Source organism: Equus asinus, unplaced genomic scaffold, assembly GCF_041296235.1.
Source record: "Equus asinus isolate D_3611 breed Donkey unplaced genomic scaffold, EquAss-T2T_v2 contig_33, whole genome shotgun sequence".
In the NCBI taxonomy this organism is placed as follows: Eukaryota; Metazoa; Chordata; class Mammalia; order Perissodactyla; family Equidae; genus Equus; species Equus asinus.
In genome coordinates, this window is record NW_027224994.1 from 1 (window position 1) to 50,696 (window position 50,696).

The 50,696-nt window shown below is 69.9% G+C and overlaps 12 non-coding genes across 12 annotated transcripts; all 12 read right to left on the minus strand.

The window, feature by feature from the left end:
* Positions 1-488: 488 nt before the first annotated feature.
* Positions 489-606, minus strand: LOC139043707 (5S ribosomal RNA). Its single transcript, XR_011500775.1, has one exon. It is a non-coding gene; the product is annotated as a 5S ribosomal RNA (ribosomal RNA).
* Positions 607-4,769: 4,163 nt separating this feature from the next.
* Positions 4,770-4,888, minus strand: LOC139043700 (5S ribosomal RNA). The gene has a single exon (XR_011500768.1). It is a non-coding gene; the product is annotated as a 5S ribosomal RNA (ribosomal RNA).
* A 4,140-nt stretch (positions 4,889-9,028) lies between these two features.
* LOC139043708 (5S ribosomal RNA) lies at positions 9,029-9,147 on the minus strand. Its single transcript, XR_011500776.1, has one exon. It is a non-coding gene; the product is annotated as a 5S ribosomal RNA (ribosomal RNA).
* A 4,140-nt stretch (positions 9,148-13,287) lies between these two features.
* On the minus strand, positions 13,288-13,406 carry LOC139043709 (5S ribosomal RNA). Its single transcript, XR_011500777.1, has one exon. It is a non-coding gene; the product is annotated as a 5S ribosomal RNA (ribosomal RNA).
* Positions 13,407-17,560: 4,154 nt separating this feature from the next.
* Positions 17,561-17,679, minus strand: LOC139043710 (5S ribosomal RNA). The gene has a single exon (XR_011500778.1). It is a non-coding gene; the product is annotated as a 5S ribosomal RNA (ribosomal RNA).
* Positions 17,680-21,825: 4,146 nt separating this feature from the next.
* Positions 21,826-21,944, minus strand: LOC139043711 (5S ribosomal RNA). Its single transcript, XR_011500779.1, has one exon. It is a non-coding gene; the product is annotated as a 5S ribosomal RNA (ribosomal RNA).
* Positions 21,945-26,075: 4,131 nt separating this feature from the next.
* LOC139043701 (5S ribosomal RNA) lies at positions 26,076-26,194 on the minus strand. Its single transcript, XR_011500769.1, has one exon. It is a non-coding gene; the product is annotated as a 5S ribosomal RNA (ribosomal RNA).
* Positions 26,195-30,331: 4,137 nt separating this feature from the next.
* LOC139043702 (5S ribosomal RNA) lies at positions 30,332-30,450 on the minus strand. The gene has a single exon (XR_011500770.1). It is a non-coding gene; the product is annotated as a 5S ribosomal RNA (ribosomal RNA).
* Positions 30,451-34,586: 4,136 nt separating this feature from the next.
* Positions 34,587-34,705, minus strand: LOC139043703 (5S ribosomal RNA). The gene has a single exon (XR_011500771.1). It is a non-coding gene; the product is annotated as a 5S ribosomal RNA (ribosomal RNA).
* A 4,136-nt stretch (positions 34,706-38,841) lies between these two features.
* LOC139043704 (5S ribosomal RNA) lies at positions 38,842-38,960 on the minus strand. The gene has a single exon (XR_011500772.1). It is a non-coding gene; the product is annotated as a 5S ribosomal RNA (ribosomal RNA).
* A 4,135-nt stretch (positions 38,961-43,095) lies between these two features.
* LOC139043705 (5S ribosomal RNA) lies at positions 43,096-43,214 on the minus strand. The gene has a single exon (XR_011500773.1). It is a non-coding gene; the product is annotated as a 5S ribosomal RNA (ribosomal RNA).
* Positions 43,215-47,350: 4,136 nt separating this feature from the next.
* Positions 47,351-47,469, minus strand: LOC139043706 (5S ribosomal RNA). Its single transcript, XR_011500774.1, has one exon. It is a non-coding gene; the product is annotated as a 5S ribosomal RNA (ribosomal RNA).
* Positions 47,470-50,696: the final 3,227 nt, after the last annotated feature.

Below are 50,696 nucleotides of genomic sequence, written 5' to 3' on the forward strand. Positions count from 1 at the left end.
CCCGGCACCGCCGTGGAATCCGTTCCACCTGACAGGACGACTCTACCCGGCGGCTGGGGCGGCGGGGGGGCGGGGCGCCGAGGGAAGGGCTGGGGTGTCACCGGAGCGGGAGCCGAGCGGGGTGGGAAGAGGCCGAGGCCAGAGGGAGCCGGCCGGCGGCGTGTGCGGCGTCGGGGTCCCGGTCCCGGTCCCGGTCCCGGTCCCCGCCGGGCTGGCCCCGATTGGCCCTGGGTTCGGGTGGGGCCGCGAGCTGGAAGGGTTGGGCTGTGGCGGGGAGGGGTTGGGCCCTGCCCATGGGCGGCGCCGGGGCGGGCCCGCGGTGCGGAGGGGGGCGGGAGGGGAGGGGGAGGGTGGGGGGGGTCGGGCTGGCTGGAGGGGTGGGGGGCGTCCGCGGAGGACGGAGGCCGGAGGCCGCAGGACGGAAGGAGGGGCGGCAGGAGCGCGGAGGGAGCCGCGCCCGGCCGGCGGCAAAAGGCGAGGGAGGCAAAAGCCTACAGCACCCGGTATCCCAGGCGGTCTCCCATCCAAGTACTAACCAGGCCCGACCCTGCTTAGCTTCCGAGATCAGACGAGATCGGGCGCGTTCAGGGTGGTATGGCCGTAGACGCTGGCGCCTGCCGCCGGCGCCCCTAAGAAGCCGCGCCGCGTCGCCCGGCCCGCGGCTCGCGCGCGCCCAGGCCTCTGTGACGCGCACCCGCCGCCGGCGCCCCCTGCGCCCGCGCTCGGCCTGCCGCCTTCCTCCCGCTGCTGCCTCCCGCCGCGGCCGCCTCGGGCGCGGCCAGCGGGCCAGCCAAACCCTGCGCTGCCCCGCCCTGCTGCCCTCCCAGGGCGCGGAGGCCTGGAGCAGCCCGGGGTGCGAGGAGGCGGGGCGGGGCGGGCGGCGGTGGGAAACGAGGGGTGGTGGGGGCGGCGGGGGGGGCGGGGATGGGGGCGGGGCGCCTGGCTGGGCGCTCTCCCCTCGCGGCCCGGGAACACTCCAGGCCGCCCTGGCCGCTCGGATCCGGCGATGGGTCGCAGGAGATGCGGCTGCTGGGAGGGGGGGGGGCGTGGGGGGGGGCGGGGCACTTGGCCCGAGGCGTCGGGCCGCCGGGCCCGTGCTCCTCTGAGTCCCCTCCGGCCCGAGGGGCCTCCCAGCGGGAGCCCTGACCTCTGCGGCGCCGGCCGGGCCCCGACTTGCCCAAACCCAGGCGGAGCCACCGGCGCGACCAGAGGGCGTCAGCGGAAGCCCGCCGCGCTGCCCCTGAGGGAGCGGGGAGGCGGGGCGGCCACCCTTCCCCCCGCCAGCGCCGCCCAGGAGACCGGCACCCCGCCCCCAACCCGCCCCTCGCGGGGACCCTGGACAGCTCCTGCTGGCGCCAGCCCAGAGACCCAGAGACAGAGACAGAGACAGAGACACGGAGAAACAGAGAAACGGCGACACGGAGAGGATCCAAGACACGGACCTAGACAGACACCCACCCTGACCCAGAGAGGCTCTGCCCAAGAGCTCGCTTCCCCCCCAGGAGGGCGGTGGTGCTGGAGCTGGGCCCGGGCCAGGAGGCAGGGGCCCCGGGGCTGGCGATCACCCCTGGGGCCCTAGGCCGCGCAGACAGGCTCTCAGGAGTCCCGGGCTCCCGGCATCGCTGCCCCCGCCATCGCCCAGGAACCACAGGCAGGCACCGGAGCTCGCTGGCGCGCTCTGTCTGCGCTTGCGTGTGCGTGTGCTTGTGCGGGTTGTGCGAGTGGGTGTGTAGGCGTGTGTGGTGTGTGTGTGTGTGTGGTGTGCGCGCGCGCGCGCGCGCGCGCCTGTGTGTCTGTGTGCCTGTGTGTGTGTGTGCGTCCGGGTTTGTGTGTTCCTTTCTCTCCGCTTCTTCGCTCTGGCTCTTTTCCTCTTTCTGCCGGGCACCCCCGACCTTACTGAGTTGATAGAAGGAGCAGGCAGAAAAGTCAGGGCCCAGAGAACTTGGCACGAGAAAGCAGCTCCATCTACCAGACATGTAGAAGCCCCTCCCCGACGACCGACCGCAGCGTCCCCGTTCTGCTCAAGTGCCGCTGGGGACGTTGCCCGGGATCTCCCGCCCGCTAGGTCACCGACGAAGGCGCCTCCGTCTTCCCAAGAGCGCGCTCGCGCCCAGGACGGAGGGAGGAGCAGCACGGTGTGATGACGGGGAGGAAGAGTCGCGTCCGAAGGCCCGTCGGTGCCTGCCGACGTCCCGGCTCTCCCTGTCTCGAGACCTCTGGGCTTCAGGGTTCTGTGCCGCAAGGCTTTCCCGCCGCACCCCCCGGGACCCAGGGCGCGCTGTGTGCGCTGCCCGTCTCCAGCGTTTGGGCCCTGTGGGCCTTCTTGCGTCCCACTGGAAAGGGGACCCTGGGACGGAGAGAAGATGGGCAGGGGGCGGGCTTCGGCAAAGAGAGCGACGGCCATCCACAGACGTCCGACGAGGCCCTCCGGGGCGCCAAGCTCTCCATTTTCCACGGCACGTGTCCTCGTCAGGTTCTGCCACCTCTGGCCGGCATGCGTAGGCACACCGCTGGTCTTGCGGCCCCAGAGGCGAGGAGGCGAACGCCCCGGAGGCCGAGATTGGCACCCGCGTTCTCGGCTGCTGGGTGGCCAGCACCTAGGAGAGTGTCTGGCCGGAAGCAGCCAGGCGATCGATCCCTGGGTGCTGGATGAGCCTCGGCGGCAAGAAGTAGGCTCGTGGGGAAGGACGGCGGCCGAGGCCCGGGCCCCCACCGAGGCCGCGCTCCGTGCTGAGCGGTCTGCTCCGTATTTCCCGCTTGCGTTCTCACCAGCACTCGCCCCCGCAAGGAGGCACGAACGCCAGGACCCCCTCGCACCAGAGGAGGAAAGCGCAGCTCAGGGAGGGCACGTCACTCGCGGGAGACGGCGCCCCTTGGGTTTCAGCTCAGGACTTCGGTCTCCCGAGCCTGCGTTTCGGGGCAAGGCTCCGGTCCCGCGCTCCGGGAAACTGACAGGGACGCAGTCCCGCTTCTCCCCGCAGAAGGTGCTCCTCGGAGATCAGATCCGGGGACCCGTCAGAACCACCCCGGGCACGAGCTGGCAGGGAGCGACGCGCACCGCACCCCCCCCCTCCCCCATCCCGCAGCCCGCAGCCCGCAGCCCGAGGAAGCGAGGAGCAGGCGAGAGAGGCGCTGGGTTGGCAGGAGGGGAAACGGGGCCGGCAGGAGAAGCGAACCGCGAAGAGACTCCCTCCCAGGACGACGATGGCTGAACGGGGAGAGGAGGGAGCTTTGGGTCCTCTCTCGTCCTGCTTTGACCGGGATGTCCCCATTTTTCCACAGCGAGCGAGTATGGCTCTTGGATTCGGTGGGGAAGACGTGATTTATCTGGAGGACTTTTCCCTTCGGGGGTTCAAAGTCCGTTCTCTGAGGCAAGGCTCCCTCTCTGCCTCCCTGTCCTTCCCATTCGCCTCCCCGGAAGCCAGCTCTCCTCCCGGTTTCCTGGATCCCTTGGCCACGGTCCTCTGTTGCAAACACAGGCAGGTGCAAAGAAGATGCGAAAGGCTGCCCGAGCCACGCGAACGGAAAGCTGAAGCCAGGGAGCCAGGAAGGGCTGGCTGCTGAGGGAGGACGTGTCCTGTCAGGAGGCTTTTCAACTCCCTCTGACAGATGCGGCCTGGAGGGGCGGGGCCCGGCCGGGGGCCCTGGGGTGGTTGGGGTGGGGTGTGGGGGGGTGGGGGGGGGGGCGGGGGGAGGCGGGAAGAGAGGGAGGCCCCCGAGTGAGGGGACACCAAAAGCCTCAGCCATCAAGACTCCTCGTCTTTGCATCCAGCGTTCTCAAACTCAAAACGAACGCAAGCTCATCCACCAGGAGCAACGTAGCAGCGTTTCCAAGCGAGGCAGGACCGCCCGAAGGCGAAAGCAGAATGGGATCCTAGTCAGGTGGAGCTTGAAACTCAGACCCACCCACCCCCCTACCCCCCCCCCACCACCACCACCTCCCCCCCTCCCCCCCACCCCGGGAAGGGGGCTTCTGGAAGGAAAAGCGAGACAAACTGACAGGGACAAACTTAGGTCGGGAAAGGAGTGTTGATTGTGAATGAGCCTCTCAAGGACAAGCAAGCGGGTACCAGGTTTTAGAAGATGACCTGCAGCGGCAGAGACGCCAGCAAAGGCAGAAGCCATCCCGTCTTGGGTGAGGTGCCCGAGACGCTCCTCTCTAACCCAGTCCGCCCTGTCCTTGGAGAAGCGGGCGGTGTCTGGAAAAGCCTGACCAGGTGCCTTTCCTCGGTGGGCGGGGCTGGTCGCTTTGGGACCCGTTTGGGCCTCCCGGCACCGCCGTGGAATCCGTTCCACCTGACAGGACGACTCTACCCGGCGGCTGGGGCGGCGGGGGCGGGGCGCCGAGGGAAGGGCTGGGGTGTCACCGGAGCGGGAGCCGAGCGGGTGGGAAGAGGCCGAGGCCAGAGGGAGCCGGCCGGCGGGCGTGTGCGGCGTCGGGGTCCCGGTCCCGGTCCCGGTCCCGGTCCCGGTCCCGGTCCCGGTCCCGCCGGGCTGGCCCCGATTGGCCCTGGGTTCGGGTGGGGCCGCGAGCTGGAAGGGTTGGGCTGTGGCGGGGAGGGGTTGGGCCCTGCCCATGGGCGGCGCCGGCGGGCCCGCGGTGCGGAGGGGGGCGGGAGGGGAGGGGGAGGGTGGGGGGGGGTCGGGCTGGCTGGAGGGGTGGGGGGCGTCCGCGGAGGACGGAGGCCGGAGGCCGCAGGACGGAGGAGGGGCGGCAGGAGCGCGGAGGGAGCCGCGCCCGGCCGGCGGCAAAAGGCGAGGGAGGCAAAAGCCTACAGCACCCGGTATTCCCAGGCGGTCTCCCATCCAAGTACTAACCAGGCCCGACCCTGCTTAGCTTCCGAGATCAGACGAGATCGGGCGCGTTCAGGGTGGTATGGCCGTAGACGCTGGCGCCTGCCGCCGGCGCCCCTAAGAAGCCGCGCCGCGTCGCCCGGCCCGCGGCTCGCGCGCGCCCAGGCCTCTGTGACGCGCACCCGCCGCCGGCGCCCCCTGCGCCCGCGCTCGGCCTGCCGCCTTCCTCCCGCTGCTGCCTCCCGCCGCGGCCGCCTCGGGCGCGGCCAGCGGGCCAGCCAAACCCTGCGCTGCCCCGCCCTGCTGCCCTCCCAGGGCGCGGAGGCCTGGAGCAGCCCGGGGTGCGAGGAGGCGGGGCGGGGCGGGCGGCGGTGGGAAACGAGGGGTGGTGGGGGCGGCGGTGGGGGCGGGGATGGGGGCGGGGCGCCTGGCTGGGCGCTCTCCCCTCGCGGCCCGGGAACACTCCAGGCCGCCCTGGCCGCTCGGATCCGGCGATGGGTCGCAGGAGATGCGGCTGCTGGGAGGGGGGTGGCGCGGGGCACTTGGCCCGAGGCGTCGGGGGCGTCGGGCCGCCGGGCCCGTGCTCCTCTGAGTCCCCTCCGGCCCGAGGGGCCTCCCAGCGGGAGCCCTGACCTCTGCGGCGCCGGCCGGGCCCCGACTTGCCCAAACCCAGGCGGAGCCACCGGCGCGACCAGAGGGCGTCAGCGGAAGCCCGCCGCGCTGCCCCTGAGGGAGCGGGGAGGCGGGGCGGCCACCCTTCCCCCCCCGCCAGCGCCGCCCAGGAGACCGGCACCCCGCCCCCAACCCGCCCCTCGCGGGGACCCTGGACAGCTCCTGCTGGCGCCAGCCCAGAGACCCAGAGACAGAGACAGAGACAGAGACACGGAGAAACAGAGAAACGGCGACACGGAGAGGATCCAAGACACGGACCTAGACAGACACCCACCCTGACCCAGAGAGGCTCTGCCCAAGAGCTCGCTTCCCCCCCAGGAGGGCGGTGGTGCTGGAGCTGGGCCCGGGCCAGGAGGCAGGGGCCCCGGGGCTGGCGATCACCCCTGGGGCCCTAGGCCGCGCAGACAGGCTCTCAGGAGTCCCGGGCTCCCGGCATCGCTGCCCCGCCATCGCCCAGGAACCACAGGCAGGCACCGGAGCTCGCTGGCGCGCTCTGTCTGCGCTTGCGTGTGCGTGTGCTTGTGCGGGTTGTGCGAGTGGGTGTGTAGGCGTGTGTGTGTGTGTGTGTGTGTGTGTGGCGCGCGCGCGCGCGCGCGCCTGTGTGTCTGTGTGCCTGTGTGTGTGTGTGCGTCCGGGTTTGTGTGTTCCTTTCTCTCCGCTTCTTCGCTCTGGCTCTTTTCCTCTTTCTGCCGGGCACCCCCGACCTTACTGAGTTGATAGAAGGAGCAGGCAGAAAAGTCAGGGCCCAGAGAACTTGGCACGAGAAAGCAGCTCCATCTACCAGACATGTAGAAGCCCCTCCCCGACGACCGACCGCAGCGTCCCCGTTCTGCTCAAGTGCCGCTGGGGACGTTGCCCGGGATCTCCCGCCCGCTAGGTCACCGACGAAGGCGCCTCCGTCTTCCCAAGAGCGCGCTCGCGCCCAGGACGGAGGGAGGAGCAGCACGGTGTGATGACGGGGAGGAAGAGTCGCGTCCGAAGGCCCGTCGGTGCCTGCCGACGTCCCGGCTCTCCCTGTCTCGAGACCTCTGGGCTTCAGGGTTCTGTGCCGCAAGGCTTTCCCGCCGCACCCCCCGGGACCCAGGGCGCGCTGTGTGCGCTGCCCGTCTCCAGCGTTTGGGCCCTGTGGGCCTTCTTGCGTCCCACTGGAAAGGGGACCCTGGGACGGAGAGAAGATGGGCAGGGGGCGGGCTTCGGCAAAGAGAGCGACGGCCATCCACAGACGTCCGACGAGGCCCTCCGGGGCGCCAAGCTCTCCATTTTCCACGGCACGTGTCCTCGTCAGGTTCTGCCACCTCTGGCCGGCATGCGTAGGCACACCGCTGGTCTTGCGGCCCCAGAGGCGAGGAGGCGAACGCCCCGGAGGCCGAGATTGGCACCCGCGTTCTCGGCTGCTGGGTGGCCAGCACCTAGGAGAGTGTCTGGCCGGAAGCAGCCAGGCGATCGATCCCTGGGTGCTGGATGAGCCTCGGCGGCAAGAAGTAGGCTCGTGGGGAAGGACGGCGGCCGAGGCCCGGGCCCCCACCGAGGCCGCGCTCCGTGCTGAGCGGTCTGCTCCGTATTTCCCGCTTGCGTTCTCACCAGCACTCGCCCCCGCAAGGAGGCACGAACGCCAGGACCCCCTCGCACCAGAGGAGGAAAGCGCAGCTCAGGGAGGGCACGTCACTCGCGGGAGACGGCGCCCCTTGGGTTTCAGCTCAGGACTTCGGTCTCCCGAGCCTGCGTTTCGGGGCAAGGCTCCGGTCCCGCGCTCCGGGAAACTGACAGGGACGCAGTCCCGCTTCTCCCCGCAGAAGGTGCTCCTCGGAGATCAGATCCGGGGACCCGTCAGAACCACCCCGGGCACGAGCTGGCAGGGAGCGACGCGCACCGCACCCCCCCCCTCCCCCATCCCGCAGCCCGCAGCCCGCAGCCCGAGGAAGCGAGGAGCAGGCGATAGAGGCGCTGGGTTGGCAGGAGGGGAAACGGGGCCGGCAGGAGAAGCGAACCGCGAAGAGACTCCCTCCCAGGACGACGATGGCTGAACGGGGAGAGGAGGGAGCTTTGGGTCCTCTCTCGTCCTGCTTTGACCGGGATGTCCCCATTTTTCCACAGCGAGCGAGTATGGCTCTTGGATTCGGTGGGGAAGACGTGATTTATCTGGAGGACTTTTCCCTTCGGGGGTTCAAAGTCCGTTCTCTGAGGCAAGGCTCCCTCTCTGCCTCCCTGTCCTTCCCATTCGCCTCCCCGGAAGCCAGCTCTCCTCCCGGTTTCCTGGATCCCTTGGCCACGGTCCTCTGTTGCAAACACAGGCAGGTGCAAAGAAGATGCGAAAGGCTGCCCGAGCCACGCGAACGGAAAGCTGAAGCCAGGGAGCCAGGAAGGGCTGGCTGCTGAGGGAGGACGTGTCCTGTCAGGAGGCTTTTCAACTCCCTCTGACAGATGCGGCCTGGAGGGGCGGGGCCCGGCCGGGGCCCTGGGGTGGTAGGGGTCGGGTGTGAGGGGGTGGGTGGGGAGGCGGGGGGAGGCGGGAAGAGAGGGAGGCCCCCGAGTGAGGGGACACCAAAAGCCTCAGCCATCAAGACTCCTCGTCTTTGCATCCAGCGTTCTCAAACTCAAAACGAACGCAAGCTCATCCACCAGGAGCAACGTAGCAGCGTTTCCAAGCGAGGCAGGACCGCCCGAAGGCGAAAGCAGAATGGGATCCTAGTCAGGTGGAGCTTGAAACTCAGACCCCCCCCCCCCCCCCCCCCCCCCCCCCCCCCCCCCCCCCCCCCCCCCCCCCCCCCCCCCCGGGAAGGGGGCTTCTGGAAGGAAAAGCGAGACAATCTGACAGGGACAAACTTAGGTCGGGAAAGGAGTGTTGATTGTGAATGAGCCTCTCAAGGACAAGCAAGCGGGTACCAGGTTTTAGAAGATGACCTGCAGCGGCAGAGACGCCAGCAAAGGCAGAAGCCATCCCGTCTTGGGTGAGGTGCCCGAGACGCTCCTCTCTAACCCAGTCCGCCCTGTCCTTGGAGAAGCGGGCGGTGTCTGGAAAAGCCTGACCAGGTGCCTTTCCTCGGTGGGCGGGGCTGGTCGCTTTGGGACCCGTTTGGGCCTCCCGGCACCGCCGTGGAATCCGTTCCACCTGACAGGACGACTCTACCCGGCGGCTGGGGCGGCGGGGGCGGGGCGCCGAGGGAAGGGCTGGGGTGTCACCGGAGCGGGAGCCGAGCGGGTGGGAAGAGGCCGAGGCCAGAGGGAGCCGGCCGGCGGCGTGTGCGGCGTCGGGGTCCCGGTCCCGGTCCCGGTCCCGGTCCCGCCGGGCTGGCCCCGATTGGCCCTGGGTTCGGGTGGGGCCGCGAGCTGGAAGGGTTGGGCTGTGGCGGGGAGGGGTTGGGCCCTGCCCATGGGCGGCGCCGGCGGGCCCGCGGTGCGGAGGGGGGCGGGAGGGGAGGGGGAGGGTGGGGGGGGTCGGGCTGGCTGGAGGGGTGGGGGGCGTCCGCGGAGGACGGAGGCCGGAGGCCGCAGGACGGAGGAGGGGCGGCAGGAGCGCGGAGGGAGCCGCGCCCGGCCGGCGGCAAAAGGCGAGGGAGGCAAAAGCCTACAGCACCCGGTATTCCCAGGCGGTCTCCCATCCAAGTACTAACCAGGCCCGACCCTGCTTAGCTTCCGAGATCAGACGAGATCGGGCGCGTTCAGGGTGGTATGGCCGTAGACGCTGGCGCCTGCCGCCGGCGCCCCTAAGAAGCCGCGCCGCGTCGCCCGGCCCGCGGCTCGCGCGCGCCCAGGCCTCTGTGACGCGCACCCGCCGCCGGCGCCCCCTGCGCCCGCGCTCGGCCTGCCGCCTTCCTCCCGCTGCTGCCTCCCGCCGCGGCCGCCTCGGGCGCGGCCAGCGGGCCAGCCAAACCCTGCGCTGCCCCGCCCTGCTGCCCTCCCAGGGCGCGGAGGCCTGGAGCAGCCCGGGGTGCGAGGAGGCGGGGCGGGGCGGGCGGCGGTGGGAAACGAGGGGTGGTGGGGGCGGCGGTGGGGGCGGGGATGGGGGCGGGGCGCCTGGCTGGGCGCTCTCCCCTCGCGGCCCGGGAACACTCCAGGCCGCCCTGGCCGCTCGGATCCGGCGATGGGTCGCAGGAGATGCGGCTGCTGGGAGGGGGGTGGCGCGGGGCACTTGGCCCGAGGCGTCGGGGCGTCGGGCCGCCGGGCCCGTGCTCCTCTGAGTCCCCTCCGGCCCGAGGGGCCTCCCAGCGGGAGCCCTGACCTCTGCGGCGCCGGCCGGGCCCCGACTTGCCCAAACCCAGGCGGAGCCACCGGCGCGACCAGAGGGCGTCAGCGGAAGCCCGCCGCGCTGCCCCTGAGGGAGCGGGGAGGCGGGGCGGCCACACTTCCCCCCCGCCAGCGCCGCCCAGGAGACCGGCACCCCGCCCCCAACCCGCCCCTCGCGGGGACCCTGGACAGCTCCTGCTGGCGCCAGCCCAGAGACCCAGAGACAGAGACAGAGACAGAGACACGGAGAAACAGAGAAACGGCGACACGGAGAGGATCCAAGACACGGACCTAGACAGACACCCACCCTGACCCAGAGAGGCTCTGCCCAAGAGCTCGCTTCCCCCCCAGGAGGGCGGTGGTGCTGGAGCTGGGCCCGGGCCAGGAGGCAGGGGCCCCGGGGCTGGCGATCACCCCTGGGGCCCTAGGCCGCGCAGACAGGCTCTCAGGAGTCCCGGGCTCCCGGCATCGCTGCCCCGCCATCGCCCAGGAACCACAGGCAGGCACCGGAGCTCGCTGGCGCGCTCTGTCTGCGCTTGCGTGTGCGTGTGCTTGTGCGGGTTGTGCGAGTGGGTGTGTAGGCGTGTGTGTGTGTGTGTGTGTGTGTGTGTGCGCGCGCGCGCGCGCGCCTGTGTGTCTGTGTGCCTGTGTGTGTGTGTGCGTCCGGGTTTGTGTGTTCCTTTCTCTCCGCTTCTTCGCTCTGGCTCTTTTCCTCTTTCTGCCGGGCACGCCCGACCTTACTGAGTTGATAGAAGGAGCAGGCAGAAAAGTCAGGGCCCAGAGAACTTGGCACGAGAAAGCAGCTCCATCTACCAGACATGTAGAAGCCCCTCCCCGACGACCGACCGCAGCGTCCCCGTTCTGCTCAAGTGCCGCTGGGGACGTTGCCCGGGATCTCCCGCCCGCTAGGTCACCGACGAAGGCGCCTCCGTCTTCCCAAGAGCGCGCTCGCGCCCAGGACGGAGGGAGGAGCAGCACGGTGTGATGACGGGGAGGAAGAGTCGCGTCCGAAGGCCCGTCGGTGCCTGCCGACGTCCCGGCTCTCCCTGTCTCGAGACCTCTGGGCTTCAGGGTTCTGTGCCGCAAGGCTTTCCCGCCGCACCCCCCGGGACCCAGGGCGCGCTGTGTGCGCTGCCCGTCTCCAGCGTTTGGGCCCTGTGGGCCTTCTTGCGTCCCACTGGAAAGGGGACCCTGGGACGGAGAGAAGATGGGCAGGGGGCGGGCTTCGGCAAAGAGAGCGACGGCCATCCACAGACGTCCGACGAGGCCCTCCGGGGCGCCAAGCTCTCCATTTTCCACGGCACGTGTCCTCGTCAGGTTCTGCCACCTCTGGCCGGCATGCGTAGGCACACCGCTGGTCTTGCGGCCCCAGAGGCGAGGAGGCGAACGCCCCGGAGGCCGAGATTGGCACCCGCGTTCTCGGCTGCTGGGTGGCCAGCACCTAGGAGAGTGTCTGGCCGGAAGCAGCCAGGCGATCGATCCCTGGGTGCTGGATGAGCCTCGGCGGCAAGAAGTAGGCTCGTGGGGAAGGACGGCGGCCGAGGCCCGGGCCCCCACCGAGGCCGCGCTCCGTGCTGAGCGGTCTGCTCCGTATTTCCCGCTTGCGTTCTCACCAGCACTCGCCCCCGCAAGGAGGCACGAACGCCAGGACCCCCTCGCACCAGAGGAGGAAAGCGCAGCTCAGGGAGGGCACGTCACTCGCGGGAGACGGCGCCCCTTGGGTTTCAGCTCAGGACTTCGGTCTCCCGAGCCTGCGTTTCGGGGCAAGGCTCCGGTCCCGCGCTCCGGGAAACTGACAGGGACGCAGTCCCGCTTCTCCCCGCAGAAGGTGCTCCTCGGAGATCAGATCCGGGGACCCGTCAGAACCACCCCGGGCACGAGCTGGCAGGGAGCGACGCGCACCGCACCCCCCCCCTCCCCCATCCCGCAGCCCGCAGCCCGCAGCCCGAGGAAGCGAGGAGCAGGCGATAGAGGCGCTGGGTTGGCAGGAGGGGAAACGGGGCCGGCAGGAGAAGCGAACCGCGAAGAGACTCCCTCCCAGGACGACGATGGCTGAACGGGGAGAGGAGGGAGCTTTGGGTCCTCTCTCGTCCTGCTTTGACCGGGATGTCCCCATTTTTCCACAGCGAGCGAGTATGGCTCTTGGATTCGGTGGGGAAGACGTGATTTATCTGGAGGACTTTTCCCTTCGGGGGTTCAAAGTCCGTTCTCTGAGGCAAGGCTCCCTCTCTGCCTCCCTGTCCTTCCCATTCGCCTCCCCGGAAGCCAGCTCTCCTCCCGGTTTCCTGGATCCCTTGGCCACGGTCCTCTGTTGCAAACACAGGCAGGTGCAAAGAAGATGCGAAAGGCTGCCCGAGCCACGCGAACGGAAAGCTGAAGCCAGGGAGCCAGGAAGGGCTGGCTGCTGAGGGAGGACGTGTCCTGTCAGGAGGCTTTTCAACTCCCTCTGACAGATGCGGCCTGGAGGGGCGGGGCCCGGCCGGGGCCCTGGGGTGGTAGGGGTCGGGTGTGAGGGGGTGGGTGGGGAGGCGGGGGGAGGCGGGAAGAGAGGGAGGCCCCCGAGTGAGGGGACACCAAAAGCCTCAGCCATCAAGACTCCTCGTCTTTGCATCCAGCGTTCTCAAACTCAAAACGAACGCAAGCTCATCCACCAGGAGCAACGTAGCAGCGTTTCCAAGCGAGGCAGGACCGCCCGAAGGCGAAAGCAGAATGGGATCCTAGTCAGGTGGAGCTTGAAACTCAGACCCACCCACCCCCCTACCCCCCCCCACCACCACCACCTCCCCCCCTCCCCCCCACCCCGGGAAGGGGGCTTCTGGAAGGAAAAGCGAGACAAACTGACAGGGACAAACTTAGGTCGGGAAAGGAGTGTTGATTGTGAATGAGCCTCTCAAGGACAAGCAAGCGGGTACCAGGTTTTAGAAGATGACCTGCAGCGGCAGAGACGCCAGCAAAGGCAGAAGCCATCCCGTCTTGGGTGAGGTGCCCGAGACGCTCCTCTCTAACCCAGTCCGCCCTGTCCTTGGAGAAGCGGGCGGTGTCTGGAAAAGCCTGACCAGGTGCCTTTCCTCGGTGGGCGGGGCTGGTCGCTTTGGGACCCGTTTGGGCCTCCCGGCACCGCCGTGGAATCCGTTCCACCTGACAGGACGACTCTACCCGGCGGCTGGGGCGGCGGGGGCGGGGCGCCGAGGGAAGGGCTGGGGTGTCACCGGAGCGGGAGCCGAGCGGGTGGGAAGAGGCCGAGGCCAGAGGGAGCCGGCCGGCGGCGTGTGCGGCGTCGGGGTCCCGGTCCCGGTCCCGGTCCCGGTCCCGGTCCCGCCGGGCTGGCCCCGATTGGCCCTGGGTTCGGGTGGGGCCGCGAGCTGGAAGGGTTGGGCTGTGGCGGGGAGGGGTTGGGCCCTGCCCATGGGCGGCGCCGGCGGGCCCGCGGTGCGGAGGGGGGCGGGAGGGGAGGGGGAGGGTGGGGGGGGTCGGGCTGGCTGGAGGGGTGGGGGGCGTCCGCGGAGGACGGAGGCCGGAGGCCGCAGGACGGAGGAGGGGCGGCAGGAGCGCGGAGGGAGCCGCGCCCGGCCGGCGGCAAAAGGCGAGGGAGGCAAAAGCCTACAGCACCCGGTATTCCCAGGCGGTCTCCCATCCAAGTACTAACCAGGCCCGACCCTGCTTAGCTTCCGAGATCAGACGAGATCGGGCGCGTTCAGGGTGGTATGGCCGTAGACGCTGGCGCCTGCCGCCGGCGCCCCTAAGAAGCCGCGCCGCGTCGCCCGGCCCGCGGCTCGCGCGCGCCCAGGCCTCTGTGACGCGCACCCGCCGCCGGCGCCCCCTGCGCCCGCGCCCGGCCTGCCGCCTTCCTCCCGCTGCTGCCTCCCGCCGCGGCCGCCTCGGGCGCGGCCAGCGGGCCAGCCAAACCCTGCGCTGCCCCGCCCTGCTGCCCTCCCAGGGCGCGGAGGCCTGGAGCAGCCCGGGGTGCGAGGAGGCGGGGCGGGGCGGGCGGCGGTGGGAAACGAGGGGTGGTGGGGGCGGCGGTGGGGGCGGGGATGGGGGCGGGGCGCCTGGCTGGGCGCTCTCCCCTCGCGGCCCGGGAACACTCCAGGCCGCCCTGGCCGCTCGGATCCGGCGATGGGTCGCAGGAGATGCGGCTGCTGGGAGGGGGGTGGCGCGGGGCACTTGGCCCGAGGCGTCGGGGCGTCGGGCCGCCGGGCCCGTGCTCCTCTGAGTCCCCTCCGGCCCGAGGGGCCTCCCAGCGGGAGCCCTGACCTCTGCGGCGCCGGCCGGGCCCCGACTTGCCCAAACCCAGGCGGAGCCACCGGCGCGACCAGAGGGCGTCAGCGGAAGCCCGCCGCGCTGCCCCTGAGGGAGCGGGGAGGCGGGGCGGCCACACTTCCCCCCCGCCAGCGCCGCCCAGGAGACCGGCACCCCGCCCCCAACCCGCCCCTCGCGGGGACCCTGGACAGCTCCTGCTGGCGCCAGCCCAGAGACCCAGAGACAGAGACAGAGACAGAGACACGGAGAAACAGAGAAACGGCGACACGGAGAGGATCCAAGACACGGACCTAGACAGACACCCACCCTGACCCAGAGAGGCTCTGCCCAAGAGCTCGCTTCCCCCCCAGGAGGGCGGTGGTGCTGGAGCTGGGCCCGGGCCAGGAGGCAGGGGCCCCGGGGCTGGCGATCACCCCTGGGGCCCTAGGCCGCGCAGACAGGCTCTCAGGAGTCCCGGGCTCCCGGCATCGCTGCCCCGCCATCGCCCAGGAACCACAGGCAGGCACCGGAGCTCGCTGGCGCGCTCTGTCTGCGCTTGCGTGTGCGTGTGCTTGTGCGGGTTGTGCGAGTGGGTGTGTAGGCGTGTGTGTGTGTGTGTGTGTGTGTGTGCGCGCGCGCGCGCGCGCGCCTGTGTGTCTGTGTGCCTGTGTGTGTGTGTGCGTCCGGGTTTGTGTGTTCCTTTCTCTCCGCTTCTTCGCTCTGGCTCTTTTCCTCTTTCTGCCGGGCACCCCCGACCTTACTGAGTTGATAGAAGGAGCAGGCAGAAAAGTCAGGGCCCAGAGAACTTGGCACGAGAAAGCAGCTCCATCTACCAGACATGTAGAAGCCCCTCCCCGACGACCGACCGCAGCGTCCCCGTTCTGCTCAAGTGCCGCTGGGGACGTTGCCCGGGATCTCCCGCCCGCTAGGTCACCGACGAAGGCGCCTCCGTCTTCCCAAGAGCGCGCTCGCGCCCAGGACGGAGGGAGGAACAGCACGGTGTGATGACGGGGAGGAAGAGTCGCGTCCGAAGGCCCGTCGGTGCCTGCCGACGTCCTGGCTCTCCCTGTCTCGAGACCTCTGGGCTTCAGGGTTCTGTGCCGCAAGGCTTTCCCGCCGCACCCCCCGGGACCCAGGGCGCGCTGTGTGCGCTGCCCGTCTCCAGCGTTTGGGCCCTGTGGGCCTTCTTGCGTCCCACTGGAAAGGGGACCCTGGGACGGAGAGAAGATGGGCAGGGGGCGGGCTTCGGCAAAGAGAGCGACGGCCATCCACAGACGTCCGACGAGGCCCTCCGGGGCGCCAAGCTCTCCATTTTCCACGGCACGTGTCCTCGTCAGGTTCTGCCACCTCTGGCCGGCATGTGTAGGTAGGCACACCGCTGGTCTTGCGGCCCCAGAGGCGAGGAGGCGAACGCCCCGGAGGCCGAGATTGGCACCCGCGTTCTCGGCTGCTGGGTGGCCAGCACCTAGGAGAGTGTCTGGCCGGAAGCAGCCAGGCGATCGATCCCTGGGTGCCGGATGAGCCTCGGCGGCAAGAAGTAGGCTCGTGGGGAAGGACGGCGGCCGAGGCCCGGGCCCCCACCGAGGCCGCGCTCCGTGCTGAGCGGTCTGCTCCGTATTTCCCGCTTGCGTTCTCACCAGCACTCGCCCCCGCAAGGAGGCACGAACGCCAGGACCCCCTCGCACCAGAGGAGGAAAGCGCAGCTCAGGGAGGGCACGTCACTCGCGGGAGACGGCGCCCCTTGGGTTTCAGCTCAGGACTTCGGTCTCCCGAGCCTGCGTTTCGGGGCAAGGCTCCGGTCCCGCGCTCCGGGAAACTGACAGGGACGCAGTCCCGCTTCTCCCCGCAGAAGGTGCTCCTCGGAGATCAGATCCGGGGACCCGTCAGAACCACCCCGGGCACGAGCTGGCAGGGAGCGACGCGCACCGCACCCCCCCCTCCCCCATCCCGCAGCCCGCAGCCCGCAGCCCGAGGAAGCGAGGAGCAGGCGATAGAGGCGCTGGGTTGGCAGGAGGGGAAACGGGGCCGGCAGGAGAAGCGAACCGCGAAGAGACTCCCTCCCAGGACGACGATGGCTGAACGGGGAGAGGAGGGAGCTTTGGGTCCTCTCTCGTCCTGCTTTGACCGGGATGTCCCCATTTTTCCACAGCGAGCGAGTATGGCTCTTGGATTCGGTGGGGAAGACGTGATTTATCTGGAGGACTTTTCCCTTCGGGGGTTCAAAGTCCGTTCTCTGAGGCAAGGCTCCCTCTCTGCCTCCCTGTCCTTCCCATTCGCCTCCCCGGAAGCCAGCTCTCCTCCCGGTTTCCTGGATCCCTTGGCCACGGTCCTCTGTTGCAAACACAGGCAGGTGCAAAGAAGATGCGAAAGGCTGCCCGAGCCACGCGAACGGAAAGCTGAAGCCAGGGAGCCAGGAAGGGCTGGCTGCTGAGGGAGGACGTGTCCTGTCAGGAGGCTTTTCAACTCCCTCTGACAGATGCGGCCTGGAGGGGCGGGGCCCGGCCGGGGCCCTGGGGTGGTAGGGGTCGGGTGTGAGGGGGTGGGTGGGGAGGCGGGGGGAGGCGGGAAGAGAGGGAGGCCCCCGAGTGAGGGGACACCAAAAGCCTCAGCCATCAAGACTCCTCGTCTTTGCATCCAGCGTTCTCAAACTCAAAACGAACGCAAGCTCATCCACCAGGAGCAACGTAGCAGCGTTTCCAAGCGAGGCAGGACCGCCCGAAGGCGAAAGCAGAATGGGATCCTAGTCAGGTGGAGCTTGAAACTCAGACCCACCCACCCCCTACCCCCCCCCACCACCACCACCTCCCCCCCTCCCCCCCACCCCGGGAAGGGGGCTTCTGGAAGGAAAAGCGAGACAAACTGACAGGGACAAACTTAGGTCGGGAAAGGAGTGTTGATTGTGAATGAGCCTCTCAAGGACAAGCAAGCGGGTACCAGGTTTTAGAAGATGACCTGCAGCGGCAGAGACGCCAGCAAAGGCAGAAGCCATCCCGTCTTGGGTGAGGTGCCCGAGACGCTCCTCTCTAACCCAGTCCGCCCTGTCCTTGGAGAAGCGGGCGGTGTCTGGAAAAGCCTGACCAGGTGCCTTTCCTCGGTGGGCGGGGCTGGTCGCTTTGGGACCCGTTTGGGCCTCCCGGCACCGCCGTGGAATCCGTTCCACCTGACAGGACGACTCTACCCGGCGGCTGGGGCGGCGGGGGCGGGGCGCCGAGGGAAGGGCTGGGGTGTCACCGGAGCGGGAGCCGAGCGGGTGGGAAGAGGCCGAGGCCAGAGGGAGCCGGCCGGCGGCGTGTGCGGCGTCGGGGTCCCGGTCCCGGTCCCGGTCCCGGTCCCGGTCCCGGTCCCGGTCCCGCCGGGCTGGCCCCGATTGGCCCTGGGTTCGGGTGGGGCCGCGAGCTGGAAGGGTTGGGCTGTGGCGGGGAGGGGTTGGGCCCTGCCCATGGGCGGCGCCGGCGGGCCCGCGGTGCGGAGGGGGGCGGGAGGGGAGGGGGAGGGTGGGGGGGGTCGGGCTGGCTGGAGGGGTGGGGGGCGTCCGCGGAGGACGGAGGCCGGAGGCCGCAGGACGGAGGAGGGGCGGCAGGAGCGCGGAGGGAGCCGCGCCCGGCCGGCGGCAAAAGGCGAGGGAGGCAAAAGCCTACAGCACCCGGTATTCCCAGGCGGTCTCCCATCCAAGTACTAACCAGGCCCGACCCTGCTTAGCTTCCGAGATCAGACGAGATCGGGCGCGTTCAGGGTGGTATGGCCGTAGACGCTGGCGCCTGCCGCCGGCGCCCCTAAGAAGCCGCGCCGCGTCGCCCGGCCCGCGGCTCGCGCGCGCCCAGGCCTCTGTGACGCGCACCCGCCGCCGGCGCCCCCTGCGCCCGCGCCCGGCCTGCCGCCTTCCTCCCGCTGCTGCCTCCCGCCGCGGCCGCCTCGGGCGCGGCCAGCGGGCCAGCCAAACCCTGCGCTGCCCCGCCCTGCTGCCCTCCCAGGGCGCGGAGGCCTGGAGCAGCCCGGGGTGCGAGGAGGCGGGGCGGGGCGGGCGGCGGTGGGAAACGAGGGGTGGTGGGGGCGGCGGTGGGGGCGGGGATGGGGGCGGGGCGCCTGGCTGGGCGCTCTCCCCTCGCGGCCCGGGAACACTCCAGGCCGCCCTGGCCGCTCGGATCCGGCGATGGGTCGCAGGAGATGCGGCTGCTGGGAGGGGGGTGGCGCGGGGCACTTGGCCCGAGGCGTCGGGGCGTCGGGCCGCCGGGCCCGTGCTCCTCTGAGTCCCCTCCGGCCCGAGGGGCCTCCCAGCGGGAGCCCTGACCTCTGCGGCGCCGGCCGGGCCCCGACTTGCCCAAACCCAGGCGGAGCCACCGGCGCGACCAGAGGGCGTCAGCGGAAGCCCGCCGCGCTGCCCCTGAGGGAGCGGGGAGGCGGGGCGGCCACACTTCCCCCCCGCCAGCGCCGCCCAGGAGACCGGCACCCCGCCCCCAACCCGCCCCTCGCGGGGACCCTGGACAGCTCCTGCTGGCGCCAGCCCAGAGACCCAGAGACAGAGACAGAGACAGAGACACGGAGAAACAGAGAAACGGCGACACGGAGAGGATCCAAGACACGGACCTAGACAGACACCCACCCTGACCCAGAGAGGCTCTGCCCAAGAGCTCGCTTCCCCCCCAGGAGGGCGGTGGTGCTGGAGCTGGGCCCGGGCCAGGAGGCAGGGGCCCCGGGGCTGGCGATCACCCCTGGGGCCCTAGGCCGCGCAGACAGGCTCTCAGGAGTCCCGGGCTCCCGGCATCGCTGCCCCGCCATCGCCCAGGAACCACAGGCAGGCACCGGAGCTCGCTGGCGCGCTCTGTCTGCGCTTGCGTGTGCGTGTGCTTGTGCGGGTTGTGCGAGTGGGTGTGTAGGCGTGTGTGTGTGTGTGTGTGTGTGTGTGCGCGCGCGCGCGCGCGCGCGCCTGTGTGTCTGTGTGCCTGTGTGTGTGTGTGCGTCCGGGTTTGTGTGTTCCTTTCTCTCCGCTTCTTCGCTCTGGCTCTTTTCCTCTTTCTGCCGGGCACCCCCGACCTTACTGAGTTGATAGAAGGAGCAGGCAGAAAAGTCAGGGCCCAGAGAACTTGGCACGAGAAAGCAGCTCCATCTACCAGACATGTAGAAGCCCCTCCCCGACGACCGACCGCAGCGTCCCCGTTCTGCTCAAGTGCCGCTGGGGACGTTGCCCGGGATCTCCCGCCCGCTAGGTCACCGACGAAGGCGCCTCCGTCTTCCCAAGAGCGCGCTCGCGCCCAGGACGGAGGGAGGAGCAGCACGGTGTGATGACGGGGAGGAAGAGTCGCGTCCGAAGGCCCGTCGGTGCCTGCCGACGTCCCGGCTCTCCCTGTCTCGAGACCTCTGGGCTTCAGGGTTCTGTGCCGCAAGGCTTTCCCGCCGCACCCCCCGGGACCCAGGGCGCGCTGTGTGCGCTGCCCGTCTCCAGCGTTTGGGCCCTGTGGGCCTTCTTGCGTCCCACTGGAAAGGGGACCCTGGGACGGAGAGAAGATGGGCAGGGGGCGGGCTTCGGCAAAGAGAGCGACGGCCATCCACAGACGTCCGACGAGGCCCTCCGGGGCGCCAAGCTCTCCATTTTCCACGGCACGTGTCCTCGTCAGGTTCTGCCACCTCTGGCCGGCATGCGTAGGCACACCGCTGGTCTTGCGGCCCCAGAGGCGAGGAGGCGAACGCCCCGGAGGCCGAGATTGGCACCCGCGTTCTCGGCTGCTGGGTGGCCAGCACCTAGGAGAGTGTCTGGCCGGAAGCAGCCAGGCGATCGATCCCTGGGTGCTGGATGAGCCTCGGCGGCAAGAAGTAGGCTCGTGGGGAAGGACGGCGGCCGAGGCCCGGGCCCCCACCGAGGCCGCGCTCCGTGCTGAGCGGTCTGCTCCGTATTTCCCGCTTGCGTTCTCACCAGCACTCGCCCCCGCAAGGAGGCACGAACGCCAGGACCCCCTCGCACCAGAGGAGGAAAGCGCAGCTCAGGGAGGGCACGTCACTCGCGGGAGACGGCGCCCCTTGGGTTTCAGCTCAGGACTTCGGTCTCCCGAGCCTGCGTTTCGGGGCAAGGCTCCGGTCCCGCGCTCCGGGAAACTGACAGGGACGCAGTCCCGCTTCTCCCCGCAGAAGGTGCTCCTCGGAGATCAGATCCGGGGACCCGTCAGAACCACCCCGGGCACGAGCTGGCAGGGAGCGACGCGCACCGCACCCCCCCCTCCCCCATCCCGCAGCCCGCAGCCCGCAGCCCGAGGAAGCGAGGAGCAGGCGATAGAGGCGCTGGGTTGGCAGGAGGGGAAACGGGGCCGGCAGGAGAAGCGAACCGCGAAGAGACTCCCTCCCAGGACGACGATGGCTGAACGGGGAGAGGAGGGAGCTTTGGGTCCTCTCTCGTCCTGCTTTGACCGGGATGTCCCCATTTTTCCACAGCGAGCGAGTATGGCTCTTGGATTCGGTGGGGAAGACGTGATTTATCTGGAGGACTTTTCCCTTCGGGGGTTCAAAGTCCGTTCTCTGAGGCAAGGCTCCCTCTCTGCCTCCCTGTCCTTCCCATTCGCCTCCCCGGAAGCCAGCTCTCCTCCCGGTTTCCTGGATCCCTTGGCCACGGTCCTCTGTTGCAAACACAGGCAGGTGCAAAGAAGATGCGAAAGGCTGCCCGAGCCACGCGAACGGAAAGCTGAAGCCAGGGAGCCAGGAAGGGCTGGCTGCTGAGGGAGGACGTGTCCTGTCAGGAGGCTTTTCAACTCCCTCTGACAGATGCGGCCTGGAGGGGCGGGGCCCGGCCGGGGCCCTGGGGTGGTAGGGGTCGGGTGTGAGGGGGTGGGTGGGGAGGCGGGGGGAGGCGGGAAGAGAGGGAGGCCCCCGAGTGAGGGGACACCAAAAGCCTCAGCCATCAAGACTCCTCGTCTTTGCATCCAGCGTTCTCAAACTCAAAACGAACGCAAGCTCATCCACCAGGAGCAACGTAGCAGCGTTTCCAAGCGAGGCAGGACCGCCCGAAGGCGAAAGCAGAATGGGATCCTAGTCAGGTGGAGCTTGAAACTCAGACCCACCCACCCCCTACCCCCCCCCACCACCACCACCTCCCCCCCTCCCCCCCACCCCGGGAAGGGGGCTTCTGGAAGGAAAAGCGAGACAAACTGACAGGGACAAACTTAGGTCGGGAAAGGAGTGTTGATTGTGAATGAGCCTCTCAAGGACAAGCAAGCGGGTACCAGGTTTTAGAAGATGACCTGCAGCGGCAGAGACGCCAGCAAAGGCAGAAGCCATCCCGTCTTGGGTGAGGTGCCCGAGACGCTCCTCTCTAACCCAGTCCGCCCTGTCCTTGGAGAAGCGGGCGGTGTCTGGAAAAGCCTGACCAGGTGCCTTTCCTCGGTGGGCGGGGCTGGTCGCTTTGGGACCCGTTTGGGCCTCCCGGCACCGCCGTGGAATCCGTTCCACCTGACAGGACGACTCTACCCGGCGGCTGGGGCGGCGGGGGCGGGGCGCCGAGGGAAGGGCTGGGGTGTCACCGGAGCGGGAGCCGAGCGGGTGGGAAGAGGCCGAGGCCAGAGGGAGCCGGCCGGCGGCGTGTGCGGCGTCGGGGTCCCGGTCCCGGTCCCGGTCCCGGTCCCGGTCCCGGTCCCGCCGGGCTGGCCCCGATTGGCCCTGGGTTCGGGTGGGGCCGCGAGCTGGAAGGGTTGGGCTGTGGCGGGGAGGGGTTGGGCCCTGCCCATGGGCGGCGCCGGCGGGCCCGCGGTGCGGAGGGGGGCGGGAGGGGAGGGGGAGGGTGGGGGGGGTCGGGCTGGCTGGAGGGGTGGGGGGCGTCCGCGGAGGACGGAGGCCGGAGGCCGCAGGACGGAGGAGGGGCGGCAGGAGCGCGGAGGGAGCCGCGCCCGGCCGGCGGCAAAAGGCGAGGGAGGCAAAAGCCTACAGCACCCGGTATTCCCAGGCGGTCTCCCATCCAAGTACTAACCAGGCCCGACCCTGCTTAGCTTCCGAGATCAGACGAGATCGGGCGCGTTCAGGGTGGTATGGCCGTAGACGCTGGCGCCTGCCGCCGGCGCCCCTAAGAAGCCGCGCCGCGTCGCCCGGCCCGCGGCTCGCGCGCGCCCAGGCCTCTGTGACGCGCACCCGCCGCCGGCGCCCCCTGCGCCCGCGCCCGGCCTGCCGCCTTCCTCCCGCTGCTGCCTCCCGCCGCGGCCGCCTCGGGCGCGGCCAGCGGGCCAGCCAAACCCTGCGCTGCCCCGCCCTGCTGCCCTCCCAGGGCGCGGAGGCCTGGAGCAGCCCGGGGTGCGAGGAGGCGGGGCGGGGCGGGCGGCGGTGGGAAACGAGGGGTGGTGGGGGCGGCGGTGGGGGCGGGGATGGGGGCGGGGCGCCTGGCTGGGCGCTCTCCCCTCGCGGCCCGGGAACACTCCAGGCCGCCCTGGCCGCTCGGATCCGGCGATGGGTCGCAGGAGATGCGGCTGCTGGGAGGGGGGTGGCGCGGGGCACTTGGCCCGAGGCGTCGGGGCGTCGGGCCGCCGGGCCCGTGCTCCTCTGAGTCCCCTCCGGCCCGAGGGGCCTCCCAGCGGGAGCCCTGACCTCTGCGGCGCCGGCCGGGCCCCGACTTGCCCAAACCCAGGCGGAGCCACCGGCGCGACCAGAGGGCGTCAGCGGAAGCCCGCCGCGCTGCCCCTGAGGGAGCGGGGAGGCGGGGCGGCCACACTTCCCCCCGCCAGCGCCGCCCAGGAGACCGGCACCCCGCCCCCAACCCGCCCCTCGCGGGGACCCTGGACAGCTCCTGCTGGCGCCAGCCCAGAGACCCAGAGACAGAGACAGAGACAGAGACACGGAGAAACAGAGAAACGGCGACACGGAGAGGATCCAAGACACGGACCTAGACAGACACCCACCCTGACCCAGAGAGGCTCTGCCCAAGAGCTCGCTTCCCCCCCAGGAGGGCGGTGGTGCTGGAGCTGGGCCCGGGCCAGGAGGCAGGGGCCCCGGGGCTGGCGATCACCCCTGGGGCCCTAGGCCGCGCAGACAGGCTCTCAGGAGTCCCGGGCTCCCGGCATCGCTGCCCCGCCATCGCCCAGGAACCACAGGCAGGCACCGGAGCTCGCTGGCGCGCTCTGTCTGCGCTTGCGTGTGCGTGTGCTTGTGCGGGTTGTGCGAGTGGGTGTGTAGGCGTGTGTGTGTGTGTGTGTGTGTGTGTGTGCGCGCGCGCGCGCGCGCCTGTGTGTCTGTGTGCCTGTGTGTGTGTGTGCGTCCGGGTTTGTGTGTTCCTTTCTCTCCGCTTCTTCGCTCTGGCTCTTTTCCTCTTTCTGCCGGGCACCCCCGACCTTACTGAGTTGATAGAAGGAGCAGGCAGAAAAGTCAGGGCCCAGAGAACTTGGCACGAGAAAGCAGCTCCATCTACCAGACATGTAGAAGCCCCTCCCCGACGACCGACCGCAGCGTCCCCGTTCTGCTCAAGTGCTGCTGGGGACGTTGCCCGGGATCTCCCGCCCGCTAGGTCACCGACGAAGGCGCCTCCGTCTTCCCAAGAGCGCGCTCGCGCCCAGGACGGAGGGAGGAGCAGCACGGTGTGATGACGGGGAGGAAGAGTCGCGTCCGAAGGCCCGTCGGTGCCTGCCGACGTCCCGGCTCTCCCTGTCTCGAGACCTCTGGGCTTCAGGGTTCTGTGCCGCAAGGCTTTCCCGCCGCACCCCCCGGGACCCAGGGCGCGCTGTGTGCGCTGCCCGTCTCCAGCGTTTGGGCCCTGTGGGCCTTCTTGCGTCCCACTGGAAAGGGGACCCTGGGACGGAGAGAAGATGGGCAGGGGGCGGGCTTCGGCAAAGAGAGCGACGGCCATCCACAGACGTCCGACGAGGCCCTCCGGGGCGCCAAGCTCTCCATTTTCCACGGCACGTGTCCTCGTCAGGTTCTGCCACCTCTGGCCGGCATGCGTAGGCACACCGCTGGTCTTGCGGCCCCAGAGGCGAGGAGGCGAACGCCCCGGAGGCCGAGATTGGCACCCGCGTTCTCGGCTGCTGGGTGGCCAGCACCTAGGAGAGTGTCTGGCCGGAAGCAGCCAGGCGATCGATCCCTGGGTGCTGGATGAGCCTCGGCGGCAAGAAGTAGGCTCGTGGGGAAGGACGGCGGCCGAGGCCCGGGCCCCCACCGAGGCCGCGCTCCGTGCTGAGCGGTCTGCTCCGTATTTCCCGCTTGCGTTCTCACCAGCACTCGCCCCCGCAAGGAGGCACGAACGCCAGGACCCCCTCGCACCAGAGGAGGAAAGCGCAGCTCAGGGAGGGCACGTCACTCGCGGGAGACGGCGCCCCTTGGGTTTCAGCTCAGGACTTCGGTCTCCCGAGCCTGCGTTTCGGGGCAAGGCTCCGGTCCCGCGCTCCGGGAAACTGACAGGGACGCAGTCCCGCTTCTCCCCGCAGAAGGTGCTCCTCGGAGATCAGATCCGGGGACCCGTCAGAACCACCCCGGGCACGAGCTGGCAGGGAGCGACGCGCACCGCACCCCCCCCTCCCCCATCCCGCAGCCCGCAGCCCGCAGCCCGAGGAAGCGAGGAGCAGGCGATAGAGGCGCTGGGTTGGCAGGAGGGGAAACGGGGCCGGCAGGAGAAGCGAACCGCGAAGAGACTCCCTCCCAGGACGACGATGGCTGAACGGGGAGAGGAGGGAGCTTTGGGTCCTCTCTCGTCCTGCTTTGACCGGGATGTCCCCATTTTTCCACAGCGAGCGAGTATGGCTCTTGGATTCGGTGGGGAAGACGTGATTTATCTGGAGGACTTTTCCCTTCGGGGGTTCAAAGTCCGTTCTCTGAGGCAAGGCTCCCTCTCTGCCTCCCTGTCCTTCCCATTCGCCTCCCCGGAAGCCAGCTCTCCTCCCGGTTTCCTGGATCCCTTGGCCACGGTCCTCTGTTGCAAACACAGGCAGGTGCAAAGAAGATGCGAAAGGCTGCCCGAGCCACGCGAACGGAAAGCTGAAGCCAGGGAGCCAGGAAGGGCTGGCTGCTGAGGGAGGACGTGTCCTGTCAGGAGGCTTTTCAACTCCCTCTGACAGATGCGGCCTGGAGGGGCGGGGCCCGGCCGGGGCCCTGGGGTGGTAGGGGTCGGGTGTGAGGGGGTGGGTGGGGAGGCGGGGGGAGGCGGGAAGAGAGGGAGGCCCCCGAGTGAGGGGACACCAAAAGCCTCAGCCATCAAGACTCCTCGTCTTTGCATCCAGCGTTCTCAAACTCAAAACGAACGCAAGCTCATCCACCAGGAGCAACGTAGCAGCGTTTCCAAGCGAGGCAGGACCGCCCGAAGGCGAAAGCAGAATGGGATCCTAGTCAGGTGGAGCTTGAAACTCAGACCCACCCACCCCCTACCCCCCCCCACCACCACCACCTCCCCCCCTCCCCCCCACCCCGGGAAGGGGGCTTCTGGAAGGAAAAGCGAGACAAACTGACAGGGACAAACTTAGGTCGGGAAAGGAGTGTTGATTGTGAATGAGCCTCTCAAGGACAAGCAAGCGGGTACCAGGTTTTAGAAGATGACCTGCAGCGGCAGAGACGCCAGCAAAGGCAGAAGCCATCCCGTCTTGGGTGAGGTGCCCGAGACGCTCCTCTCTAACCCAGTCCGCCCTGTCCTTGGAGAAGCGGGCGGTGTCTGGAAAAGCCTGACCAGGTGCCTTTCCTCGGTGGGCGGGGCTGGTCGCTTTGGGACCCGTTTGGGCCTCCCGGCACCGCCGTGGAATCCGTTCCACCTGACAGGACGACTCTACCCGGCGGCTGGGGCGGCGGGGGCGGGGCGCCGAGGGAAGGGCTGGGGTGTCACCGGAGCGGGAGCCGAGCGGGTGGGAAGAGGCCGAGGCCAGAGGGAGCCGGCCGGCGGCGTGTGCGGCGTCGGGGTCCCGGTCCCGGTCCCGGTCCCGGTCCCGCCGGGCTGGCCCCGATTGGCCCTGGGTTCGGGTGGGGCCGCGAGCTGGAAGGGTTGGGCTGTGGCGGGGAGGGGTTGGGCCCTGCCCATGGGCGGCGCCGGCGGGCCCGCGGTGCGGAGGGGGGCGGGAGGGGAGGGGGAGGGTGGGGGGGGTCGGGCTGGCTGGAGGGGTGGGGGGCGTCCGCGGAGGACGGAGGCCGGAGGCCGCAGGACGGAGGAGGGGCGGCAGGAGCGCGGAGGGAGCCGCGCCCGGCCGGCGGCAAAAGGCGAGGGAGGCAAAAGCCTACAGCACCCGGTATTCCCAGGCGGTCTCCCATCCAAGTACTAACCAGGCCCGACCCTGCTTAGCTTCCGAGATCAGACGAGATCGGGCGCGTTCAGGGTGGTATGGCCGTAGACGCTGGCGCCTGCCGCCGGCGCCCCTAAGAAGCCGCGCCGCGTCGCCCGGCCCGCGGCTCGCGCGCGCCCAGGCCTCTGTGACGCGCACCCGCCGCCGGCGCCCCCTGCGCCCGCGCTCGGCCTGCCGCCTTCCTCCCGCTGCTGCCTCCCGCCGCGGCCGCCTCGGGCGCGGCCAGCGGGCCAGCCAAACCCTGCGCTGCCCCGCCCTGCTGCCCTCCCAGGGCGCGGAGGCCTGGAGCAGCCCGGGGTGCGAGGAGGCGGGGCGGGGCGGGCGGCGGTGGGAAACGAGGGGTGGTGGGGGCGGCGGTGGGGGCGGGGATGGGGGCGGGGCGCCTGGCTGGGCGCTCTCCCCTCGCGGCCCGGGAACACTCCAGGCCGCCCTGGCCGCTCGGATCCGGCGATGGGTCGCAGGAGATGCGGCTGCTGGGAGGGGGGTGGCGCGGGGCACTTGGCCCGAGGCGTCGGGGCGTCGGGCCGCCGGGCCCGTGCTCCTCTGAGTCCCCTCCGGCCCGAGGGGCCTCCCAGCGGGAGCCCTGACCTCTGCGGCGCCGGCCGGGCCCCGACTTGCCCAAACCCAGGCGGAGCCACCGGCGCGACCAGAGGGCGTCAGCGGAAGCCCGCCGCGCTGCCCCTGAGGGAGCGGGGAGGCGGGGCGGCCACCCTTCCCCCCGCCAGCGCCGCCCAGGAGACCGGCACCCCGCCCCCAACCCGCCCCTCGCGGGGACCCTGGACAGCTCCTGCTGGCGCCAGCCCAGAGACCCAGAGACAGAGACAGAGACAGAGACACGGAGAAACAGAGAAACGGCGACACGGAGAGGATCCAAGACACGGACCTAGACAGACACCCACCCTGACCCAGAGAGGCTCTGCCCAAGAGCTCGCTTCCCCCCCAGGAGGGCGGTGGTGCTGGAGCTGGGCCCGGGCCAGGAGGCAGGGGCCCCGGGGCTGGCGATCACCCCTGGGGCCCTAGGCCGCGCAGACAGGCTCTCAGGAGTCCCGGGCTCCCGGCATCGCTGCCCCGCCATCGCCCAGGAACCACAGGCAGGCACCGGAGCTCGCTGGCGCGCTCTGTCTGCGCTTGCGTGTGCGTGTGCTTGTGCGGGTTGTGCGAGTGGGTGTGTAGGCGTGTGTGTGTGTGTGTGTGTGTGTGTGTGCGCGCGCGCGCGCGCGCGCCTGTGTGTCTGTGTGCCTGTGTGTGTGTGTGCGTCCGGGTTTGTGTGTTCCTTTCTCTCCGCTTCTTCGCTCTGGCTCTTTTCCTCTTTCTGCCGGGCACCCCCGACCTTACTGAGTTGATAGAAGGAGCAGGCAGAAAAGTCAGGGCCCAGAGAACTTGGCACGAGAAAGCAGCTCCATCTACCAGACATGTAGAAGCCCCTCCCCGACGACCGACCGCAGCGTCCCCGTTCTGCTCAAGTGCCGCTGGGGACGTTGCCCGGGATCTCCCGCCCGCTAGGTCACCGACGAAGGCGCCTCCGTCTTCCCAAGAGCGCGCTCGCGCCCAGGACGGAGGGAGGAGCAGCACGGTGTGATGACGGGGAGGAAGAGTCGCGTCCGAAGGCCCGTCGGTGCCTGCCGACGTCCCGGCTCTCCCTGTCTCGAGACCTCTGGGCTTCAGGGTTCTGTGCCGCAAGGCTTTCCCGCCGCACCCCCCGGGACCCAGGGCGCGCTGTGTGCGCTGCCCGTCTCCAGCGTTTGGGCCCTGTGGGCCTTCTTGCGTCCCACTGGAAAGGGGACCCTGGGACGGAGAGAAGATGGGCAGGGGGCGGGCTTCGGCAAAGAGAGCGACGGCCATCCACAGACGTCCGACGAGGCCCTCCGGGGCGCCAAGCTCTCCATTTTCCACGGCACGTGTCCTCGTCAGGTTCTGCCACCTCTGGCCGGCATGCGTAGGCACACCGCTGGTCTTGCGGCCCCAGAGGCGAGGAGGCGAACGCCCCGGAGGCCGAGATTGGCACCCGCGTTCTCGGCTGCTGGGTGGCCAGCACCTAGGAGAGTGTCTGGCCGGAAGCAGCCAGGCGATCGATCCCTGGGTGCTGGATGAGCCTCGGCGGCAAGAAGTAGGCTCGTGGGGAAGGACGGCGGCCGAGGCCCGGGCCCCCACCGAGGCCGCGCTCCGTGCTGAGCGGTCTGCTCCGTATTTCCCGCTTGCGTTCTCACCAGCACTCGCCCCCGCAAGGAGGCACGAACGCCAGGACCCCCTCGCACCAGAGGAGGAAAGCGCAGCTCAGGGAGGGCACGTCACTCGCGGGAGACGGCGCCCCTTGGGTTTCAGCTCAGGACTTCGGTCTCCCGAGCCTGCGTTTCGGGGCAAGGCTCCGGTCCCGCGCTCCGGGAAACTGACAGGGACGCAGTCCCGCTTCTCCCCGCAGAAGGTGCTCCTCGGAGATCAGATCCGGGGACCCGTCAGAACCACCCCGGGCACGAGCTGGCAGGGAGCGACGCGCACCGCACCCCCCCCCTCCCCCATCCCGCAGCCCGCAGCCCGCAGCCCGAGGAAGCGAGGAGCAGGCGAGAGAGGCGCTGGGTTGGCAGGAGGGGAAACGGGGCCGGCAGGAGAAGCGAACCGCGAAGAGACTCCCTCCCAGGACGACGATGGCTGAACGGGGAGAGGAGGGAGCTTTGGGTCCTCTCTCGTCCTGCTTTGACCGGGATGTCCCCATTTTTCCACAGCGAGCGAGTATGGCTCTTGGATTCGGTGGGGAAGACGTGATTTATCTGGAGGACTTTTCCCTTCGGGGGTTCAAAGTCCGTTCTCTGAGGCAAGGCTCCCTCTCTGCCTCCCTGTCCTTCCCATTCGCCTCCCCGGAAGCCAGCTCTCCTCCCGGTTTCCTGGATCCCTTGGCCACGGTCCTCTGTTGCAAACACAGGCAGGTGCAAAGAAGATGCGAAAGGCTGCCCGAGCCACGCGAACGGAAAGCTGAAGCCAGGGAGCCAGGAAGGGCTGGCTGCTGAGGGAGGACGTGTCCTGTCAGGAGGCTTTTCAACTCCCTCTGACAGATGCGGCCTGGAGGGGCGGGGCCCGGCCGGGGCCCTGGGGTGGTAGGGGTCGGGTGTGAGGGGGTGGGTGGGGAGGCGGGGGGAGGCGGGAAGAGAGGGAGGCCCCCGAGTGAGGGGACACCAAAAGCCTCAGCCATCAAGACTCCTCGTCTTTGCATCCAGCGTTCTCAAACTCAAAACGAACGCAAGCTCATCCACCAGGAGCAACGTAGCAGCGTTTCCAAGCGAGGCAGGACCGCCCGAAGGCGAAAGCAGAATGGGATCCTAGTCAGGTGGAGCTTGAAACTCAGACCCACCCACCCCCCTACCCCCCCCCCCACCACCACCACCTCCCCCCCTCCCCCCCACCCCGGGAAGGGGGCTTCTGGAAGGAAAAGCGAGACAAACTGACAGGGACAAACTTAGGTCGGGAAAGGAGTGTTGATTGTGAATGAGCCTCTCAAGGACAAGCAAGCGGGTACCAGGTTTTAGAAGATGACCTGCAGCGGCAGAGACGCCAGCAAAGGCAGAAGCCATCCCGTCTTGGGTGAGGTGCCCGAGACGCTCCTCTCTAACCCAGTCCGCCCTGTCCTTGGAGAAGCGGGCGGTGTCTGGAAAAGCCTGACCAGGTGCCTTTCCTCGGTGGGCGGGGCTGGTCGCTTTGGGACCCGTTTGGGCCTCCCGGCACCGCCGTGGAATCCGTTCCACCTGACAGGACGACTCTACCCGGCGGCTGGGGCGGCGGGGGCGGGGCGCCGAGGGAAGGGCTGGGGTGTCACCGGAGCGGGAGCCGAGCGGGTGGGAAGAGGCCGAGGCCAGAGGGAGCCGGCCGGCGGCGTGTGCGGCGTCGGGGTCCCGGTCCCGGTCCCGGTCCCGGTCCCGCCGGGCTGGCCCCGATTGGCCCTGGGTTCGGGTGGGGCCGCGAGCTGGAAGGGTTGGGCTGTGGCGGGGAGGGGTTGGGCCCTGCCCATGGGCGGCGCCGGCGGGCCCGCGGTGCGGAGGGGGGCGGGAGGGGAGGGGGAGGGTGGGGGGGGTCGGGCTGGCTGGAGGGGTGGGGGGCGTCCGCGGAGGACGGAGGCCGGAGGCCGCAGGACGGAGGAGGGGCGGCAGGAGCGCGGAGGGAGCCGCGCCCGGCCGGCGGCAAAAGGCGAGGGAGGCAAAAGCCTACAGCACCCGGTATTCCCAGGCGGTCTCCCATCCAAGTACTAACCAGGCCCGACCCTGCTTAGCTTCCGAGATCAGACGAGATCGGGCGCGTTCAGGGTGGTATGGCCGTAGACGCTGGCGCCTGCCGCCGGCGCCCCTAAGAAGCCGCGCCGCGTCGCCCGGCCCGCGGCTCGCGCGCGCCCAGGCCTCTGTGACGCGCACCCGCCGCCGGCGCCCCCTGCGCCCGCGCCCGGCCTGCCGCCTTCCTCCCGCTGCTGCCTCCCGCCGCGGCCGCCTCGGGCGCGGCCAGCGGGCCAGCCAAACCCTGCGCTGCCCCGCCCTGCTGCCCTCCCAGGGCGCGGAGGCCTGGAGCAGCCCGGGGTGCGAGGAGGCGGGGCGGGGCGGGCGGCGGTGGGAAACGAGGGGTGGTGGGGGCGGCGGTGGGGGCGGGGATGGGGGCGGGGCGCCTGGCTGGGCGCTCTCCCCTCGCGGCCCGGGAACACTCCAGGCCGCCCTGGCCGCTCGGATCCGGCGATGGGTCGCAGGAGATGCGGCTGCTGGGAGGGGGGTGGCGCGGGGCACTTGGCCCGAGGCGTCGGGGCGTCGGGCCGCCGGGCCCGTGCTCCTCTGAGTCCCCTCCGGCCCGAGGGGCCTCCCAGCGGGAGCCCTGACCTCTGCGGCGCCGGCCGGGCCCCGACTTGCCCAAACCCAGGCGGAGCCACCGGCGCGACCAGAGGGCGTCAGCGGAAGCCCGCCGCGCTGCCCCTGAGGGAGCGGGGAGGCGGGGCGGCCACACTTCCCCCCCGCCAGCGCCGCCCAGGAGACCGGCACCCCGCCCCCAACCCGCCCCTCGCGGGGACCCTGGACAGCTCCTGCTGGCGCCAGCCCAGAGACCCAGAGACAGAGACAGAGACAGAGACACGGAGAAACAGAGAAACGGCGACACGGAGAGGATCCAAGACACGGACCTAGACAGACACCCACCCTGACCCAGAGAGGCTCTGCCCAAGAGCTCGCTTCCCCCCCAGGAGGGCGGTGGTGCTGGAGCTGGGCCCGGGCCAGGAGGCAGGGGCCCCGGGGCTGGCGATCACCCCTGGGGCCCTAGGCCGCGCAGACAGGCTCTCAGGAGTCCCGGGCTCCCGGCATCGCTGCCCCGCCATCGCCCAGGAACCACAGGCAGGCACCGGAGCTCGCTGGCGCGCTCTGTCTGCGCTTGCGTGTGCGTGTGCTTGTGCGGGTTGTGCGAGTGGGTGTGTAGGCGTGTGTGTGTGTGTGTGTGTGTGTGTGCGCGCGCGCGCGCGCGCGCCTGTGTGTCTGTGTGCCTGTGTGTGTGTGTGCGTCCGGGTTTGTGTGTTCCTTTCTCTCCGCTTCTTCGCTCTGGCTCTTTTCCTCTTTCTGCCGGGCACCCCCGACCTTACTGAGTTGATAGAAGGAGCAGGCAGAAAAGTCAGGGCCCAGAGAACTTGGCACGAGAAAGCAGCTCCATCTACCAGACATGTAGAAGCCCCTCCCCGACGACCGACCGCAGCGTCCCCGTTCTGCTCAAGTGCCGCTGGGGACGTTGCCCGGGATCTCCCGCCCGCTAGGTCACCGACGAAGGCGCCTCCGTCTTCCCAAGAGCGCGCTCGCGCCCAGGACGGAGGGAGGAGCAGCACGGTGTGATGACGGGGAGGAAGAGTCGCGTCCGAAGGCCCGTCGGTGCCTGCCGACGTCCCGGCTCTCCCTGTCTCGAGACCTCTGGGCTTCAGGGTTCTGTGCCGCAAGGCTTTCCCGCCGCACCCCCCGGGACCCAGGGCGCGCTGTGTGCGCTGCCCGTCTCCAGCGTTTGGGCCCTGTGGGCCTTCTTGCGTCCCACTGGAAAGGGGACCCTGGGACGGAGAGAAGATGGGCAGGGGGCGGGCTTCGGCAAAGAGAGCGACGGCCATCCACAGACGTCCGACGAGGCCCTCCGGGGCGCCAAGCTCTCCATTTTCCACGGCACGTGTCCTCGTCAGGTTCTGCCACCTCTGGCCGGCATGCGTAGGCACACCGCTGGTCTTGCGGCCCCAGAGGCGAGGAGGCGAACGCCCCGGAGGCCGAGATTGGCACCCGCGTTCTCGGCTGCTGGGTGGCCAGCACCTAGGAGAGTGTCTGGCCGGAAGCAGCCAGGCGATCGATCCCTGGGTGCTGGATGAGCCTCGGCGGCAAGAAGTAGGCTCGTGGGGAAGGACGGCGGCCGAGGCCCGGGCCCCCACCGAGGCCGCGCTCCGTGCTGAGCGGTCTGCTCCGTATTTCCCGCTTGCGTTCTCACCAGCACTCGCCCCCGCAAGGAGGCACGAACGCCAGGACCCCCTCGCACCAGAGGAGGAAAGCGCAGCTCAGGGAGGGCACGTCACTCGCGGGAGACGGCGCCCCTTGGGTTTCAGCTCAGGACTTCGGTCTCCCGAGCCTGCGTTTCGGGGCAAGGCTCCGGTCCCGCGCTCCGGGAAACTGACAGGGACGCAGTCCCGCTTCTCCCCGCAGAAGGTGCTCCTCGGAGATCAGATCCGGGGACCCGTCAGAACCACCCCGGGCACGAGCTGGCAGGGAGCGACGCGCACCGCACCCCCCCCCTCCCCCATCCCGCAGCCCGCAGCCCGCAGCCCGAGGAAGCGAGGAGCAGGCGAGAGAGGCGCTGGGTTGGCAGGAGGGGAAACGGGGCCGGCAGGAGAAGCGAACCGCGAAGAGACTCCCTCCCAGGACGACGATGGCTGAACGGGGAGAGGAGGGAGCTTTGGGTCCTCTCTCGTCCTGCTTTGACCGGGATGTCCCCATTTTTCCACAGCGAGCGAGTATGGCTCTTGGATTCGGTGGGGAAGACGTGATTTATCTGGAGGACTTTTCCCTTCGGGGGTTCAAAGTCCGTTCTCTGAGGCAAGGCTCCCTCTCTGCCTCCCTGTCCTTCCCATTCGCCTCCCCGGAAGCCAGCTCTCCTCCCGGTTTCCTGGATCCCTTGGCCACGGTCCTCTGTTGCAAACACAGGCAGGTGCAAAGAAGATGCGAAAGGCTGCCCGAGCCACGCGAACGGAAAGCTGAAGCCAGGGAGCCAGGAAGGGCTGGCTGCTGAGGGAGGACGTGTCCTGTCAGGAGGCTTTTCAACTCCCTCTGACAGATGCGGCCTGGAGGGGCGGGGCCCGGCCGGGGCCCTGGGGTGGTAGGGGTCGGGTGTGAGGGGGTGGGTGGGGAGGCGGGGGGAGGCGGGAAGAGAGGGAGGCCCCCGAGTGAGGGGACACCAAAAGCCTCAGCCATCAAGACTCCTCGTCTTTGCATCCAGCGTTCTCAAACTCAAAACGAACGCAAGCTCATCCACCAGGAGCAACGTAGCAGCGTTTCCAAGCGAGGCAGGACCGCCCGAAGGCGAAAGCAGAATGGGATCCTAGTCAGGTGGAGCTTGAAACTCAGACCCACCCACCCCCCTACCCCCCCCCCCACCACCACCACCTCCCCCCCTCCCCCCCACCCCGGGAAGGGGGCTTCTGGAAGGAAAAGCGAGACAAACTGACAGGGACAAACTTAGGTCGGGAAAGGAGTGTTGATTGTGAATGAGCCTCTCAAGGACAAGCAAGCGGGTACCAGGTTTTAGAAGATGACCTGCAGCGGCAGAGACGCCAGCAAAGGCAGAAGCCATCCCGTCTTGGGTGAGGTGCCCGAGACGCTCCTCTCTAACCCAGTCCGCCCTGTCCTTGGAGAAGCGGGCGGTGTCTGGAAAAGCCTGACCAGGTGCCTTTCCTCGGTGGGCGGGGCTGGTCGCTTTGGGACCCGTTTGGGCCTCCCGGCACCGCCGTGGAATCCGTTCCACCTGACAGGACGACTCTACCCGGCGGCTGGGGCGGCGGGGGCGGGGCGCCGAGGGAAGGGCTGGGGTGTCACCGGAGCGGGAGCCGAGCGGGTGGGAAGAGGCCGAGGCCAGAGGGAGCCGGCCGGCGGCGTGTGCGGCGTCGGGGTCCCGGTCCCGGTCCCGGTCCCGGTCCCGCCGGGCTGGCCCCGATTGGCCCTGGGTTCGGGTGGGGCCGCGAGCTGGAAGGGTTGGGCTGTGGCGGGGAGGGGTTGGGCCCTGCCCATGGGCGGCGCCGGCGGGCCCGCGGTGCGGAGGGGGGCGGGAGGGGAGGGGGAGGGTGGGGGGGGTCGGGCTGGCTGGAGGGGTGGGGGGCGTCCGCGGAGGACGGAGGCCGGAGGCCGCAGGACGGAGGAGGGGCGGCAGGAGCGCGGAGGGAGCCGCGCCCGGCCGGCGGCAAAAGGCGAGGGAGGCAAAAGCCTACAGCACCCGGTATTCCCAGGCGGTCTCCCATCCAAGTACTAACCAGGCCCGACCCTGCTTAGCTTCCGAGATCAGACGAGATCGGGCGCGTTCAGGGTGGTATGGCCGTAGACGCTGGCGCCTGCCGCCGGCGCCCCTAAGAAGCCGCGCCGCGTCGCCCGGCCCGCGGCTCGCGCGCGCCCAGGCCTCTGTGACGCGCACCCGCCGCCGGCGCCCCCTGCGCCCGCGCCCGGCCTGCCGCCTTCCTCCCGCTGCTGCCTCCCGCCGCGGCCGCCTCGGGCGCGGCCAGCGGGCCAGCCAAACCCTGCGCTGCCCCGCCCTGCTGCCCTCCCAGGGCGCGGAGGCCTGGAGCAGCCCGGGGTGCGAGGAGGCGGGGCGGGGCGGGCGGCGGTGGGAAACGAGGGGTGGTGGGGGCGGCGGTGGGGGCGGGGATGGGGGCGGGGCGCCTGGCTGGGCGCTCTCCCCTCGCGGCCCGGGAACACTCCAGGCCGCCCTGGCCGCTCGGATCCGGCGATGGGTCGCAGGAGATGCGGCTGCTGGGAGGGGGGTGGCGCGGGGCACTTGGCCCGAGGCGTCGGGGCGTCGGGCCGCCGGGCCCGTGCTCCTCTGAGTCCCCTCCGGCCCGAGGGGCCTCCCAGCGGGAGCCCTGACCTCTGCGGCGCCGGCCGGGCCCCGACTTGCCCAAACCCAGGCGGAGCCACCGGCGCGACCAGAGGGCGTCAGCGGAAGCCCGCCGCGCTGCCCCTGAGGGAGCGGGGAGGCGGGGCGGCCACACTTCCCCCCCGCCAGCGCCGCCCAGGAGACCGGCACCCCGCCCCCAACCCGCCCCTCGCGGGGACCCTGGACAGCTCCTGCTGGCGCCAGCCCAGAGACCCAGAGACAGAGACAGAGACAGAGACACGGAGAAACAGAGAAACGGCGACACGGAGAGGATCCAAGACACGGACCTAGACAGACACCCACCCTGACCCAGAGAGGCTCTGCCCAAGAGCTCGCTTCCCCCCCAGGAGGGCGGTGGTGCTGGAGCTGGGCCCGGGCCAGGAGGCAGGGGCCCCGGGGCTGGCGATCACCCCTGGGGCCCTAGGCCGCGCAGACAGGCTCTCAGGAGTCCCGGGCTCCCGGCATCGCTGCCCCGCCATCGCCCAGGAACCACAGGCAGGCACCGGAGCTCGCTGGCGCGCTCTGTCTGCGCTTGCGTGTGCGTGTGCTTGTGCGGGTTGTGCGAGTGGGTGTGTAGGCGTGTGTGTGTGTGTGTGTGTGTGTGTGCGCGCGCGCGCGCGCGCGCCTGTGTGTCTGTGTGCCTGTGTGTGTGTGTGCGTCCGGGTTTGTGTGTTCCTTTCTCTCCGCTTCTTCGCTCTGGCTCTTTTCCTCTTTCTGCCGGGCACCCCCGACCTTACTGAGTTGATAGAAGGAGCAGGCAGAAAAGTCAGGGCCCAGAGAACTTGGCACGAGAAAGCAGCTCCATCTACCAGACATGTAGAAGCCCCTCCCCGACGACCGACCGCAGCGTCCCCGTTCTGCTCAAGTGCCGCTGGGGACGTTGCCCGGGATCTCCCGCCCGCTAGGTCACCGACGAAGGCGCCTCCGTCTTCCCAAGAGCGCGCTCGCGCCCAGGACGGAGGGAGGAGCAGCACGGTGTGATGACGGGGAGGAAGAGTCGCGTCCGAAGGCCCGTCGGTGCCTGCCGACGTCCCGGCTCTCCCTGTCTCGAGACCTCTGGGCTTCAGGGTTCTGTGCCGCAAGGCTTTCCCGCCGCACCCCCCGGGACCCAGGGCGCGCTGTGTGCGCTGCCCGTCTCCAGCGTTTGGGCCCTGTGGGCCTTCTTGCGTCCCACTGGAAAGGGGACCCTGGGACGGAGAGAAGATGGGCAGGGGGCGGGCTTCGGCAAAGAGAGCGACGGCCATCCACAGACGTCCGACGAGGCCCTCCGGGGCGCCAAGCTCTCCATTTTCCACGGCACGTGTCCTCGTCAGGTTCTGCCACCTCTGGCCGGCATGCGTAGGCACACCGCTGGTCTTGCGGCCCCAGAGGCGAGGAGGCGAACGCCCCGGAGGCCGAGATTGGCACCCGCGTTCTCGGCTGCTGGGTGGCCAGCACCTAGGAGAGTGTCTGGCCGGAAGCAGCCAGGCGATCGATCCCTGGGTGCTGGATGAGCCTCGGCGGCAAGAAGTAGGCTCGTGGGGAAGGACGGCGGCCGAGGCCCGGGCCCCCACCGAGGCCGCGCTCCGTGCTGAGCGGTCTGCTCCGTATTTCCCGCTTGCGTTCTCACCAGCACTCGCCCCCGCAAGGAGGCACGAACGCCAGGACCCCCTCGCACCAGAGGAGGAAAGCGCAGCTCAGGGAGGGCACGTCACTCGCGGGAGACGGCGCCCCTTGGGTTTCAGCTCAGGACTTCGGTCTCCCGAGCCTGCGTTTCGGGGCAAGGCTCCGGTCCCGCGCTCCGGGAAACTGACAGGGACGCAGTCCCGCTTCTCCCCGCAGAAGGTGCTCCTCGGAGATCAGATCCGGGGACCCGTCAGAACCACCCCGGGCACGAGCTGGCAGGGAGCGACGCGCACCGCACCCCCCCCCTCCCCCATCCCGCAGCCCGCAGCCCGCAGCCCGAGGAAGCGAGGAGCAGGCGAGAGAGGCGCTGGGTTGGCAGGAGGGGAAACGGGGCCGGCAGGAGAAGCGAACCGCGAAGAGACTCCCTCCCAGGACGACGATGGCTGAACGGGGAGAGGAGGGAGCTTTGGGTCCTCTCTCGTCCTGCTTTGACCGGGATGTCCCCATTTTTCCACAGCGAGCGAGTATGGCTCTTGGATTCGGTGGGGAAGACGTGATTTATCTGGAGGACTTTTCCCTTCGGGGGTTCAAAGTCCGTTCTCTGAGGCAAGGCTCCCTCTCTGCCTCCCTGTCCTTCCCATTCGCCTCCCCGGAAGCCAGCTCTCCTCCCGGTTTCCTGGATCCCTTGGCCACGGTCCTCTGTTGCAAACACAGGCAGGTGCAAAGAAGATGCGAAAGGCTGCCCGAGCCACGCGAACGGAAAGCTGAAGCCAGGGAGCCAGGAAGGGCTGGCTGCTGAGGGAGGACGTGTCCTGTCAGGAGGCTTTTCAACTCCCTCTGACAGATGCGGCCTGGAGGGGCGGGGCCCGGCCGGGGCCCTGGGGTGGTAGGGGTCGGGTGTGAGGGGGTGGGTGGGGAGGCGGGGGGAGGCGGGAAGAGAGGGAGGCCCCCGAGTGAGGGGACACCAAAAGCCTCAGCCATCAAGACTCCTCGTCTTTGCATCCAGCGTTCTCAAACTCAAAACGAACGCAAGCTCATCCACCAGGAGCAACGTAGCAGCGTTTCCAAGCGAGGCAGGACCGCCCGAAGGCGAAAGCAGAATGGGATCCTAGTCAGGTGGAGCTTGAAACTCAGACCCACCCACCCCCCTACCCCCCCCCCCACCACCACCACCTCCCCCCCTCCCCCCCACCCCGGGAAGGGGGCTTCTGGAAGGAAAAGCGAGACAAACTGACAGGGACAAACTTAGGTCGGGAAAGGAGTGTTGATTGTGAATGAGCCTCTCAAGGACAAGCAAGCGGGTACCAGGTTTTAGAAGATGACCTGCAGCGGCAGAGACGCCAGCAAAGGCAGAAGCCATCCCGTCTTGGGTGAGGTGCCCGAGACGCTCCTCTCTAACCCAGTCCGCCCTGTCCTTGGAGAAGCGGGCGGTGTCTGGAAAAGCCTGACCAGGTGCCTTTCCTCGGTGGGCGGGGCTGGTCGCTTTGGGACCCGTTTGGGCCTCCCGGCACCGCCGTGGAATCCGTTCCACCTGACAGGACGACTCTACCCGGCGGCTGGGGCGGCGGGGGCGGGGCGCCGAGGGAAGGGCTGGGGTGTCACCGGAGCGGGAGCCGAGCGGGTGGGAAGAGGCCGAGGCCAGAGGGAGCCGGCCGGCGGCGTGTGCGGCGTCGGGGTCCCGGTCCCGGTCCCGGTCCCGGTCCCGCCGGGCTGGCCCCGATTGGCCCTGGGTTCGGGTGGGGCCGCGAGCTGGAAGGGTTGGGCTGTGGCGGGGAGGGGTTGGGCCCTGCCCATGGGCGGCGCCGGCGGGCCCGCGGTGCGGAGGGGGGCGGGAGGGGAGGGGGAGGGTGGGGGGGGTCGGGCTGGCTGGAGGGGTGGGGGGCGTCCGCGGAGGACGGAGGCCGGAGGCCGCAGGACGGAGGAGGGGCGGCAGGAGCGCGGAGGGAGCCGCGCCCGGCCGGCGGCAAAAGGCGAGGGAGGCAAAAGCCTACAGCACCCGGTATTCCCAGGCGGTCTCCCATCCAAGTACTAACCAGGCCCGACCCTGCTTAGCTTCCGAGATCAGACGAGATCGGGCGCGTTCAGGGTGGTATGGCCGTAGACGCTGGCGCCTGCCGCCGGCGCCCCTAAGAAGCCGCGCCGCGTCGCCCGGCCCGCGGCTCGCGCGCGCCCAGGCCTCTGTGACGCGCACCCGCCGCCGGCGCCCCCTGCGCCCGCGCCCGGCCTGCCGCCTTCCTCCCGCTGCTGCCTCCCGCCGCGGCCGCCTCGGGCGCGGCCAGCGGGCCAGCCAAACCCTGCGCTGCCCCGCCCTGCTGCCCTCCCAGGGCGCGGAGGCCTGGAGCAGCCCGGGGTGCGAGGAGGCGGGGCGGGGCGGGCGGCGGTGGGAAACGAGGGGTGGTGGGGGCGGCGGTGGGGGCGGGGATGGGGGCGGGGCGCCTGGCTGGGCGCTCTCCCCTCGCGGCCCGGGAACACTCCAGGCCGCCCTGGCCGCTCGGATCCGGCGATGGGTCGCAGGAGATGCGGCTGCTGGGAGGGGGGTGGCGCGGGGCACTTGGCCCGAGGCGTCGGGGCGTCGGGCCGCCGGGCCCGTGCTCCTCTGAGTCCCCTCCGGCCCGAGGGGCCTCCCAGCGGGAGCCCTGACCTCTGCGGCGCCGGCCGGGCCCCGACTTGCCCAAACCCAGGCGGAGCCACCGGCGCGACCAGAGGGCGTCAGCGGAAGCCCGCCGCGCTGCCCCTGAGGGAGCGGGGAGGCGGGGCGGCCACACTTCCCCCCGCCAGCGCCGCCCAGGAGACCGGCACCCCGCCCCCAACCCGCCCCTCGCGGGGACCCTGGACAGCTCCTGCTGGCGCCAGCCCAGAGACCCAGAGACAGAGACAGAGACAGAGACACGGAGAAACAGAGAAACGGCGACACGGAGAGGATCCAAGACACGGACCTAGACAGACACCCACCCTGACCCAGAGAGGCTCTGCCCAAGAGCTCGCTTCCCCCCCAGGAGGGCGGTGGTGCTGGAGCTGGGCCCGGGCCAGGAGGCAGGGGCCCCGGGGCTGGCGATCACCCCTGGGGCCCTAGGCCGCGCAGACAGGCTCTCAGGAGTCCCGGGCTCCCGGCATCGCTGCCCCGCCATCGCCCAGGAACCACAGGCAGGCACCGGAGCTCGCTGGCGCGCTCTGTCTGCGCTTGCGTGTGCGTGTGCTTGTGCGGGTTGTGCGAGTGGGTGTGTAGGCGTGTGTGTGTGTGTGTGTGTGTGTGTGCGCGCGCGCGCGCGCGCGCCTGTGTGTCTGTGTGCCTGTGTGTGTGTGTGCGTCCGGGTTTGTGTGTTCCTTTCTCTCCGCTTCTTCGCTCTGGCTCTTTTCCTCTTTCTGCCGGGCACCCCCGACCTTACTGAGTTGATAGAAGGAGCAGGCAGAAAAGTCAGGGCCCAGAGAACTTGGCACGAGAAAGCAGCTCCATCTACCAGACATGTAGAAGCCCCTCCCCGACGACCGACCGCAGCGTCCCCGTTCTGCTCAAGTGCCGCTGGGGACGTTGCCCGGGATCTCCCGCCCGCTAGGTCACCGACGAAGGCGCCTCCGTCTTCCCAAGAGCGCGCTCGCGCCCAGGACGGAGGGAGGAGCAGCACGGTGTGATGACGGGGAGGAAGAGTCGCGTCCGAAGGCCCGTCGGTGCCTGCCGACGTCCCGGCTCTCCCTGTCTCGAGACCTCTGGGCTTCAGGGTTCTGTGCCGCAAGGCTTTCCCGCCGCACCCCCCGGGACCCAGGGCGCGCTGTGTGCGCTGCCCGTCTCCAGCGTTTGGGCCCTGTGGGCCTTCTTGCGTCCCACTGGAAAGGGGACCCTGGGACGGAGAGAAGATGGGCAGGGGGCGGGCTTCGGCAAAGAGAGCGACGGCCATCCACAGACGTCCGACGAGGCCCTCCGGGGCGCCAAGCTCTCCATTTTCCACGGCACGTGTCCTCGTCAGGTTCTGCCACCTCTGGCCGGCATGCGTAGGCACACCGCTGGTCTTGCGGCCCCAGAGGCGAGGAGGCGAACGCCCCGGAGGCCGAGATTGGCACCCGCGTTCTCGGCTGCTGGGTGGCCAGCACCTAGGAGAGTGTCTGGCCGGAAGCAGCCAGGCGATCGATCCCTGGGTGCTGGATGAGCCTCGGCGGCAAGAAGTAGGCTCGTGGGGAAGGACGGCGGCCGAGGCCCGGGCCCCCACCGAGGCCGCGCTCCGTGCTGAGCGGTCTGCTCCGTATTTCCCGCTTGCGTTCTCACCAGCACTCGCCCCCGCAAGGAGGCACGAACGCCAGGACCCCCTCGCACCAGAGGAGGAAAGCGCAGCTCAGGGAGGGCACGTCACTCGCGGGAGACGGCGCCCCTTGGGTTTCAGCTCAGGACTTCGGTCTCCCGAGCCTGCGTTTCGGGGCAAGGCTCCGGTCCCGCGCTCCGGGAAACTGACAGGGACGCAGTCCCGCTTCTCCCCGCAGAAGGTGCTCCTCGGAGATCAGATCCGGGGACCCGTCAGAACCACCCCGGGCACGAGCTGGCAGGGAGCGACGCGCACCGCACCCCCCCCCTCCCCCATCCCGCAGCCCGCAGCCCGCAGCCCGAGGAAGCGAGGAGCAGGCGAGAGAGGCGCTGGGTTGGCAGGAGGGGAAACGGGGCCGGCAGGAGAAGCGAACCGCGAAGAGACTCCCTCCCAGGACGACGATGGCTGAACGGGGAGAGGAGGGAGCTTTGGGTCCTCTCTCGTCCTGCTTTGACCGGGATGTCCCCATTTTTCCACAGCGAGCGAGTATGGCTCTTGGATTCGGTGGGGAAGACGTGATTTATCTGGAGGACTTTTCCCTTCGGGGGTTCAAAGTCCGTTCTCTGAGGCAAGGCTCCCTCTCTGCCTCCCTGTCCTTCCCATTCGCCTCCCCGGAAGCCAGCTCTCCTCCCGGTTTCCTGGATCCCTTGGCCACGGTCCTCTGTTGCAAACACAGGCAGGTGCAAAGAAGATGCGAAAGGCTGCCCGAGCCACGCGAACGGAAAGCTGAAGCCAGGGAGCCAGGAAGGGCTGGCTGCTGAGGGAGGACGTGTCCTGTCAGGAGGCTTTTCAACTCCCTCTGACAGATGCGGCCTGGAGGGGCGGGGCCCGGCCGGGGCCCTGGGGTGGTAGGGGTCGGGTGTGAGGGGGTGGGTGGGGAGGCGGGGGGAGGCGGGAAGAGAGGGAGGCCCCCGAGTGAGGGGACACCAAAAGCCTCAGCCATCAAGACTCCTCGTCTTTGCATCCAGCGTTCTCAAACTCAAAACGAACGCAAGCTCATCCACCAGGAGCAACGTAGCAGCGTTTCCAAGCGAGGCAGGACCGCCCGAAGGCGAAAGCAGAATGGGATCCTAGTCAGGTGGAGCTTGAAACTCAGACCCACCCACCCCCCTACCCCCCCCCCCACCACCACCACCTCCCCCCCTCCCCCCCACCCCGGGAAGGGGGCTTCTGGAAGGAAAAGCGAGACAAACTGACAGGGACAAACTTAGGTCGGGAAAGGAGTGTTGATTGTGAATGAGCCTCTCAAGGACAAGCAAGCGGGTACCAGGTTTTAGAAGATGACCTGCAGCGGCAGAGACGCCAGCAAAGGCAGAAGCCATCCCGTCTTGGGTGAGGTGCCCGAGACGCTCCTCTCTAACCCAGTCCGCCCTGTCCTTGGAGAAGCGGGCGGTGTCTGGAAAAGCCTGACCAGGTGCCTTTCCTCGGTGGGCGGGGCTGGTCGCTTTGGGACCCGTTTGGGCCTCCCGGCACCGCCGTGGAATCCGTTCCACCTGACAGGACGACTCTACCCGGCGGCTGGGGCGGCGGGGGCGGGGCGCCGAGGGAAGGGCTGGGGTGTCACCGGAGCGGGAGCCGAGCGGGTGGGAAGAGGCCGAGGCCAGAGGGAGCCGGCCGGCGGCGTGTGCGGCGTCGGGGTCCCGGTCCCGGTCCCGGTCCCGGTCCCGCCGGGCTGGCCCCGATTGGCCCTGGGTTCGGGTGGGGCCGCGAGCTGGAAGGGTTGGGCTGTGGCGGGGAGGGGTTGGGCCCTGCCCATGGGCGGCGCCGGCGGGCCCGCGGTGCGGAGGGGGGCGGGAGGGGAGGGGGAGGGTGGGGGGGGTCGGGCTGGCTGGAGGGGTGGGGGGCGTCCGCGGAGGACGGAGGCCGGAGGCCGCAGGACGGAGGAGGGGCGGCAGGAGCGCGGAGGGAGCCGCGCCCGGCCGGCGGCAAAAGGCGAGGGAGGCAAAAGCCTACAGCACCCGGTATTCCCAGGCGGTCTCCCATCCAAGTACTAACCAGGCCCGACCCTGCTTAGCTTCCGAGATCAGACGAGATCGGGCGCGTTCAGGGTGGTATGGCCGTAGACGCTGGCGCCTGCCGCCGGCGCCCCTAAGAAGCCGCGCCGCGTCGCCCGGCCCGCGGCTCGCGCGCGCCCAGGCCTCTGTGACGCGCACCCGCCGCCGGCGCCCCCTGCGCCCGCGCCCGGCCTGCCGCCTTCCTCCCGCTGCTGCCTCCCGCCGCGGCCGCCTCGGGCGCGGCCAGCGGGCCAGCCAAACCCTGCGCTGCCCCGCCCTGCTGCCCTCCCAGGGCGCGGAGGCCTGGAGCAGCCCGGGGTGCGAGGAGGCGGGGCGGGGCGGGCGGCGGTGGGAAACGAGGGGTGGTGGGGGCGGCGGTGGGGGCGGGGATGGGGGCGGGGCGCCTGGCTGGGCGCTCTCCCCTCGCGGCCCGGGAACACTCCAGGCCGCCCTGGCCGCTCGGATCCGGCGATGGGTCGCAGGAGATGCGGCTGCTGGGAGGGGGGTGGCGCGGGGCACTTGGCCCGAGGCGTCGGGGCGTCGGGCCGCCGGGCCCGTGCTCCTCTGAGTCCCCTCCGGCCCGAGGGGCCTCCCAGCGGGAGCCCTGACCTCTGCGGCGCCGGCCGGGCCCCGACTTGCCCAAACCCAGGCGGAGCCACCGGCGCGACCAGAGGGCGTCAGCGGAAGCCCGCCGCGCTGCCCCTGAGGGAGCGGGGAGGCGGGGCGGCCACACTTCCCCCCCGCCAGCGCCGCCCAGGAGACCGGCACCCCGCCCCCAACCCGCCCCTCGCGGGGACCCTGGACAGCTCCTGCTGGCGCCAGCCCAGAGACCCAGAGACAGAGACAGAGACAGAGACACGGAGAAACAGAGAAACGGCGACACGGAGAGGATCCAAGACACGGACCTAGACAGACACCCACCCTGACCCAGAGAGGCTCTGCCCAAGAGCTCGCTTCCCCCCCAGGAGGGCGGTGGTGCTGGAGCTGGGCCCGGGCCAGGAGGCAGGGGCCCCGGGGCTGGCGATCACCCCTGGGGCCCTAGGCCGCGCAGACAGGCTCTCAGGAGTCCCGGGCTCCCGGCATCGCTGCCCCGCCATCGCCCAGGAACCACAGGCAGGCACCGGAGCTCGCTGGCGCGCTCTGTCTGCGCTTGCGTGTGCGTGTGCTTGTGCGGGTTGTGCGAGTGGGTGTGTAGGCGTGTGTGTGTGTGTGTGTGTGTGTGTGCGCGCGCGCGCGCGCGCGCGCCTGTGTGTCTGTGTGCCTGTGTGTGTGTGTGCGTCCGGGTTTGTGTGTTCCTTTCTCTCCGCTTCTTCGCTCTGGCTCTTTTCCTCTTTCTGCCGGGCACCCCCGACCTTACTGAGTTGATAGAAGGAGCAGGCAGAAAAGTCAGGGCCCAGAGAACTTGGCACGAGAAAGCAGCTCCATCTACCAGACATGTAGAAGCCCCTCCCCGACGACCGACCGCAGCGTCCCCGTTCTGCTCAAGTGCCGCTGGGGACGTTGCCCGGGATCTCCCGCCCGCTAGGTCACCGACGAAGGCGCCTCCGTCTTCCCAAGAGCGCGCTCGCGCCCAGGACGGAGGGAGGAGCAGCACGGTGTGATGACGGGGAGGAAGAGTCGCGTCCGAAGGCCCGTCGGTGCCTGCCGACGTCCCGGCTCTCCCTGTCTCGAGACCTCTGGGCTTCAGGGTTCTGTGCCGCAAGGCTTTCCCGCCGCACCCCCCGGGACCCAGGGCGCGCTGTGTGCGCTGCCCGTCTCCAGCGTTTGGGCCCTGTGGGCCTTCTTGCGTCCCACTGGAAAGGGGACCCTGGGACGGAGAGAAGATGGGCAGGGGGCGGGCTTCGGCAAAGAGAGCGACGGCCATCCACAGACGTCCGACGAGGCCCTCCGGGGCGCCAAGCTCTCCATTTTCCACGGCACGTGTCCTCGTCAGGTTCTGCCACCTCTGGCCGGCATGCGTAGGCACACCGCTGGTCTTGCGGCCCCAGAGGCGAGGAGGCGAACGCCCCGGAGGCCGAGATTGGCACCCGCGTTCTCGGCTGCTGGGTGGCCAGCACCTAGGAGAGTGTCTGGCCGGAAGCAGCCAGGCGATCGATCCCTGGGTGCTGGATGAGCCTCGGCGGCAAGAAGTAGGCTCGTGGGGAAGGACGGCGGCCGAGGCCCGGGCCCCCACCGAGGCCGCGCTCCGTGCTGAGCGGTCTGCTCCGTATTTCCCGCTTGCGTTCTCACCAGCACTCGCCCCCGCAAGGAGGCACGAACGCCAGGACCCCCTCGCACCAGAGGAGGAAAGCGCAGCTCAGGGAGGGCACGTCACTCGCGGGAGACGGCGCCCCTTGGGTTTCAGCTCAGGACTTCGGTCTCCCGAGCCTGCGTTTCGGGGCAAGGCTCCGGTCCCGCGCTCCGGGAAACTGACAGGGACGCAGTCCCGCTTCTCCCCGCAGAAGGTGCTCCTCGGAGATCAGATCCGGGGACCCGTCAGAACCACCCCGGGCACGAGCTGGCAGGGAGCGACGCGCACCGCACCCCCCCCCTCCCCCATCCCGCAGCCCGCAGCCCGCAGCCCGAGGAAGCGAGGAGCAGGCGAGAGAGGCGCTGGGTTGGCAGGAGGGGAAACGGGGCCGGCAGGAGAAGCGAACCGCGAAGAGACTCCCTCCCAGGACGACGATGGCTGAACGGGGAGAGGAGGGAGCTTTGGGTCCTCTCTCGTCCTGCTTTGACCGGGATGTCCCCATTTTTCCACAGCGAGCGAGTATGGCTCTTGGATTCGGTGGGGAAGACGTGATTTATCTGGAGGACTTTTCCCTTCGGGGGTTCAAAGTCCGTTCTCTGAGGCAAGGCTCCCTCTCTGCCTCCCTGTCCTTCCCATTCGCCTCCCCGGAAGCCAGCTCTCCTCCCGGTTTCCTGGATCCCTTGGCCACGGTCCTCTGTTGCAAACACAGGCAGGTGCAAAGAAGATGCGAAAGGCTGCCCGAGCCACGCGAACGGAAAGCTGAAGCCAGGGAGCCAGGAAGGGCTGGCTGCTGAGGGAGGACGTGTCCTGTCAGGAGGCTTTTCAACTCCCTCTGACAGATGCGGCCTGGAGGGGCGGGGCCCGGCCGGGGCCCTGGGGTGGTAGGGGTCGGGTGTGAGGGGGTGGGTGGGGAGGCGGGGGGAGGCGGGAAGAGAGGGAGGCCCCCGAGTGAGGGGACACCAAAAGCCTCAGCCATCAAGACTCCTCGTCTTTGCATCCAGCGTTCTCAAACTCAAAACGAACGCAAGCTCATCCACCAGGAGCAACGTAGCAGCGTTTCCAAGCGAGGCAGGACCGCCCGAAGGCGAAAGCAGAATGGGATCCTAGTCAGGTGGAGCTTGAAACTCAGACCCACCCACCCCCCTACCCCCCCCCACCACCACCACCTCCCCCCCTCCCCCCCACCCCGGGAAGGGGGCTTCTGGAAGGAAAAGCGAGACAAACTGACAGGGACAAACTTAGGTCGGGAAAGGAGTGTTGATTGTGAATGAGCCTCTCAAGGACAAGCAAGCGGGTACCAGGTTTTAGAAGATGACCTGCAGCGGCAGAGACGCCAGCAAAGGCAGAAGCCATCCCGTCTTGGGTGAGGTGCCCGAGACGCTCCTCTCTAACCCAGTCCGCCCTGTCCTTGGAGAAGCGGGCGGTGTCTGGAAAAGCCTGACCAGGTGCCTTTCCTCGGTGGGCGGGGCTGGTCGCTTTGGGACCCGTTTGGGCCTCCCGGCACCGCCGTGGAATCCGTTCCACCTGACAGGACGACTCTACCCGGCGGCTGGGGCGGCGGGGGCGGGGCGCCGAGGGAAGGGCTGGGGTGTCACCGGAGCGGGAGCCGAGCGGGTGGGAAGAGGCCGAGGCCAGAGGGAGCCGGCCGGCGGCGTGTGCGGCGTCGGGGTCCCGGTCCCGGTCCCGGTCCCGGTCCCGCCGGGCTGGCCCCGATTGGCCCTGGGTTCGGGTGGGGCCGCGAGCTGGAAGGGTTGGGCTGTGGCGGGGAGGGGTTGGGCCCTGCCCATGGGCGGCGCCGGCGGGCCCGCGGTGCGGAGGGGGGCGGGAGGGGAGGGGGAGGGTGGGGGGGGTCGGGCTGGCTGGAGGGGTGGGGGGCGTCCGCGGAGGACGGAGGCCGGAGGCCGCAGGACGGAGGAGGGGCGGCAGGAGCGCGGAGGGAGCCGCGCCCGGCCGGCGGCAAAAGGCGAGGGAGGCAAAAGCCTACAGCACCCGGTATTCCCAGGCGGTCTCCCATCCAAGTACTAACCAGGCCCGACCCTGCTTAGCTTCCGAGATCAGACGAGATCGGGCGCGTTCAGGGTGGTATGGCCGTAGACGCTGGCGCCTGCCGCCGGCGCCCCTAAGAAGCCGCGCCGCGTCGCCCGGCCCGCGGCTCGCGCGCGCCCAGGCCTCTGTGACGCGCACCCGCCGCCGGCGCCCCCTGCGCCCGCGCCCGGCCTGCCGCCTTCCTCCCGCTGCTGCCTCCCGCCGCGGCCGCCTCGGGCGCGGCCAGCGGGCCAGCCAAACCCTGCGCTGCCCCGCCCTGCTGCCCTCCCAGGGCGCGGAGGCCTGGAGCAGCCCGGGGTGCGAGGAGGCGGGGCGGGGCGGGCGGCGGTGGGAAACGAGGGGTGGTGGGGGCGGCGGTGGGGGCGGGGATGGGGGCGGGGCGCCTGGCTGGGCGCTCTCCCCTCGCGGCCCGGGAACACTCCAGGCCGCCCTGGCCGCTCGGATCCGGCGATGGGTCGCAGGAGATGCGGCTGCTGGGAGGGGGGTGGCGCGGGGCACTTGGCCCGAGGCGTCGGGGCGTCGGGCCGCCGGGCCCGTGCTCCTCTGAGTCCCCTCCGGCCCGAGGGGCCTCCCAGCGGGAGCCCTGACCTCTGCGGCGCCGGCCGGGCCCCGACTTGCCCAAACCCAGGCGGAGCCACCGGCGCGACCAGAGGGCGTCAGCGGAAGCCCGCCGCGCTGCCCCTGAGGGAGCGGGGAGGCGGGGCGGCCACACTTCCCCCCCGCCAGCGCCGCCCAGGAGACCGGCACCCCGCCCCCAACCCGCCCCTCGCGGGGACCCTGGACAGCTCCTGCTGGCGCCAGCCCAGAGACCCAGAGACAGAGACAGAGACAGAGACACGGAGAAACAGAGAAACGGCGACACGGAGAGGATCCAAGACACGGACCTAGACAGACACCCACCCTGACCCAGAGAGGCTCTGCCCAAGAGCTCGCTTCCCCCCCAGGAGGGCGGTGGTGCTGGAGCTGGGCCCGGGCCAGGAGGCAGGGGCCCCGGGGCTGGCGATCACCCCTGGGGCCCTAGGCCGCGCAGACAGGCTCTCAGGAGTCCCGGGCTCCCGGCATCGCTGCCCCGCCATCGCCCAGGAACCACAGGCAGGCACCGGAGCTCGCTGGCGCGCTCTGTCTGCGCTTGCGTGTGCGTGTGCTTGTGCGGGTTGTGCGAGTGGGTGTGTAGGCGTGTGTGTGTGTGTGTGTGTGTGTGTGCGCGCGCGCAGCGCGCGCGCCTGTGTGTCTGTGTGCCTGTGTGTGTGTGTGCGTCCGGGTTTGTGTGTTCCTTTCTCTCCGCTTCTTCGCTCTGGCTCTTTTCCTCTTTCTGCCGGGCACCCCCGACCTTACTGAGTTGATAGAAGGAGCAGGCAGAAAAGTCAGGGCCCAGAGAACTTGGCACGAGAAAGCAGCTCCATCTACCAGACATGTAGAAGCCCCTCCCCGACGACCGACCGCAGCGTCCCCGTTCTGCTCAAGTGCCGCTGGGGACGTTGCCCGGGATCTCCCGCCCGCTAGGTCACCGACGAAGGCGCCTCCGTCTTCCCAAGAGCGCGCTCGCGCCCAGGACGGAGGGAGGAGCAGCACGGTGTGATGACGGGGAGGAAGAGTCGCGTCCGAAGGCCCGTCGGTGCCTGCCGACGTCCCGGCTCTCCCTGTCTCGAGACCTCTGGGCTTCAGGGTTCTGTGCCGCAAGGCTTTCCCGCCGCACCCCCCGGGACCCAGGGCGCGCTGTGTGCGCTGCCCGTCTCCAGCGTTTGGGCCCTGTGGGCCTTCTTGCGTCCCACTGGAAAGGGGACCCTGGGACGGAGAGAAGATGGGCAGGGGGCGGGCTTCGGCAAAGAGAGCGACGGCCATCCACAGACGTCCGACGAGGCCCTCCGGGGCGCCAAGCTCTCCATTTTCCACGGCACGTGTCCTCGTCAGGTTCTGCCACCTCTGGCCGGCATGCGTAGGCACACCGCTGGTCTTGCGGCCCCAGAGGCGAGGAGGCGAACGCCCCGGAGGCCGAGATTGGCACCCGCGTTCTCGGCTGCTGGGTGGCCAGCACCTAGGAGAGTGTCTGGCCGGAAGCAGCCAGGCGATCGATCCCTGGGTGCTGGATGAGCCTCGGCGGCAAGAAGTAGGCTCGTGGGGAAGGACGGCGGCCGAGGCCCGGGCCCCCACCGAGGCCGCGCTCCGTGCTGAGCGGTCTGCTCCGTGTTTCCCGCTTGCGTTCTCACCAGCACTCGCCCCCGCAAGGAGGCACGAACGCCAGGACCCCCCTCGCACCAGAGGAGGAAAGCGCAGCTCAGGGAGGGCACGTCACTCGCGGGAGACGGCGGCCCTTGGGTTTCAGCTCAGGACTTCGGTCTCCCGAGCCTGCGTTTCGGGGCAAGGCTCCGGTCCCGCGCTCCGGGAAACTGACAGGGACGCAGTCCCGCTTCTCCCCGCAGAAGGTGCTCCTCGGAGATCAGATCCGGGGACCCGTCAGAACCACCCCGGGCACGAGCTGGCAGGGAGCGACGCGCACCGCACCCCCCCCCTCCCCCATCCCGCAGCCCGCAGCCCGCAGCCCGAGGAAGCGAGGAGCAGGCGAGAGAGGCGCTGGGTTGGCAGGAGGGGAAACGGGGCCGGCAGGAGAAGCGAACCGCGAAGAGACTCCCTCCCAGGACGACGATTGGCTGAACGGGGAGAGGAGGGAGCTTTGGGTCCTCTCTCGTCTGCTTTTGACCGGGATGTCCCCATTTTTCCACAGCGAGCGAGTATGGCTCTTGGATTCGGTGGGGAAGACGTGATTTATCTGGAGGACTTTTCCCTTCGGGGGTTCAAAGTCCGTTCTCTGAGGCAAGGCTCCCTCTCTGCCTCCCTGTCCTTCCCATTCGCCTCCCCAGGAAGCCAGCTCTCCTCCCGGTTTCCTGGATCCCTTGGCCACGGTCCTCTGTTGCAAACACAGGCAGGTGCAAAGAAGATGCGAAAGGCTGCCCGAGCCACGCGAACGGAAAGCTGAAGCCAGGGAGCCAGGAAGGGCTGGCTGCTGAGGGAGGACGTGTCCTGTCAGGAGGCTTTTCAACTCCCTCTGACAGATGCGGCCTGGAGGGGCGGGGCCCGGCCGGGGCCCTGGGGTGGTAGGGGTCGGGTGTGAGGGGGTGGGTGGGAGGCGGGGGGAGGCGGGAAGAGAGGGAGGCCCCGAGTGAGGGGACACCAAAAGCCTCAGCCATCAAGACTCCTCGTCTTTGCATCCAGCGTTCTCAAACTCAAAACGAACGCAAGCTCATCCACCAGGAGCAACGTAGCAGCGTTTCCAAGCGAG